General features: G+C 39.2%; 4 protein-coding genes across 4 annotated transcripts; 2 read left to right on the top strand and 2 right to left on the bottom strand.

The window, feature by feature from the left end:
* Positions 1-1822: 1822 nt before the first annotated feature.
* On the bottom strand, positions 1823-3094 carry LOC124286204. Its single transcript, XM_046722549.1, has 2 exons — positions 2509-3094; positions 1823-2166 (listed from the first exon to the last, which is right to left on the bottom strand). The coding sequence occupies exons 1-2, from the start codon at positions 2783-2785 to the stop codon at positions 1823-1825; spliced, it is 621 nt and encodes a 206-aa protein (XP_046578505.1). The 5' UTR covers positions 2786-3094.
* Positions 3095-20839: 17745 nt separating this feature from the next.
* LOC124286205 lies at positions 20840-28289 on the bottom strand. Its single transcript, XM_046722550.1, is given in 7 exon segments — positions 20840-20961; positions 22549-22645; positions 27121-27225; positions 27227-27238; positions 27516-27679; positions 27999-28070; positions 28175-28289. Coding segments are annotated over 7 exon segments (687 nt in total).
* A 2888-nt stretch (positions 28290-31177) lies between these two features.
* Positions 31178-31964, top strand: LOC124286206. The gene is made up of 2 exons (XM_046722551.1): positions 31178-31577; positions 31804-31964. Exons 1-2 carry the CDS (start codon positions 31193-31195, stop codon positions 31962-31964), a joined length of 546 nt encoding a protein of 181 aa, XP_046578507.1. The 5' UTR covers positions 31178-31192.
* Positions 31965-42452: 10488 nt separating this feature from the next.
* On the top strand, positions 42453-60664 carry LOC124286233 (cholinesterase-like). Its single transcript, XM_046722573.1, has 4 exons — positions 42453-42506; positions 43532-45004; positions 46562-46725; positions 60632-60664. The coding sequence occupies exons 2-4, from the start codon at positions 43533-43535 to the stop codon at positions 60661-60663; spliced, it is 1668 nt and encodes a 555-aa protein (XP_046578529.1). The 5' UTR covers positions 42453-42506; position 43532; the 3' UTR covers position 60664.
* The last annotated feature ends 284 nt before the right edge of the window (positions 60665-60948 follow it).

Here is a 60948-nt window from a genome sequence, read left to right on the forward strand (position 1 = left end):
ATCTTTATATGAATACTTTTGTCTTGTGTTTACCCCAAAGGTAATATGGAGCAAAGCTCAAACATGTTTAGTATCCCAGGCCAATAAGGCATTATTTTCTGTCAATAATTTTCAAAGGAAATTAGTTAATTTCAATTGTGTAGAAAAATGGTTAAGATATTTGATTGTATGACCTGTACCATGCTATGGATAAAAATGAGACTCTTCTGACTTAAATACCATTGAATCTGTCCACATTTAATTTTGTACAAATGCATTTAATGTTGGAAAATGTACTTGTAAAAATATTGTTTTAAATTTAGGTGAATCTGGAAGACTACCTTTGCAAGACTACTTTTGAGAAGATAAAAAAAATGTTCTATTTCAATATGGATTTGGCTTTGTTTGGATATAAATGTACTATGCTATCCAAAAAGCTACAGTTAATGATTTTTTAAGCAAAAATTGTTTGATAACTTATTTCAGTCCCAGTATTCTCTACAGTCAAAACATAAAATATTTTATTGCAGTGATTTTAATTCTATTTTAAATGTTGTACATTTAGATTAGAAAACTGGTAGATGTGAAAATGTCATTTTTGAAGAGAGGTATTGCAAATCATGTGAATACTAGGGTATGTTTCTATTGGATGATGAATGTATTTTATATTTGTAAAACATATTCGGTGTACATGAAGAAATATTGTAGTATTGATCACATCATTATTAATTTTGCTGGAATAGTAAACAGTGATGTAATAAGAGATGTATGGCAATTTTTTTACCATGTAAATAAGACAAGAAAAACGTAAATGCACATTGTATACATAATTGTGATGAAGTTTATATTTTGGGCTGGAGCTCTGTTACTGAAATAAACCATGAGTCAGTCTTTCTGTCTGTCTGTCTGTCTGTCATACTGATGATCGGAAACAGTGAACTGAGATACTTGCCATTGCCACATATAATGTGCACTGACCTTGCAAGGTTGAGTAGGAACAAATGGATTTACATCTCTGACATTTATTTTTTTTAATGATAAAATCAGGGGACACAATTCACCTAATAATACCAAATCCCAGATTATATTATAAAATATCATATTTATCAGGTTAATCATTGTAAGGTCTCAATCGTTTTCTCAGAGACTGGGATTTTTTTTCCTTTGAAAACTGATTTGGCGTTTTCCTTCTGCGTTTGTCTTTGCACACGTTTTGCAGTGGCCCTTCCACGGAGTCTTAGGAATAGATCTACAATGTTCTCTAAGATTGATGTTTTTAATTTATCCTCAGAGTCAGTTAGCTTGTCCCAGTAGTAAGAAACTGTGATATCTTGCAAGATTGTCTCTTTCAGTGCTGTCTTTGAATCATTGTTGTGATAATATAAATTAGATGCCTGCCTGCATATTGCCTCTATCTTTCGGACAAGAAAGAAAAAGTTATCACCACAGACTTTCAGTCCACCACGGTTCACCTTCAGAGTCCACTTTTTTTATCTTCGTAACAAAATCAGGAGACTTCTCAGTGGATGAGGCACAAAGGTTTTTCATAATTAATGCAGAGGCTGTATTTCCTTTCTTTTTTGATTTTTTTTCCATAGCATAAATCAAGTATCCCGATATGTAGAAGAGCACAGAGTTGTCTTGGTGTGTAAATGATTCTGCAGACTTCTCTGTGTCCATCTGCAGACTTATAGTAAAATTGTTAACAGCGCATCTGAGGAGGTCGTCCAGCAGACACTGACTAAACAGGTGGACATGCATTTCTGTCTCTCTGGAAGCTCTCATGATCACGGATCTTAAGCTGGCGCAAAATTCAAAGTTTGTCCTCATTGCATGGAATTTCCTAAACATTAATTCCTTGTCTGATGAGAAAGAGCTTGTCTTTCCAAAAAACGGCCAATGTGTCCAGTAATGGTGGCTTGATTAATGTTTCGAGATGTTGCATTGTGACAGGTGAAGAAATCACTGCTTTGCCAATCTCAACCATGATACCTCCAGATTTTGATGTGATCGAATTGTGGTTTGGGTTGTTGCACACTTCGGAGACAGCAGACTCAAGCAGTTGTGCAAATGAGTTGTCAGTAAAGGTTGTTATGCTGCTTGATGTGTTGGTGATACCCTTGTCACAGACAGGTACAGCAGTAATATCACCAGCTTTCTGTGTGTCTGACACCTTGTGCTGACTGACTGGATTAAAATAATTGTATATTAATATTGCTTTTCTCCATCTGCTTATTGAAAACATATGTACAGATAACAGTAGGATACTTGTGATTATTACTATTATTATTATTATTATTATTATGTTTACAGATTAACATCAAATGCAGCAGAGTGGGTCCGGTGCCTTATTATTATTATTTTTATTAAGCATTACCTCTAAACACTTTCAATTAACCATGATAAGGGCTCAAAACAAAAGAATATATTCCTTGAATATGCTGTGGTCTTAATTATTTGCATCAACAAGACTGCATTTATGTCTGACCATCACATATATGGAAATATTCACTATATTAGTACTCTCACCTATTACATCGTATCGTTTGTGTTTGTTGACGACGTGACCCCTGAACCCTGACACGGACAAATACTGTTTGGGGCACAGAGGACACTGGTAGCATGTCTTCTTTACGGAAGGTGTGTCAGTGTGTTTTGTCTTGGTTTTGGGCTTTGGTCGTTCGGTAGAGTTATCTTCGTCCTCAGACCATGAATCCGAACTGAAGTCTAATTCGTACTCTGTCCATTCACCCAACATTGCCGATAAATCGACATCGGATTCGTCCCAATACAGATAATCTGACATCGTGTTTGTTTGTATTTGGGTAGATATATAGCGATCGCAGTTGGTATATCACATAGATGAGTAAATCATCACTGCAAGTATAGAACATGTGACATGCACATACACATGACGTATCGCGTCGAGAAAATTTCTGACAGCTGCGTTATCCGGATGTTTTGGTAACTACGGAAAGCAATGCGCAAGCGCAAGATGGTCAAAGGTTAACCAATCGCGAGTCGCGGCCGGGGAACGTTATCACTCGCTATCAATGAACACGGTCAGCTTACGCGGCGCACATCGCCTAAGGCTTCCAATCCTGTGTATATACGTCTTTGGTTCCTCAGCCTGCATCCATGCTTAAAGGAGAATACTAGACAATTGTAATAATTTGCTGGGTGAAAGATAAATTCATCAGAAACATGTAGAGCGGTGTTGGGTATTACCGAACAAAATTCCATTTCCGCATTGTTTTCTCAAGTTGCCGATCGTGAGAGCAAATTTGATGCGCATGCCTTGAAAGAGAAACTTCCTCTTCCGGAAGAACGATCGTCTGCTCCTTAAATATACTTCAAAGGACTTAGAGAAGAAAATTGACGAAAAGACAAGAAACAGGATTTTACATCCTTAAACGTGGTGCGTATATCGGCGATGAGAGGGTTAAGCCAACAAGTCTTAGTCAAAACTGGGATACCCCATTCTGAATATAGCACCATGTCTATTTTAGTACATTACGCAGTTCAAAACCATAACGTTAGGCTTTGTTAGCCATATATAGACTGTACCGTCCGATCAACACTAACCCTTCACTGTGTAGCCCTGTCGTCCTTTACCGAACAAGCGTCATTGGCCTCAGCAATTTTTGCTATGAGAATGACCATTTGTGTCGCTTATTTGTGGATAATAAAACAAACAGTACTAATTCATCCATATGGTATATGAACCGTCAAAACAAACACAAAACAAGATAATTATGCCTGTCTCCATTCACTATTTATAGGTGTTAGAATTTACCTTGTCCTGTGTACTTCACGCATATGTTGCTTTCAAAGCAATATATCGACAACTAAACAATACATTCACATCCTGATGTACACACGGGTAGTGCCTACATGTTCGATCGTGCTATAAATAAATAATCGCTAACTTTGGAAACGTGTCGTGTTCTCCTGAAAATAACGATGATTGTTTCATCAACTGATCAAGGAATGTGTGTTATTGTCCAAGCAATCGCGTTCTCCCAAGCCATATATTAATAACTGAGACTATAACTCCAAACATTAGTCCGGGGAACAACTTACTTTTACATCAGGAACGTGTTTGTTGAGGCATGTCGATAAATGATTGAAATATTCGACCGTGACCTTACAGGAATGTCAAGGGCGGTTAATTTCCCGACTTCGTTGAGAGTGGTTTCCCTTAGACTGTGCTCCACTACTGACTGACGGGCACCTTGCACGTTATTTGCTTTTATTTATATCGGTTCCAGGCATTATCGACCGATACTTAAAGTAAAAGCTAACATCAAATGGTATTTAAGACTTTCAAATGACTTAAACTTCAGCAGTGTTTAATTATATTCACCCTTGTCTATTTTGAAATACGTAATTCCATTACTTTTCGTGGCCAGTTAATTCTTCCACAAAATACGTCAACATATCATAAAAAAAACATACACATTACTCATGTATTTAAAGTAAGGCTTCCAGTATTTTTTTCGGCATTCACATCTTCCGTATGCCTCATTTTTGTATTCGTGAAATAATAGAAAGTTCACCGAAGCAGTGGGAATTAATGCCCTGATGTGATCGAGTCTCTTTGCACACAAAACAGTTAAGTTTTCTCAATAATATACATTCACTGAAATAATGTTTCAATGAGAAAGCGACCAGACATATATCAAATCAATAAGAATTAAGATTATTAAATAGAGATAAGTGATTTATATTTGAAAATTTCACATGAAACACGTAAAACATCCCCGATGATCTGATATAGATACACACCGGAACACATTTGTAATGCGAATGTACAGACACTGTTCAAGAACACCTGTTTTATTCCTGGCAGTTATATGATTTACAAGTGAAAATAAGAACTGCCTTTTGAACAAAACATCAATCAAGTGATACTGTTAATATTTAATACAACACTCTTTTTCATCAGTAATGACAGTAATTACTTTTCATAAAGTAAGAACACACTTTAAATGCTATGAATGATCAATATTTCATATGTAGATTAAATACAAGTTTATAATTGGTATGCCGTGACATGTATGTCTATTTACTGTCCTGCAATCTGCCTGTCCATCGTTCTAGATTTATGTCAAAATTGCAGACGATGAACCGTCAAGCCCAGTAAAGAAAAAGTATCTCCAATCAACTTTTGATCATGCAGTTTCTCTCGTCAGACAAGGGTTGTTGTCTCTTTCAAAGGCATCAAGAACGTACAGCATTCCTAAAACCACCATGTTTGATACATTGCACAATAAATACGATGGAACAAAATGTGGTCACAAAACCATTTTATCGGAAACAGAGGAAAACCGCCTGGCCGACTGGGTGCTGGACATGTCAAGAATCGGGTACGGTTGCACCAGGGAAGAACTTTTGACAACTGTGAAAAACATTCTGGATGTGGATAATTGTGTCAATCCGTTTAAATACAATAAACCAGGAAAGGATTGGTTTTATGGCTTCTTAAAGCGATATCCCAGCATTTCAATCAGGACACCACTTCAATTGGGGAAGGAGCGAGCTATCGTAACACCAGAGAAAATTGTCGGCTGGCATCAAAATTTCCTTGATTATGTAAACAATCATGTACAAGACCCCACTGTCATACTTGACCCGTCTCGAATATATTACGCAGATGAATCGGGGTTTCCTCTCTGCCCGAGGAGTGGGAAAGTATTATCTGCGAGGGGTGCACCTATTGTCTATCAGTTTGTCTATCAAGTGACAAGACCCAAATCACTGTCATGGCTTATATGAGTGCCAGTGGGCATTATATTCCCCCTATGTTGGTATTCCCAGGCAAGCGGTTTGCTTACAATGTCTTGGAGGGTTTTGAGGGAGCTGCGATGGCACGATCGGACAATGGTTGGATGGACAGTGTACTCTTTGATGACTGGTTGAGGGATGTCTTCATTCCTTCAGTCAAGCATAAAGGAGTACAATTTCCTGTCCTGTTGTTTGTTGATGGACATTCAACACACATCACATGGGATGCATCAGAAATTTGCAAAAAGAATGATGTAATTCTTTACTGTTTGCAAGAACATGCATCTCAGTTGATGCAACCTTTGGACCTTCGCCTATTCAGCTCGCTAGTATGGTGATCTACCCTCAGTTGTTGGCGATCTATTGCCTATTTTTATATTGTGCTGTCCCCTAATGTTAAAATGTTTTAGATTTAATTACTAGTTTTACATGTATATCTGTGTTATTCTAGTTGTTTTACTGTCCTTCGTCGGCAGGTTTTTATAATATCTGTATATATATTCTATTTAAATGTCAAATGTTCTCGTCACGATATGGCTGAAATATTGCCGATGTGACGTTAAATATTAACTCACTCACTCACTCACTCATTCCCCCAGCCTCTATATATCCTGGACATCCTACTATTCGTGTAGCCTCTACTGCGTCTGTGCCCACCAGTCATGATTCCACAGAAGTGACACAAGGACAGGATCAGTTGTCCGTGTTTGAATCTATTCTCGGGGAGGACACTGTGAAGCTGTACGAGAAACAGAAAGCTACGACGTTCCAGACAATATGTACCAGATATGGTTGAACTTGAAACAGACCAGCATATCGCCATTCGGGAGATTTCTCAATGTGCCGAGTGTACCGCATGGGAAAAAGAGACGAGGAGGAAGAACACAGTCACTGCCAAAAGCGATAACGGGAGATGCCTATAGGCAGATTTTGCAGGATAGAAAAAAAAAGAAGAAGAGATTGAACAGCTAAAGGTGATGAAACGTACAGAAAGGGAAGAGAAAAGAAGGAAGAAAGAAGAGGACCGGGAACAGAAGAAAAGAGGTAGGGACGAGAAACGGCGATTAAAGGAAGCTGAGAAAGAAAGAAGAAGAGCTGAAAGACGCATGCTGGACACAAGCGAGGAGGCGGACTTCTCTCTAAATGACTCAACTGATTTCGAAATGACCCCCGTCGGACAAACCTCAAAATGTTATAAGTGTGAACTAGCATATGACAACAGGCCTTCAGCTTGGATTTCCTGTGAAAAATGTGAACCTTTGTTTCATCTCGACTGCAACGATGTACCTGTTGATGATCTCACACCTGAAGAAATCATTGACTTTCCGTTTGAATGCCTTTTCTGCTGAATTTGTGAATAGTGAATGTATACCTTCAAATTGCTATATTTTGAACACAAATGTAGTAATATTGCTTCTGTATTTAGACCTACTGTATATAAAATTACTGAATTGACATCGTTAAGTTACATGTAATCGGAATCACATGTGTTTTCATGGTAATCATGTTACCCATTTACCTGGCTAAACTGACCATATTTCTTTAAGGAGACTCGATGTGGTCTGATTTATAGTTTGTGGTTCTTTCATATTGCTCTTTCGCATACGTTACACGTTTCAGTAAAATGTACTGATCAATGCCTATCAAGTACTTTCATGCAGGTTAAGATCAATACCCAAAGAATGTTTGTCTTTGTCAATAACTGGTGATAGCTGACCAATGGTTGTGTATTATAATCAACTGGTAATTCCCATCAATCTATAATTGTTATGATAACTCACTTCTTGATTTTTCTGTAAATAGGCGAGTATTGTTCACAATCACCTGTAGCTAAAGTGACGACGTAAATCCAACTGGGGTATTTGCAGGAAGCTGAGGTACCGTAAGTCCCCATAATCCCCAGTGAGGTGGCCTATCTTTGGTTGCTGGTGGCTACAACCCATGTCTTTAACAGTTGTAGATAGTACTGTCATGAGATGAATCGTTCAGGACAACTTTGTTGCACACAGAACAAGAAAATCCCTCCGCCATACGCACATTATGAAAGAGTTGTTACCTGGTATATAACTGCTCAGCATCACACCTGATATATAACTTTTTACCACATGAAATGTTTTTGACACGTCCTGACATGCGTAAATTGCATAAATGGGCTAAATTATACCGGCGTAAATTATTTCATATGATGCGTTCATGGCAGCATTTGAATGGTACATATGTGACTTGTTTTACATGATTACGGGTGAATGTTATGATGATTAACTGGATGTTGAGATACCATATCAAACAATAGCATGTCTGACCTTGTTAGCAAAGAAATGAATGATCTAATATTATATATGTGTTATAGTTACACTATTACACAATACCGTTACAGGGAGTGGAACTGGTATACCAACATATTGAGTGAACACACTTTTGAATATTAAGTTCATAACACTATAAACAGTACGTCGTCTTGCTATTTTTCATTCTTTTTAAACTTTCAGTATAATGACGTTTATTCCTAATTCAGAACAAACACTTCTTGAAACTGCAAGCAAATCTACATGAATTCCATTAACCATAACGTCGCGTGAAAAATATTGCGCAGGACCTATATATCTGCAATTCAAATATTCGTTTGGTTGGTTTGATGTTTAACGCCGCACTCAACAATATTCCAGCTATATATTGGAACGGACTATAATTATACAAATTTTAGTAAATGGCTTGAGGTCAGAGCATATAATATGTACGAAATTTCATCACGGAGAAATGACCGCACTTCAGCATAAACACACGTCAGGTGTTGTTCGGAATAGACCGACACGAGTGTTCGGAAAAGCCCGACGTAAGTGTTCGGAGAACCCGACGAGATTGTTCGGAATAGCCCGACGTCATTGTTCGGAATAGCCCGACGTGACTGTTCGGCAGAGCCGACACGAGTGCAAAATCTGAAAATTAGGTCGTGTCAACTTTGAGCTTGAAACAGGTTAATCGGACAGTATTAACTCGTCTTCACACGTGAATATGATACACATTGAGAGGTTCGTTGTGTGTATTAATTACTGTTACGTGTGATGAACCACAGTAGGAATTAGGCGGGATCTGGTGTTAGCTGTTCGGTAATACCCGACACCGCTCTACCCCAATTTTTATTTCAAAAATATGGTTTATTATGTTTTTATCGCGAAAACAGTTTCTGTTATCTGAGCTTCGACCATTATGCATATTCCGCTGGAACTCAAGTGACCTTTCCGCTCATGACGTCATATGTGACTAGCGTCCGCCATATTGCCAAAGAACAAGCGCTACGGTAATACAAATCGTGTTATTTCTGTCGTTTTTGTAAATGGTACGATGATGTATTCCGTTGTCATCGAATCTTCGAACAATGGAAAGAGCCACCATTTCTTCCGTTTTCCAAGTAAAGAGATAGATTTAAGCAGAAGAAATGCTCCGATCATTCCGAGTTGGACCCATAGGAAAGAGACATGCACATATGGGAAATGAACATCCCAAAGGCAAAGCTAGGCTGAAGAAGGAAGAAGTACCCACGATATTCATTTATACGCCATCATTCCTTGTTACAACTTACTGATTTATTTTTAACATAAATTAAATCAGTCTAAATAGAGATAAGTGATTTATGTTGAAATTTCACATAGAAACACGTAAAAACATCCCCGATGATCTGATATAGATACACCGGAACATTTGTAATGCGAATGTACAGACACTGTTCAAGAACACCTGTTTATTCCTGGCAGTTATATGATTTACAAGTGAAAATAAGAACTGCCTTTTGAACTAAAACATCAATCAAGTACTGTTAATATTTAATACAACCTCTTTTTTCATCAGTAATGACAGTAATTACTTTTCATAAAGTAAGAACACACTTTAAATGCTATGAATGATCAATATTTCATATGTAGATTAAATACAAGTTTATAATTGAATTTATGCCATTGACATGTATGTCTATTTACTGTCGCAATCTGCCTGTCCATCGTTCTGAATTTATGTCAAGAGTACGAGACTGATGAACCGTCAAGCCCGCAAAGAAAAGTATCTCCAATCAACTTTTGATCATGCAAGTTTTCTTCCTCGTCAGACAAGGGTTGTTGTCTCTTTCAAAGGCATCAAGAACGAACAGCATTCCTAAAACCACCATGTTTGGGTACATTGCACAATAAATCTGATGGAACAAAAATGTGGTCACAAAACTCATTTATCGGAAATAGAGGAAAACTGCCTGGCTGACTGGAGTGCCTGGATATGTCAAGAATCGGAATACGGTTGCAATCTAGAAGAACTTTTGAACAGCTTTGTAGAAAAACATTCTGGATGTGGATAATTGTGGAAAATAATCGTTTAAATACAATAAGCCAGGAAAAGGATTGGTTTTTATGGCTTTCTTAAAGCGATATCCCAACATTTTCAACTAGGACACTACTTCAATTGGGGGAAGAGCGAGCTATCGTAACCTCCAGAGAAAATTGTCGGCTGGCATCAAAATTTCCCTGATTATGTAAACAATCATGTACAGCATCCTGTACTGTCATAATTTGACCCTGGGTCTCGGAATATATTACGCAGCAGATGAATCGGGGTTTCCTCTCTGCCCGAATTGTGGGGAAAGTATTATCTGCGAGGGGTGCACCTATTGCTCCACCAGTTTATCTATCAAGTATTGATGACCCAAATCACTGTCATGGCTTATATGAGTGCCAGTGGGCATTATATTACTTCTATGTTGGTATTCCCAGGCAAGCGTTTTGCTTGCCAAATGTCTTGGGAGTGTTTTGAGAGGGAGCTGCGATTGCTTTGATCGGACAATGGTTGGATGGACGGGTGGCCTTTCTTTGATGACTGGTTGAGGGATGTCTTCATTCCTTCCTGTCAAAACGCCAAGGAAGTACAATTTCCTGTCCTGTTGTTTATTTTGGATGGAACATTCAACACACATCACATGGGATAAATCAGAAATTTGCAAAAAGAATGATGTAATTGCTTTACTGTTTGCAAGAACATGCATCTCTGTGCTGATGCAACCACTGGACCTTCGCCTATTCCAGTCGCTAGTATGGTGATCTCTACTCAGTTGTTGGCTATGATCTATTTTACCTATTTTTATATTGTGCTGTCTAATATTTAAAATGTTTTAGATTTGTACTAATAGCGTTTTACATGTATATCTGTGTTATTCTGAAGTTGTTTTACTTGTCACTAAAGTCGGCGGAAGTTTTTGCTCTATGCCTATTCTATTTAAATGTCAAATGTTCTCGTCACGATATGGTAAAATCGTACCGATGCTTGAACGTTAAATAACTCACTCCTCCTCCTCATTCCCCAGTCTCTACATATCCTGGACATCCTACTATTCGTGTAGCAGCCTCTACTGCGTCTGTGCCCACCAGTCATGATTCCACAGAAGTGACACTAAGCACAGGATCAGTTGTCCGTGTTTGAATCTATTCTCGGGGAGGGACTTGCTGTGAAGCTGTACGAGAAACAGAAAGCTTCGACGTTCCAGACAATATGTTACCAGATATGGTTGAACTTGAAACAGACCAGCATATCGCCATTCGGGAGATTTCTCAATGTGCCGAGTGTACCGCATGGGAGAAAAGAGACGAGAGGAGGAAGAACGCAGTCACTGCCAAAAGCGATAACGGGAGATGCCTAAAGGCAGATTTTGCAGGATAGAAAAAGAAGAAGAGATTGAACAGCTAAAGGTGATGAAGAGCATTACAGAAAGGGAAGAGAAAGAAGGAAGAAAGAGAAGGACCGGGAACAGAAGAAAGAGGTAGGGACGAGAAACGGCGATTAAAGGAAGCTGAGAAAGAAGAAGAAGAGGCTGAAAGACGCATGCTTGACACAAGCGAGGGGAGGAGGACTTCTCTCTAAATGAAGCTCAACTGATTTCCAGAAATGACCCACGTCGGACAAACCTCAAAATGTTATAAGTGTGAACTGGCATATGACAACAGGCCTTCAGCTTGGATTTCCTGTGAAAAAATGTGAACCTTTGTTTCATCTCGGCTGCACCGATGTACCTGTTGATGATCTCACACCTGAAGAAATTATGGACTTTCCGTTTGAATGCCTTTTCTGCTGAATTTGTGAATAGTGAATGTATACCTTCAAATTGCTATTTTTTGAACAAAATGTAGTAATATTGCTTCTGTATTTGAACCTACTGTATATAAAATTACTGAATTGACATCGTTAAAGTTACATGCTTAAGTGGAATCACATGTGTTTTCATGGTTATCATGTTACCCATTTACCTGGCTAAACTGACCATATTTCTTTTAAGGAGACTCGATGTGGTCTGATTTATAGTTTGTGGTTCTTTCATATTGCTCTTTCGCATACGTTACACGTTTCAGTAAAATGTACTGATCAATTACCTATGAAAGTACTTTCATGCAGGTTAAGATCAATGCTCAAAAGAGATATTTGTCTTTGTCAATAACTGGTGATAGCTGACCAATGGTTGGTAACATTATAATCAACTGGTAATTCCACATCAATCCTATAATTTATTTATGATAACTCACTTCTTGATTTTTTCTGTAAATAGGCGAGTATTGTTCCACAATCACCAGTAGCTAAAGTGACGACGTAAAATCCAACTGGGGTATTTGCAGGAAGCTGAGGTACCGTAAGTCCCCATAATCCCCAGTGGGGGGTGGCTATCTTTGGTTGCTGGTGGCTACAACCCATGTCTTTAACAGTTGTAGATAGTACTGTCATGGGATGAATCGTTCAGGACAACTTTGTTTGCACACAGAACAAAGAATCCCTCCGCCATACGCACATTATGAAAAGAGTTGTTTACCTGGTATATAACTGCTCAGCATCACACCTGATATATAACTTTTACCACATGAAATGTTTTGACACGTCCATACATGCGTAAATTGCATAAGTGGGCTTAATTATACCGGGTAAATTATTTCATCATGATGCGTTCATGGCAGTATTTAGATGGGTACATATGTGACTTGTTTTACATGATTACGGGTGAATGTTATGATGATTAACTGGATGTTGAGATGCCATATCAAACAATAACATGTATCTGACCTTGTTAGCAAAGGAATGAATGATCTAATATAATTTATGTGTTATAGTTACACTATTACACAATACCGTTACAGGGTGTGGAACTGGTATACCAACATATTGAGTGAAGACACACTTTTGAATATTAAGTTCATAACACTACTAAACAGGTACGTCGTCTTGCTATTTTTCATTCTTTTAAACTTTTCAGTATAATGACGTTTATTCCTAATTCAGAACAAACACTTCTTGAAACTGCAAACAAATCTACATGAATTCCATTAACCATAACGTCGCGTGAAAAATATTGCGCAGGACCTATATATCTGCAATTCAAATATTCGTTTGGTTGGTTTGATGTTTCACGCCACTTACTCAACAATATTCCAGCTATATATTGGAACCGGACTATAATTATACAAATTTTAGTAAATGGCTTGAGGTCAGAGCATATAATATGTGCAGAAATTTCATCACGGAGAAATGACCGCTGTATAAACACTTCAGGTGTTGTTCGAATAGACCGAAACAGACGTAAGTGTTCGTTATTCGGAATAGCCAGTGATGCATTGTTCGGAATAACCGGGCGTATTAATTACTGAATTACGTGTGATGAAACACGGGTATCGGAATTAGGCGGGATCTGGTGTTAGCTGTTCGTAAAGGTAATACCGATGACTGCTCTACCCACAATTTTATTTCAAAATATGGTTTATTATGTTTTATCGCGAAAACAGTTTCTGTTATCTGAGCTTCGACCATTATGCATATTCCGCTGGAACTCAAAAGTGACCTTTCCATCATGACGTCACATGTAATAGCGTGATATTGCGTCCGCCATATTGCAAATCGTGTTATTTCTGTCGTTTTGTAAATGGTACGATGATGTATTCCGTTGATCATCGAATCATCGAACAATGGAAAGAGCCACCATTTCTTCCGTTTTTCCAAGTAAAGAGATAGATTTAGGCAGAAGAAACGCTCCGATCATTCCGAGTTGGACCCATAAAGAAAGAGACATGCACATATGGGATTAATGAGACATCCCAAAGGCAAAGCTAGGCTGAAGAAGGAAGAAGTACCCACGAGGATTCATTTATACGCCATCATTCCATTGTTACAACTTACTGCAAAATTGGATTGTTTTAACATAAATTAAATCAAGTCCGATTGCCAGTCGAATTGCCCCGCTACAATTTTTTCCCAGGGGGTAGTCAAAATGACCCAATTTATTCCAAAATGATTAAATATAGGCCATAAATGTGTAGTTTTGTCAACTTTTGATATTATGTTCTCCATATTAAAAGTATATACATAGTTATGAGTTTACGAATGGAACATTTATCAATATATTACGTCCTAATAGCACATATGAAGAACACAATATCCAAAGTTGACTAAAAAACTATGCATATACGGCATATATTTAATCATTTTAAATAATTTGACCGAATTAGAATGAATGATCAAATTTGCTTGGGCATTTTGCGAGGCTGGGGTAGTTCGACTGGGTACCTATGAATATATATTATCAAAATCGAAGAGATTTCACGCAGACTTTAAAACGTTTCAGCTATAACCCGTTAGCCATGACTCGGTTTAGACCTAAGTAACCGCTCCCAATCTACCCGAAACATTGCCGAATACAACGGCAAAATCATAAAAGTACTTTGTTTAGCACTTTTATTGTTTTCTATAAGGGCGGTGGGGGTAGCCTAGTAGTTAAAGAAGCGTTAGCTCGTCACGCTTCAGACGCCCGGAGTTCAAATTCCCACATGGGCACAGTAGTGTGTTAAAGCCATTTCTGAATTGTCTAGCCAAACGATATTGCTAAAGAAAGCGGCGAAAACTAAAAACTCAGTCAGTATTGTTTTTCCATTTTTGTCGAAGATTACGCACTTTGAAAAGGTATCAGACACGCTATTTTGAGTACTTTAACTATTTACATAAGTCCTTCTAAAAACCGAGTACAGGGAAACAATACATAATTGTCCTGGATTTAGTATTTTATGTTTCACCAGTTTTCGGAGAATAACTGATCTGCGTCGCGAATATTATCTCTGCTCGACCAGGCTGGGGTCTTGCATGGAGACTTGATACGTTATTATGAGCAACAGGCACCCTATCTGCTCTTTAACTGTCGGGTGTTTCCGTAATAGGCGGAAATACGAGTACGTTTTTTGTGTTTTTATTGCTATTTTGCAAACTTTTTGTTCAATTTTAATCACGGAATGTGACTTTTAGAATATCCTTTACAATATATCAAAAGTTTTGTTTTCGTTCGTATTCTCCTTTAACTATAGGATTTCAACTTAAGTTTGTCACCAAGTTGGCTGCCGCACAGCGTGTTTTTTTGCCAAGATCCGTCAGATTTAATGATATGCCTGACGAGGAACTTATTAAAGAGATACAGATTGAACCAACAACGGTGTATTAGATTTATATTGCAACTTATTGGAGCACAAGTACAGCCATTAACTGGACGAAATCATGCTATTTCCGCGACAACAAAACATTCAGTCACTTTCAGGTTCCTGGCAACAGGCAAGTTTCAGTTGTGTAACGGGGATGATCATGGGTTGAGCCAACCGAGCGTGGGACTTATATTAGAAGCCTTGACCACACCTGCCATGGTGGCACGGTTTATACACTTTCCCAGTCCTGCCGAGTGTTAACGTAACAAGGTGGAGTTTGAAGCCAACTGTCACCCGGGGGTGAGCGGCGTCATTGACGGCACACACATACAGATACAGGCACCGACTGTAAAAGAGGATGTTTACATCAGTCGACATCACTACCACAGCATCAACACACAGGTACTTTCTTCACGGATTCATTTCTAAAGACACACGAGAAACCTCTCAAACTTTTGGATCGTCGATTTGGGCGTAACAAATTTGTAAACGGGCCGTGGTTTGTATTTTCAGGTAGTGTTTGATCCCTTCCACCGTATCATTGACATCGTGGCACGATGGACTGGGTCCACACACGACTCGAGAATCCTGTCCCAGAGTGCCCTCTTCCGGTTGATGGAGGGCAACAACTTGCCAGCTTGGTGTCACCTCCTCGGTGACATCGGTTATCCGTCCAGACGTTGGTTGCTTACTTTCCTACGCCCAACAACCAGGCTGTCAGATTAAATACAATCGGTAAGAACTAACCCTAACATGTTGGAGTGATCTCCCTTGTTACTTTATAAAAAGTTGTATTCAGAATTTGGATCACACATAATACGGAAAACAATACCAAATTAAAGCTTTCCGTTATATGCAAGTATGTATTCACCAGCTGATCATAATTATTATCACAATCATTTGAATAATAATATAACTTCTATGATATAATTATTTATTTTGATGTAAGAATATTAAATATGCACTGATACAAATCAGATTAAGTAACCCTAAAATAATTGTTCTTTCATCTGTTCTCATTTCAACATTTTTTTAGTTTTTGCAATGATAATGACAAAATAAATATCTGCAGTAAAATTGAATACAAATAAAAGTAAAGTTACAATCCCCCATCATTATGTATTATTATTATTTAAAAAAACAAAAACAAACCCAAACAAACTAATGTGCACCAAAAGTATTTTGATATATTTTATTAGTTTAAGACAAAATTATTTTCAGAGCACACAAGATCACAAGAAGAAGTTGTGTTGAGCGGGGATTTGGCCAACTAAAGCGCAGATTGGGGGTCATTCATAGTGAGATCAGATAATCCCCAGAGAGCACTTGCAAGGTAAAATTGAAAAACTAAATGAAAGGGTTACAAATATGCTTTTGAAAAATTACTCAACTCAGTAATATGTTGTAACTTGCTGTACCAAAATTTTCCATGTTCATTGAAATTTTTTGTACAGCGTGTTATTTCATGTGTTTCATATCATAATGACCTGTGCTGTTCTCCATAAAATGTGCAAGGAGCTGAACATACCAATTCCATCAGATGATGGCAACCTACAGCAACAACAACGGCACGCAGCCCCAGTACCACCAGTCCTGCTACCACACGGTTTGATGGCAGTGCGTTACAGGAAGAAGTTTGCAAGGACTCATTTTCCATGTAAGTCTGACTATATTTGGTTGATTCACTGAAGTGATTATCAACGTATTTTCATCATTTACTAGGACAGATACAAATGATTACTTTGTCAAATCAGCCCAATTCTAATTTCTTCAACACAAGATAAATAACAGAACAACTGATACATCCTGAAGAATATTTATTATAACAATATAGTAATTATAATGTTGAATAGCATTACAAAGGACAGGTTCTAAATAACCAACAAATTAACAGAAGAAACATCAGCACTGTTCACACACTACAGCAAAGTCTATAAATCAATGCTTACAGCTATGTAAACATAAATATAATTTAACTCTCTTAAACATCAGACTATCAAAATCTCTAACGAGATTATGCAACTTAATTATAAATTAATAGTAGTACCTTAGATGCGGAAAACATTCATAAGTTATGACTATGGGATCATATGAAAAATTCTTTCAAAGGGTGAATAAATATCATCCATTGAAAAAACTCTATGGATACTTGCTTCTTTTGCAATATGTCTTTGAATTCATCTGAAAGATTGATTGTCGGTGGTTCTTTTGCATTAAAAACGAAATACATTTTCTACAGTTAAGTTTGACATGTTTTAATTTTTCTGTAAATTTCCTGTCACATGGCATCAAGTGTTAATTGAGACAGATTGAGTTCCAGCACTTTAGAGTTAGGCTAATTTTTTCCATGTTTAAACATCAAATTATTTGATTTTTTTTTTTTAAGACTCAAAGTATACACACGAAATTCAATATGTACATTCTGTAACTATCACTACGATAACAATAGATAAATCTTTAAAATATTTGAAACATTTGACATAAAAAAGACTCACGTTCACAACTTAGTTTAACCATTTGTCTATGTTGTATTTAAACATACACAAAGAACTTAGGCTCCCCCAACCCTATATTTGAATTTTTTCTACATAATGTTATCTGGCTTAGGAAAATAAGAAAACAACTGAGATAATGATTCCTTTAATGGTTAGATTTAAAGTCACATCGGCAATATCCTCAAATGGAATATTTGCATATACTGTCTTTCAAAACTAATTTTGCTGCACTGGTTACAAGTTGCATTTTACTCAAAAATGAAAGTGATGATCAATGGCCAATATCCATTGAAATTCTTTCTTACAAGTGGGCAGATAACATGTTTGTCAAGTCAGTTTTGACAATATTGAATAAAAACATTAAGAGTTAAGTTTCAAAAATGGGAAAAATTCAGATGCATTAAAATTTGTTTTGAAAACAGTCAAGTCAGGAATATGCCATAATTTCCTGGTGAGAACATGTGTTTACCCAACAATTCAAGTCAAAGAAAAGTTTCTTTTCCCATATTCTGTTATTTTTTTAGTTCTTGTTAATCTGCCAACATTTGCTCTGAAAATTGAGCAAGTGACATCCACCTTTGATAGATACACATAAATAGAAGGACCAAATTTACTTATGTCAATAAACAGTACTACTCCTGCATTTTTAAATAAACATAAAAAGACACAAAATTCTATTTTATAGCAATATAAAACACACATACAAACAAATCATAACTTTAATACATGGTGCTTAATTAAGAATTTTGTGTATATTTTCAACTAGTAATACAGAAATATACTGATATTGACAAGTTGATACAGCTTAGGGCTGGGACGGGTACTCGAATCCCCGTCGGGTACAGCTGGAATCGAGTCCTATTTCAAGGAATCGAGTACCCGGAAAGGGAGAGAACTCTGTAATGACAAGGGCAGGTAACTCTAATCTAGAGCCATGTGGACGATACGCATGCTAAGTTGAGTGTTGGGCACATTTTGAGCTTGATGCAAATGACAAGAGAACCAAATGCCGACTCTGTGGTACAATGCCAATCCACTGCGGAAGCAGTACAAGTTAAATGCACAAACATCTTGCACTAAAACACAACCTAAAAAATAAACGTGTTCATTACATTGTGTAACTGTGTTCATTGCTTATCAAGTTTTTATTAAAAGCTTTTAAGATTACATTGAAATTTTGTCTTTAGTTTCTATTTTATTTCAATTTCAGGCAACACAGCTTGTACATTTACGTTTAACATGAATACATTGACTATTAAAGAGATTGCAATTAAGTGATTGTATGAGTTGGCAATATCACATAAAACTAATGAATTAACATATTAAAACGAACGTATACTCGTATTGAAAGAGCACATTCTGATTTGCAAATACAATGTTCGACTGGTTATCAATACAATAAGAAGAAAGATGATCAGAAATAGAAGCACAACTCACGTAACTCACATATAATACCATTGCAGTTACTGTACATTGTATAGTTTAACAAATAATAACAAGCATACAGTTATCCCAATGAAGATACACAATGTTCGAGATACAATATTAGAACATTGATTTAATAATAGTTGTTGTTTTTTATTTAAACGTGATAATATAGCATTTAGATACATTTCTTTATCCCTACATTCAAACAAAAGCATCTCAATGCGACATTTATCTTCTAGAAGGATAAAAATTAAATCACTATAAAAATTTCATATACGGCCAATGAGTTATTCACGGCTCTGTATTAGTCTGTACTCTGTAATGTATGATAGACAAACTGTCATGCAACTGAGTTCCGCAACAGAGCAAAATGACCAGTCTTCTCAGATACGAGCCAAGCATTTTGCTATATTGCTTAACTCAGTTGCATTAAGGTTTGCCTGTCTGTATATCTCGTATAAAATTCTCCAGTCAGTAAATACATCAATCCAATTTTATTCTATGCAAGTTTACATAAAGTCTGCATGTAACACTTTATAGGTTCAGTTAGAATATCACACATGAACGTAGTTGTCTACTAGCGGAATGAATAACTGGTCTTTTTCATTATTAACGTAACACACATTTTTTGTATTGTCCGAGTGATGGAGGTTATTATTATCGACGGTAATTTGTCTGCGCATGAGCAGTGAGTAGTCAAGTCACAGTAACAGCGGGAATGAAAAGTTCTGTGTTTTAACAAATGTTCTGTGTTTTAAGAAATGTTCTGTGTTTTAAGTAGCAATGTAAGTAATGGTGTTACTCTGTATATTAGTTATAAACAGACGTAAGCAAATAGCCTCAGATCAGTTTCAATGTCTCATTGCATCCTCTCAGGTTTTCTATAATAATATCTGTCAAATCGTGATTGAATATTCAAAAGCTATGTATTCCTAACATTTCCGGGTACTTGATTCCGATTCGGGTAAATACATCCGGGTACTCGATTCCATTTGTTCCTACCCATCCCAGCCCTAATACAGCTATTCTTCTAATTTCCTTATTTTTGATTGAAGATAAGTTTTCTGTAATTTCACTTCAATCTCATGCAAAAACTTCTCTCTTCCTAGGACTACTGAGGAAGTTGCTGATGTGGACGCTGATGCTGATGGTAATGCCGATGATGATGACTGTCCAATCTGCGATTTAGGATAAGGACATCTCACTCCCTCTTGAACTAGATATAAACAGTGCCATGACGTCACGTTTCTTCTGTGACGATGCGTTCTACATGCGGTGACGGCGGGTAGCCAGCCTATGTTTGAAAGTAGATTTGGTTTATTTTCCTCAATTTGACGACTTCAGTAATCAACAGAATATTATATTCATGCCTATATCATACTATGTTTACCACACTCGTGCCTAAATGTCGGTATATCCCTCGGGAAATACCAACATTTAGGCACTCGTGTCGTAAACATAGTATGACATGGGCACTCATATAATATCCTCTATTTACTTATAAATTGCTGTTTTCTGTTTTCTTTTATTATTTCATCTCTTCACAGATTTCCAGACAAATAGAGAAGCAAGGTTTTATCTAATTTCAACTTTAATTTTAGGAATTCACATGGTCACGGGAACTCATAAAATAGTTTCAATATGTTATTACCTACTTTTCAAAGGATTGATCTAGCTCTAGGAGCTGTATGAATCCATGGACATCGGCCCAATTCCTGACAGCACTGAATTCTCCCGGCCTATACAGTCCACCACGGCTTCTGTAACTGGGTTTATTGGCGTTGGGAGAGGTCCGCCGCCTGAAAATATAATCGGATATTAATTATTGTAATTATTAAAATTTGTTGTTTTTTTCCACTAAGTCCTTATACAATCTAAACATACGGCAAAGTTCACACTAAACATATTACACAATTCACCCACTGTCACCTGCTCATGTGATATATTGAAGATTACTAGTTTTCGTGACAAATATCATTTTTACCTCATCAATCAAGATAGAAATTTGATATTTTCGTGATTTTGCAATGTAGACTCGTCAGTTTGATATTTTACATTTTAAAGTTTTCTCCTGGAATAAGTTTCAAAAATTTATATGACAAAGTAAATTGAATAGATTGGGTTTCAAGACACTTTTAGCAATATTCCAGCAACATCATGGTGAGATATCTTATGAAATAGATGAAATGGACATCAACAGTCAATGAACAATATGTATGAGACATCTGAAATGAAGGCATACTTGGATATTGACATGTACATGAAACTGATAAATAAATAGTGAGTAAAATTGTTAGGGTCAGTAGGAAAATTTTGGGTCGGTTGGGAAACCGGAACCCCAAGATTTTTTTTAGGCCTTATCTCCGATATGTTACCCTTCACAGGAAATAAATTCCCAAATTCAATGGTTGTAGTTGTTGCATTCTTGAAAGTGTTGTAGTTAAATTTTTTTGCCCGCACTCTTAAGGTTTTTCTATTTCTTGATAATCTCATCTCTGCTTCGTTGTTGCTGTCCATTTGAATTGATGGTGTCTGTGATTTTCTTAAACATAAAGTTGTTAATATATGGATTAATATTACCTCCTTGATTTGAAAATAACAAATTTTTGTTTGGCATTCTTTAGTTGAAGGAGGGAAAATTAAAACTTTTTGAAATTGATGAAAAAGTAATTTTTCTGTGTGCTCAAGTCGGAGGGAACAAAGGTAAAAAGGTTGCCATTAAGGCAAAGTAATTGTGTACCATTACTCTTGAAAATGTGTATTATAAATTGAAGCAAAGCCCTTTATTGGATTCCAAAACAGAATGTATAGAATATTTCTGTAAATAAACAATCATAACAAACAAACATAAAAGGAGGGAATTATTTTTGTTTCTTTTCAAAGTTTTCCGTGAACTTCTACCAGTACCGGTGTTATGAACATCTGCCATTTTGTTGGTAAGACTTCCGTCCGTTAATATTTACCGACACAATTTGAGGAATGGTTGACAGTTAAATGTTCAAATCACAAATCCTTGATGCCTCTGTACGCTGCCCACTCATCCGACATTATGGTACTACCGGGTAATACATGACTGACTGACTGAGTTTGGTTTTACGCCGCTTTTAGCAATATTCCAGCAATATCACGGCGGGGGACACCAGAAATGGGCTTCACTCATTGTACCCATGTGGGGATTCGAACCCGGGTCTTCGGCGTGACGAGCCAACGCTTTAACCACTAGACTACCCCACCGCCCCGGTAATACATGATGTTGTATGACAGGTAGCAGTGTACCAGCGTCACTTTTTTTTAACAGGCACAAGAAAAGTATGTGTTTCTCGGCAGATACCACCGAACACCCAAATTCCGTCCACTAATCGGCCCCGATTGTAATTCCTTATTACCAAATTTGGCCTCGTCAATTTCAACAGTCGTGCCCTGGCCCCCTGTTTTGGTACCTCCCCCAAGGTCGATATCTTCTACACAAACCTCGCGGATGTACTTAAAGTCATCGCAGATTGTTCCTGTTGATGTTATCTCACTACCTCGTGGGGAATGGAAGTTCCAGTTGCAGTTAGTTCATAAGATATTTTTTGGGCAAAGCGATTACATGGAAGGAGTGCTTTCCTCAAGGAAATGCTGCTTCCATCGAACCACGTTCCCTTTTGAGAGGAATCACGGTCAAGCATGTCCTGCTTGACTGTGTTGAATATTACATTACAAGGAAAATCTATTTCAAATCACGAACCATGAAGGATCTTTTTAATAATGTCAGTTCTCATTTAATTATTGCATTTTTAAAAGAATTAGATTTGTTAAATGATTTGTAAATAGATAAATGGCATTTTAAAGATGGTAGTATAAATTAGAACCACGGTCAAGCATGTCCTGCTTGACTGTGTTGAATTCTCCATCATAAGGGTTAAGTATTTCAATGTAAAAACAATGAAGGATCTTTTTACAAATGTTAATTATCATTTAATTATTGTTTTTTTTAAAGAAATTGATTTGTTTGATGAATTCTGATTAATGTATTTTGTAAATAGACATATTGGTAATTTACATTAGTAACTTAGATTGTTAGTGGCTGTATCCTCTAAGGGGGTTAAAGTATCGTAAAATGATTGTCCTCCTGAGAGGGTACGTAAGTCCCAAAACATTCAAAGTTAAATTTTTGCTTACCCGATTTTTGAACGTAGTATATTTGTTCCTTTAAAATTTGGCTAAACTTTTCTACAATCGCCAGCGGCTGATGGGATGGTGTAAATCCAACTAGGGCCCATGCAGGTAGCAAAGGTACTGTAAGTCCCCATGGTCCCTAGTATGGTGATGTACCTTCAGTTGTTGGCGATCTATAGCCTGTTTTTATCTTATACTGTCATAATAGTGCTATTAGTTTTAACTTTCCACACTAGTTTTAATTCTAATTGTGATATTCTAGTTGTTTTACTGTCCTTTGTCGACAGGTTTTTATAACCTACATATATTCCATTTCAATGTCAAATCTGTTCTCGTCAGGATATGGCTAAAATATTGCCGATGTGACGATAAATATTAACTCACTCACTCACCTTTCTGAGAGGAACAGTGTTTTTATTGGACTGTTTACATTTTTTTATTCCACTGAAATCGAAATTGTGGGAATCGATGAATTTACTGAGGTCTGCCTTGCAAATCTGCACCTGCTTTTCTTGGCTAGTAAAGAGTAATCCTGAAAGAAATTTCTGGCGTATTCCTCAGTGGAACTGTTAGTACACAGAGTAAAGAAATTCAATCCGACAGTTTTCTTCGTACTGGGTCCAGGTGTCTGGATAAATGGCACTGTCGTTAGTGTCGAGGTGGAGGAATAACGAGGCATTATGATTCACATACTCAATATTTTCCGGTAATTCACTATCAGAATTAGAATCAGGGGTGATGACGAGGAGGAACTGTGATCTGGACCTTCACTTTAACTTTGTTAGGTTCTATATAACAATCGGAGGCGGTGAGGTAGCCTACTGGTTAAATCGCTGGCTCGTCACGCCGAAGACCGGGGTTCGAATCCCCACATGGGTACAATGTGTGAAGCCCATTTCTGGTGTCCCCCCGCCGTGATGTAGCTTGAATATTGGTAAAAGCGGCGTAAAACCAAACTCAGTCGGTCAGTATTTTAGACATAGCTTATGACATGACAAACAAAACACTCTCATTCAACCTTTAATCTCGTTAAAATCGTGCACAACTTTATAATGCATGAAATGTACCAGCAACAGGGTCCATGAAGGACACGCACGAAGTTTTCCAATATACACACTCAGACCAATCAAGACCCATTCATGCTCATACTGTTGATCATTGGATCGTCTGGTCCAGACTGGATCATTTACAGACCACCGCCATATAGCTGGAATATTGCGGAGTAAAACTCACTCGGGTTTTAGACTTAAGACAATCAGAATAAACCCTTATTGTGTCAAAAAAATATCTAGAGATATTTTTGTTTCAAAATCATAATCATTAAACTTGATACTCATCAGCTGTAGTACATGTATGATTATTGTGTGTCATGTTAATGTAAGCATGTATATGACGTATGTGTATAAGACTGACTGACTGAGTTTGGTTTTACGCCGCTTTTACCAATATTCCAGCAATGTCACGGCGGGGGACACCAGAAATGGGCTTCACTCATTGTACCCATCTGGGGATTCGAACCCGGGTCTTCGGCGTGACGAGCCAACGCTTTAACCACTAGACTACTCCACCGCCCCATGTGTATAAGAACCAAGTTGGATATCCAACCATATCGTTGGCTTTTGATTCAAGATGACTTGACTGGGTGTACCACAATTCACCTGAATGTTATCTACGATCTATTACTTGAAAGACAGGTTGTGCAAAAGTTTGTCTATTACAAGTATGATTTCGATAGTTGTTATATTTGAACCCATTTTTCCAGATTCAAACTCGTCTGACAAATATATTATTATATTGTATAAATATTTTTTGTCACGATATGGCTGAGATATTGCCGATGTGACGTTAAATATTAACTCACTATTACCAAAAATAAACTTAGCCAAAGTTAACAGGATAAATACAAGCCTTCCTCACACACACCTGGTAATCTGTTTAACCCCAAAAGACAGTCCTACAAAATAAAGCCTACTCTAAGCCTATAGCTTCCCCCAACCCGCTATTCATTTTCCTATCCTAGATTCTACATAACACATATACACAATAACTAAGGAAAGGAGGAAGACCTCCCGACTAACTTAACGGTCAGCATTGTCCTCCTGAGAGGGTACGTAAGTCCCAAAACTTTCAAAGTAAGATGTAAATTTACCACATTTTAATCGTAGTATTTTTGTTCTTTTAACTTCCGGCTAAATTTTCCTACAATCGCCAGCGGCTGAAGGGATGTTGTAAATCGCGCTAGGGTCCATGCAGGTAGCAAATGTAATGTAAGTCCCCATGGTCCCTATTATGGTGATCTACCTTCTGTTGCTGGCGATCTCTAGCCTGTTTTTCTTTTGTATTGTCCCAATTGTGCTATTAGTTTTAAACTTTCCACGCTAGTTTTAATTCTAATTGTGATATTCTAGTTGTTTTACTGTCCTTCGTCGACAGGTTTATATAATATACATATATTCCACTTCAAAATCAAATATGTTCTCGTCACGATATGGCTGCAATATTGCCGATGTGACGTTAGATAATAACTCACTCACTCACTTACTTAACGGTCAGGGTATCCTGAAGCAAGCGACCTCTGAGAGTGTTGCGGGCCCTTATATACCCCGTGCGCTAACCTTTAATCCTGGTCAAGTAGCTACCTTATCACCCGTCACCCATGGCAGCGCATGCCATGACCGTAAACCAACCGAAAGGGCAATTCCAACGGAATTTTACTGCCAAAACAAAGGTAAACAAGTGGAATTTTAAAAACTACAAGCAGAAATCACTTATGTAAGGTAATTTACACTTCAAACTTACCGCTAAGTTTACATTACGAACCTGACGCCCGATAACATGATAAATAACACTTCTAAAAAAACATTTCCCTACACATATACATAATATGCTTGCACATAATGAAAAAAACCTTTCTTATCAAATGGTTGAATGAACGTTGTATCAAAAAGTTATTCTGTTGAACACTTCTTCCTTCTTTTTCTTGTGCCACAAATTCACATTTGATGGGATATCTGGATGTTTCCCTTCATCGTTCAACTCATTAAGTCCAAACATGTGACTGGTCAGTTGAAGCAAGTATGATGTGCCAACGACATCTAATACGGTTTTGAAATTCCTGTGATTAAAGGCTTGTGAGTTCCTTTAAACCAGCAAAATAAAACACAAACCAATCTATAAAAATCAATTACATCTCGAATAAAAACAAGGTCAGTTGAACATGCATGACACATGTCGGCAGCATGAAAGTTCAATGTAGACTAGGCCTCTTGAGTGGTCGGTCTTGAAATGTCAATGTTAGCAGACAGATGAGCGTAAATCCAATGTTGTGTCATGCATCTCTTTATATACCTACTGCACAGTTTTGGAGTGTTCTGACAAAAGCTATGCCACACCACCTTCTCAGAGCTTCCAGAATCCCACCGAAGACACCGGAATAAAAAACAAAGGAAGGTAACTCCTCAGCTTACTTTTAACAAGTGAAGATAATAGCCTAAGTTCAATTGTGAGTTCAAATCCACATTCAGTGCTTTCAACTTTTGCGACCCATAATAAACAAAAGTTAATTAATGTGACATAATTAACACATCCTTATAACACATCCACAAACTGTTCATGTCCCTGGAAAGCATACGGTTTAGCGTTCATGTTCATGCATAATATGAAATGATAATTCAGCAAATTGATATTGTGGGTCCGAATACCGTGTTATCAATAACAGTTTTGTCTCACAGCTTTTTTTTTAAATATGGTCGTTGTTTTGCTACATTGCAAAATTATATGTAAGTAATCAAATATACCTTAAACCGCACCTTGATTTTGCCATTAACATTTGATCTTTGAGTGACTAATTTCAAATGTCCATGTGTGTCCTTGTCCATTCCCGTGACAAGCTTGAGAAACGCCCTTGCACAATTTCTGCAAGTAATTGCAAAGAAATTTCATAAACGTCATTGAAATGTTATAGAGTGATTCACACAAGGCACACTCATTTGGTATTGTTGACATTGTTTTAAAATGTTAATTTAGAAGCTATTTGCCTATGTCTATGTAGCAAGTACATTATAAGAATGTTCCAGGCTCAATTAAATTCACAAGTATTTGGATGTTTCATTGCACGGCATTCCCATTAACCCCCATAATATTTAGCTATTTAAGAATAACGGCTATGTATTTGTGGCAATGTTATCCCTACCTCAAGGAAATCTTGAAGGATGTGGAACATTTCCACAATGACTGGTTCGAGCTGATCAAATCTCGACTGCACAGTGTGTGTCTCTTCCTTCAAGGCTTTTACTCCCTGGAGTCTTACTCTTGACATCCGGTCGCCACCAAGAGGAACTCGTAGTCTTTCAAACTCTTAGCCTAAAATACATTAATAATGCTTAGATACATATCAAAGTAAAATCATGAAACACTTATTAACTATTATGTGTAAGCTTATGAAAATGAATTTGGTAATATTTAATATCTAATATAAAAAATGACAATGATTTACGTAATCCCACAAATCTGATTGTTCTACCTCTGACTGCTCTGGCATACCACTGATTGATGTGCGTGACATAGGCGTCCATTATGTAGATACAGTCAGAGTATGCTGCTTTTTTTTCAATATAAATGGCAACAGGAAAATCGATGACGCCTTTGATATCTCGACTTGTCTATCGTGTAGTACTTGGTGTTGAATGAGGCTTTTCATCCTGCTGAATGAACTTAAACTCTCTACCAATTTCCTTGCCAGCAAGATCTTCAAATTTTCCAAGTAGACAGGAAATCATCTGCACACTCTGATTTCATCTCTTTCTGAGGAGCTTTGTTTGATAATTCCAAAGCATCAATCCTGTCGGCAACAGAAGTCAGAAGGAAACAAATGGTAGTCTTTACTCTTGCTGGTCATTCGAACATCGTTCGTTGTTACTCCTGGATCTAGATTATCACCATCTGGCTTCCCAGAGTGAGTTCGCATCCCGGATGGGGCTCAACTCAAAAAGTACTAGAATTTGTACTTTACTAAGAAAGTGTAATCCCAAATATAACACATGTTACATTTGACCACTTTCTTAATGGCATTGTGTAATCATTCACTGAATTTAATTATCAGCATCAAGATGACCTGAAAAAAAATCTCTGTATGATGCTATCTTCACAGTGGGCTGAATAACTGTCCAGCAGCTGGTCCGTGGTCCTGTCGAACAGTGTCACATGGATTTTGTTTAGCACTGAGAGAAGGTGAAATATCATCGTACAAACTTTTAAATGACTAAACGATACTTTGAATTAAGACTGGCACTTCAAACAATACGTGTTCAACCTACATACATTCAAATCTATGCTAAACGTCAAAACATATGTGACACTTTATTTGCCCCATCATCTACGCAGAATATTAGCTCCATTCAGGTGTTCCAACTTTCAAATAGAAACAAGGCCACCAACAATATTCCGAGGAAAGAAAGAGATGCAAGAAAAATAACATTCATGTTATCGAAGACGAGCTCCATGTGCCATGAAAAGTGCCCATCACGTAGTGAACTGAGGAAGACATATCTAGAACCATTCTATTTACAAACCCAACAAGGAACATACCACAAGATCTGCTAGAATCAACTAGAAAATTGTGTGAAGTTACACGCCTTTTAACAAAAACAGTCATAATTAAAGCATGCTGCCCAAACTGATTAGAAAATTTCCTTTCTTCAGGATAGTGCGCAGGAGACTGACAGACACCATCCTGAAGTGGGGCGGGCGTTCCAGAAACTAAGCGTTGAATAGCTTCATGTTAAAAATCAACCTGAGTTTGTCTGAGTTCTTCTTCGGGACCAGAAAGATTGGTGAATAAAACCCGGGGTTGATTGGTGACAGACCTAGATTGTTGGTGGCTCGCAGCATATCGATGGTCGCTCTCAGGGTTTGTGCCTGAACTGGGGGATAAGTACGCTGAATAGGGTAAAGATTTAGAGACGGGCTGCCTATGATCGATAGCTGGTAACCAGGACTTACTATCCTTGTCACAAACAGGTCGTCCAGAATCGACCAACTGTTTAGACAACCATCTCATCCCATGACGAGATATTAAGTGGACCCCAGCGGCGGACAGTGAGTGTGTAGCCAAGGAAATGTGATATCTGATCAAGAATAGTCTGAAATTGCTCTAATATGAGAGATATACATTCGCGAATGTATGCATCTTGGTCACTGAAAGGGCACAGTTGATAGAAGGCAAAGTCCGATGAATGGCAGCATCCATATGGGCTAGTTCCCTATCTTCTACCATAAAGTTTATTCACTTAGTTGGGGTGTAATAATTGATGGGTCCAGTATATCAGATAGGGGGGTCCTAACCTGCTTACTATCCTTGTCACAAACAGGTCCTCCTGAAGAAGGTACCTAAGTCCCGATACTGATCAAGAATTCTCAAAGGAAATTTAAATTTACTAGTTTTTTAAACCGTAGTATCTTTGTGATTTTAAATCATGGCTAAATGTTCCTACAATCGCCAATGGCTGAAGGGATGGTGTTAATCCAGCTTGGGTCCATGCAGGTAGCAAAGGTACTGTAAGTCCCCATGGTCCCTAGTATGGTGATCTCCGTATAGGTTAGAAGACGAGGACGCGTTCTGTAACCATGGATTAAGGCGGTTAGAGCCTGAGAGGCAGAGAGGGCTCTAACCGCCTTAATCCATGGTTACAGAACGCGTCCTCGTCTTCTAACCTACTTAGAGCATGCACACAAATATTGCTTTTAATAAAATAAAAGAATAATATTTATATGGTACGCGTCTGTAATTTAATGAATGAACTATAGTTTTTTAAGCGCAGGCAAGGTTGTGGTACGGTCGAGTTATGTCATGAACGGCACATGTGATATATTCTGCATTCTACCTAAAGGCCCGTACAGTCGCTATCGTCGTTAAATCAACGCCAATATGTCTTTACCAGTTATCGAAGGTCGTCTTGAGAAAGCGGCCCGATGCTCTTTGATTAATCAGCTTCAGGGGTACATAGGATTTCATTCCGGGCCCCCATCAAGGATGGTTAATGAACCGAGGACGTAAAGCACGTGCTTTTCGGAAATCTCACCTTTACAAACACATGGTCTCAGCGCACATGTCTCTTCATTACGCAGCAGGTATGAGTGGGACCAACAGCGACGATACGTTGATTCCAGCTTCACAGTGTGAGTTTTTGACAATAAGTGAAAACTCTGAAGATGATGAAATTCTATGCACAGCACTGGAAACTGTGGAGGAAAGGGATCTTCTTCAGCAACATTACAGCGATATTAGTGACGTGGAGGAAGAAGTCCACGTGAGTGAGAATGTGTTTGGCGGCGGTAGTGGGAAGCACAGTGATCATGAAAGATTTTCTGAACCGTTGTTGGATTCTGAAATTGCAGGTTTATGCGAGACAAGTGTGCCTCAAAATACCGAACAGAATTTACGTTGGGCCTGTGGTCTTTTTGAAACTTGGAGAAATTCACGTAATCAGAGAATTTTACTAGGGGAAACATCCGGACAGCGTTTAAGTTTAATGGCTCATAAACTCAAGGATCTGAACGACGATGAACTTAATTACTCTGTGTCGTTTTGTATGAGAGGTGTGCAAAGCGATGGATCTGAATATAATCCAAAAACTCTCCGGCAGTTAGTGCTGTAATTGAACATGCATTTGACGAAGTGTGGTCGAGATTTGAAATTCCTGTCGGATAACGTTTTCCTCGAACTGCGAAATATATTGGACAGTGTAATAAAAGAAGGATCGAATGGAATTCGTACCAAAAAAGGCCAAGGTTATTTCCTATGAACAAAAGACAACTATGTGGGATATGGGCATCTTGGGAGTTTCGTAACCACAGGTTCTTTTGGATACAATGCTGTACCTCATTGGATTAAATTTTGCACTCAGAAGCGGCGATGAGCACAGGAATCTTACAGTTGACCAATTCGAAATTGACAAGGATGACACTGGAGAATTTCTTCTTTATTCTGAGAAGACTAGTAAGTGTTACCAGCGTGGACTTAAGGATTTTGGTGTTCCTCCAAAGTGTGTTCGTGCATACGCCAGTGACGATCGTAACAAGTGTGTAGTTGCGATATTCAGAAAGTACTGTAGTCTGCGTCCGACCAACTCCCGTGTCATGTATTTGCGACCACTGGTGAAGCCCAGAGATGATCAGTGGTACAGTCAGCAGGCTGTTGGAAAACACACTCTGCAGCAGACAGTTGGCAAGATGTGTAAACAAGCAGGCTTTGAAGGTAAGTTTTACCTTTTTAACTTTTCATTAAACTTGTGAATGTGGTGGTTTTGGGTTTCACAGTATGGCGTGACCATATTTCTGATTGAGGCTGCCCTTGTACTGTAAGCGTAATTTGACAAGGCTTCTGTATGACTGTTCAAAGGGGCGGTATTGAAAAGCGTTGAACATATAGCCATATTCCTTACTTTGTTAGACTAGCAATAATGTAAATTGTCTTTTTGCAGGTTTTTACAGCAATCACTCACTCAGAGCCACATGCGCCACTCGACTCTTTCAGTCAGGCATTGATGAACAACTAATCGCCAGAACAACGGGACATCGGAGTACCGCTGTGAGAGAGTACAAGCGAGTTAGTACAGCTCAGGAGAAAGAATCAGCAACGTGATCCAAGGTGGCGGTGAACTCCCTAAAAGACGATGAACTGCTGACTCCAGTGTCGACGTAGCTACCACTACCATGCCTGCAGTCTCGCAAATTGTGACGGACGATCGCGTCGCGATTTCAGTGTCTGTTGTCATTAAAAAGTAATAAAAAGTAATTATAGTCGAAATTGTTCTTTTTATTTGAGAAAGTAGTTCGGTCCGGGTTGTAACAGCCACATCGGATGGTTATAGTATGGTCGAAGACAAAGGAAGCATGCTCTAACTTCAGTTGTTTGGGATCTCTCGTCCATTTTTATTTTGTATTGTCCCTAATAGTCATATATTTTAAGTTAAATGCTAGTTTTAATACCTCAAATTGTGATATTCTAGATGTTTTACTGTCCCTTGTCGACAGATTTTTTATTATTTATTGTTATCATATTAACTGTTTTAGTCACAATATGGCTGAAATATTGCCAATGTGACTATAAATTTTAACTCACTCACTCGCTCCACCATGAAGAAAGAACTGTTACGTTTGCCACACAAGGTGGAAATGTTCTCATCCACAGGTGGAGCTGTGAAGATGGAGGTAAGACCATTCCTTTCAAAGGCATTTTAGAAGTTGTATAAATGAAGAAAAACCAAGTTTAATGGATAGTCAATCAACTTCTTTATTGCAATGAGGTAAGACTATGCCCATGTGAAGTAGCCGGTAGAAATCTTGGTGAAGAAAGACCATCCCTAGTCCGCTTTAGAGCTTTGAAGGCCCGGTCTAATGTAGTAGCCGTCTGAAGAATACATTGACGGGGAGAAGGGTAAGGGAAGTCAGATCACTGCCCCGAAGAAAGTAGGACTAATGAAGGACAATGAAGTTTCTCAGCAACCCATGCGAGAACAGGTTCTACCAGATCAAAACTGCCCTCGGGTGTGGAGACTTGAGAATGACCTGGAGAATGGTCATTAAAAAAACGCACCATGTGCTCAGCAGATCTAGCCGAAGAGGGAGTAGCCAGCAGTTGAGCTGAAGAAGACGGTTGGTAGTAACCGCCCTTAACATCATATCAAGATCTGGCGTGGGTTCAGTGTCCTGAGAGGGAGTCCAAGGCTCGGGTTTAATCTGAGATGACACTGAAGCCACCGGAGCAGAAGTAGATGGGCACTGCACAGGGGAAAGTTGATCTAATGAACCAAAGCGACGCCTCGTAGGAGATGGAGACCGGCCAAGACAGATGAATTGATGATCGGGAACCAGTCATAACAGTTGGGTCAGGATGCTCTGCAGAACCAGTCAGGTGAGGGGTGCGAGAATGAGAACGATACCTAGAATGCCTAGGTGACAATGTTCCATAAGACTCCAAACGGTCAGTTGAACTAAATTGTTGATATGAGGCGAATATCTAGACGAATTGCCTCAGTGCAAAATTCCAGTGGTGGTTCGAACCGCAGAAGCATCCAGTGAACCAGTTCGGAGATGCGGTTAGGTAATGATGGATGAACTAGTTCCAGGTAACTCGGTTGTATCCGTAGAACCTGTAGGTCACAGTGAATGCGATCGACCAGACGAACTAGAACGGTGCTGATGAATCAGTTCGAGTGGCTGTAGTTCAGTAAGAATAACCACAAACTGGACGGGTGATACCGAGGTGAACTGGTTCAAGATGACAAGTTAGTTTGGTGAAACTGTGGCGAACCGTTCAGTAATTCGGCTCAGAGGACCGAGATAGAACAGAACTGTCTGTTGAACCAGTTCGGTAATGTGGTTGAGAAGATCTTGGCGAAGTAGATCGATCTACTGAACTAGTTCGGCGAATGGGTTCTGGCAAACTAGTTCAGTGAAGTTGCGGCAAACTGGTTCAGCCTGGCCAGGTGAACTAGTTTGTGTAAGGTGTGGTGAACTGGGTCGGCCTGGCCTGGTGAACTAGTTTGTGTAAGGTGTGGTGAACTGGTTCGGCCTGGCCTGGTGAACTAGTTTGTGTAAGGTGTGGTGAACTGGTTCGGCCTGGCCTGGTGAAATAGTTTGTGTAAGGTGTGGTGAACTGGTTCGGCCTGGCCTGGTGAACTAGTTTGTGTAAGGTGTGGTGAACTGGTTCGACCTGGCCTGGTGAACTAGTTTGTGTAAGGTGTGGTGAACTGGTTCGGCCTGGCCTGGTGAACTAGTTTGTGTAAGGTGTGGTGAAATGGGTCGGCCTGACGAAGTAGTTAGGGGATGGTGTGGTTGACTGGTTCGGCCTGACGAACTTGTTCGATGATAAGGTTCAAATTGGTCTGCCAAACTAGTTCAGCGAAGGTTTGGCAACTTGGTTCAGTCTGATGAACTCATCCGGGGATGGTTTGGGGAACTGGTTCGGCTTGACGAACTAGTTCGATGATGGTGTAGTGAACTGGTTTGATCCTGACGAACTAGTTTGACGAAGAGAGCCATTCCGTGCTGAAGAATTGTCGTGGCAAACCAGTTCAGCGATTATACTCAGATAAGTTAGGCGAGCCATTGCAGGAAACAGGACGATCTGACGAACGGTTCAACGAGATGAATGAGTTTGGCTGGTACGCAGCAGTTCAGCTTGATCTGACGAACTATCGTGATGAGAACGATCAGACGTTTGACGAATGAGAGGCTATGAGAGGATCGATTTGGCGATCTAGACTGTCCAGATGCTCCCTGGCAAGCAGCAACTGTCAACTGTGTCCTACTCGTAAAGGGGGTAACGGGCAAGCTACACATGCCCAGGTTCCTAATCTCCCGACGGCTGGGATGAAGGAGGAGATCGGGAGGAAGATAAAGTCATCCGAAGGTCCTGAGGGGCTTCAGCAGTCACAGGGATGGACGTTTGTTCAATCTCTACCCTAGAAGCTCTCGTCTTAATGGGAGGCGAGTGAGTACCCAACAATTTCCCCAAATAGACTAGTCTAATTTCTCAGAAATGTGAATGCATGAGGCATTTTTGAGTAAACGCAAGCAAACATTTTCTAGGGTAGTTTTTCGTGCTGAATACGAATCTGTTGTTTGCCTAATTAGGTCACAAATTGGAGTCAAAGGTCAATGAATGCAAAATTCTTTTTTTTTAGAAGTGTTTTATGTATCATTCTCAATCCATACAATGAACTCATTTTACAATATGTTGATTAATAATGTTACCACAGGATTTCAAAATGTTGGATTTCATGGAAGTGCTGAAGGAAAAATTCGTATTAAGGCAAATATCTCCCTTACGGAACGACTTTTTGTTTCTGCGTGAAGAGCTACTTTTTACAAGCATTTTTGCTCAAAAATGCAAAGCAAGGCTAAATCTTTTCCTTTTGTTGACAGAATTATATTCCAGGCAAACTGTTTAGATCACAAAATTTGCATTTAAAGCGCATAATTACTTCAAAGGTTAATGAGTGTGACAGGATGGGATAGGCGTTTTTACATGTATGCCACACGAATGCTTTTATACTGCCTCACCTGCATGGCAAATGAAACTGCTTTCATTCATGCAGTGAGTTTGATTAATGATTTTAGCAACATAATTACCCACAGAACAGTTCAGGAAATCACAGGAACAGGTGGGAAGCCTATCCAATAATGTGTCAAATACGTAGTATGAAGAAAACTGGAAAATAAATGCATACAAGCCATGTGCTATGACTGAAGGATCGAGCTTGTACTAAACTTGAGCTTAGCAGACAACAGATTCGTATTCAGCACGAAAAACTACCCTAGAAAATGTTGTTTGCTTGTTTTTACTCAAAAATGCCTCATGCATCCTTAAAATCCACATTTCTTAGAAATTTGACTAGACTAAAATACTCCGAGAGTCCGACAAAGCGCCCACAAAATCCTCCCCTCCCTAGGGAGGAGATTTCGACCACTTTGCAACCAAAGTAGGACGATGTAGGCGAGGTTTCTTAGCCAAAGGACCCATTTCTGACGAGAATGAGAATGATGTGAGAGCAGAGGTCACGTGGGTTGCTGGGGAGCATGCTGCATGCTTCGTATGGAATGTGGTAAGTGATGCATAGCGAGAGTAGCATGGAATGAATACACGGGCGATGGGAAAGGCGATGGGAAAGAGAGGCAAAGGGAAAAGTTTATAGTCGTTCCACTATGGGTCGAGGCAAGAGAGAGAGATGCAAACCCTGAGATAAAATAAGTTTTAAAATTTGATGTCATATCACTATTTCATAATGTATTCTTTAATTTTCAAAATTAAAAATGTTTCTTTTAGATTAGGTTAGATTAGGAAATCAAACACGTAAAACACGTTGTAAATGTCAAGTTGAATGAATCCTAAATATTAACACGTTAGGATCTTTTTAGATTAAATCTAAAAGTAAAAAATATAATAACATGCATTTCAAATGTATCAATTGTTTCAAAAAGATAAACAAGCTCCTTTAACATGCCTCAAAGGTCTTGTACATATAACCAAGTCAAACTTCATTAAAAGGTTACCGTACCATATTATCTGCATGATATCTGATGGCTATGGTCGGAAACAGTCTCAGAATAGATAACACTTCATTTAGGAGATAAACATCATGTGTTGGCCGATTTCTGGGTGTTATTCAGTATTTTAAGCACAGGAATTCATTAAGAACCGACGGCGTTAGCCGGAGGTTTCAAATGAAATATTCCCGTGCTTCAACATTGAAGCACAAAAGTAAACCATGGGTTTTACTGTCTGCACTCATTGACATTGAGTACGGGTACAGCAGTGAAGTGTCATGAGCTGGCCGCTCAGCTGGTTCCCATAATAGCATCTGGAACTGCTCATTTGTGACGTCATTCCGACTTTACGTCACAATATGATTTGAATGACGTCACCTCTGCTGACGACGCAACAATACAATTGCGATCGTATTGACACGCGGTATTTGTACGTGTCAATACGCAGTGAATAGTCTTGCAATTTCCTGGAATCGAATAGCATTCGATCATGTTTTTCAACCAAACAGATTAAAGAACACGGTGACTTTTGGTTTACATTGTTATTTGAGTGCAGTATCATACCATAGATGGTAGCAATGGCAGAAATCTTTGATGAATGAGTTATCTTGTCACCTTCAATATCAAAACAATAAAGCATATTTTTTGTAATGTTAATTTTCATTTAATAAAAAAAAAAAGGAAATAGAATTACTGGAATTTTTTTTAGTAATATGACTTGCAAAAGGATTAAGTGGTATTTTATAAATGGTAGTTTAGATTATCAACTGAGATTGTTGGTGGCTGTATCCTCAAAGGGGGTTAAAGTATCGTAAAATTATTGTCCTCCTGAGAGGGTTGGTAAGTCCCCAAACTTTTAAAGTACATTTAAACTTACCAATCTTTTAAAACGTAGTATTTTTGTTATTTTAATTTTGGCTAATTTTTTCTACAATCGCCAGCTGCTGTCGGGATGATATGAATCCAGCTAGGGTCCATGAAGGTAGCAAAAGTACCTTAAGTCCCCATGGTCCCTAGTATGGTGACCTACCTTCAGTTGTTGGCGATCTATAGCCCGTTTTTATCTTGTATCGACCTAATAGTGCTATTAGTTTTAACTTTCCACTCTAGTTTTAGTTGTAATTGTGATATTCTAGTTGTGTTGCTGTCCTTCGTCGACAGGTTTTTATAATATACATATATTACATTTCACTGTCAAATATGTTCCCGTCACGATATGGCTGAAATATTGCCGATGTGGCGTCAAATATTAACTCACTCACTCACTGAAGCAGATAGGAAAGTAGACTTTGCAAACACGCTCGTTCAAATTGCATAGGGTCCTGTTGTGACTGCGCTGTTGCTGCTGAGATATGCCAACACTAACGAATTACCTTTCTTTCTTGTCAGCAGAAGATGTTGAAGCCTTCCAAAACAATTTTCTCCTGGATAACTTTTGGGCTGGATTTTTTACAGGAAGTGGACTGATCACTAATTCTTAGATTCTCTACAGAAGAAATCAGTTCACACGCAACGCTGAACCGTTTAGGTGTGCTTACCTGTGTTGTTCCAATTTGGGCCGTTGTAGTTGCTTTAGTCACGATTTGGCCTTGCTTATGGCAGCCGCTTGGAAGACAGCACAGCTTTCAATCTTATTATGGCACGAACGGCAAAGTAATTGAATGTCTGAGTCAATGATCTATCCAAATGAACTAACTACACTTGTCCCCAAATTCTAGATCCTGTGTTGGGACAGCCAGGTGTTCGAGAAAGGATGGAGACGGCACAGCACAGGTTAATGAATCAATAACTTTGTCGGTACTTGTGCACGTGTTTCGCTAACACCTGGCTGTCCCTTTCTCTGTACTCCTCCCTCGTAACAAATAGTGAACTGTGTCAATATTTTAATGATAGTTTGTTAAACAACTTTTTTGATTTTAGGACATAAATTCTGCAAACAAATCACAGAGTTGGTCTGATGTTTTGATTATGATCAGCGTTTCATTGAGTATTATATGTTTATTAGTTTTCGAGTTAGATTGCAATTCATCGGTCCGCTTTTGAGCCAAACGCACTATAGGCACAAATCTTGTTAGGAAATAACAGAGACTTTTGACATGGGCCAAAGTTCATCTACAGACGACGGATGTCTCCGCCAATGAGCTACTACCTAACATGTCTAGAACCACACACGTGGCCTACCCAATATATCTAGCACTACGATGAACAATAACCCTCGTCAAAAAGTAGTCCCTTAATTAGAGCAAATCAAACAAGGTGCTACTAGACTGACTATCCGATAAACAATTAATCTATCAATGGTAATTACTATCTAAATATCCCTATATGAACCCCCTGCCCCCTACTTACACTACTATTTACTATTATTCCTGCATTTGGAAATTCAGAGTTATCTTTCCTTGGAAATAGTCCTAGACTCTTTTCATCTCCGTCCCCGTTTGCGCTTAGACGAGGCCCAGTCGTAAACATTGCCACGAGAGGGGTACGAGACGCCATTTGGCTTGCCGGAATGACACGAGTAGTTACGGATGGATAATTTAGTCTGGAAATTACTTAAATCATTTCCCCAAAACACATCTTATTTACAAGGGGCTTCTGCTGAACAAAATAACTTGGCTCAGTATAACAGTGAGTGAGTGGGTTTAGTTTTACAAGAGGTTCAACCGCTGAGATTATAATCCACATTCGGCTTGACGAGCAAACGCTTTAACCACTAAGCTACCCCACCGCCCCTTTTTAAGATGGCAACACTAAACGAACCCTGTTATAGCTTTTATAACCCGTGAAGATCCGGGTTAGACTTGATCTTAAACAACCCATGCTTGTCGTTAAAGGCGACTAACGGGATCGGGTGGTCAGGTCTGCTGACTTGGTTGACACATGTCTTCTTGTCTCAATTGCGTAGATAGATGCCCATGCTGTTGATCACTGGTTTGTCTAGTCCAGACTCGATTTTTTACAGACCGCCGCCATATAGCTGGAATATTGCTGAGTGCGGCGTTAAACAACAACCCAACCAACCGTACTGGAACCATCCCGACTTACGGATATAAGTGGAAACAGCATAATTTCAGGAAATATTTGTTCTCGCACTTCCATGCCGTGATAAACCTTGCTGAACATGTTGTCTCTGACCCTTAATTTCAGTGTAAAAAAAGACCTTTATGAGTGAGTGAGTGACTTTAGTTTTACGCCGCACTCAGCAATATTCCAGCTATATGGCGGCGGTCTGTAAATAATCGAGTCTGGACCAGACAATCCAGTGATCAACAACATGAGTATCGATCTGCGCAATTGGGAACCGATGACATGTGTCAACAAAGCCAGCGAGCCTGACCACCCGATCCCGTTAGTCGCCTCTTACGACAAGCATAGTCGCCTTAATGTGGCAAGCATGGTTTGCTGAAGACCTATTCTGACCCGGATCTTCACGGGTCACCTTTATGAGCAGAAGAAACCTGATGCACTCATATTTTGCGTAGTGTAAGTTCCCTAGTAAGGCATCTACCACTCGTTGTTGGTTCTTGTAGCCTGTTTGTATATTGTATAGTCTTCAATAAGTTTAGATTAACATACTAGGTTTACATCAATATCTGATTTACTGGTTTTATCAATGTATTTTTCAACAGGTTTTTATAATATCGATTGTCATGAATGTATAACTTCTTTTAGTCACTATAAGGCTGAAATACTGAAATTACAGGAAATATTTTTATCTCATGAAGCGATATCCCTTGCTGTACATTTTCCGCCTTTGCCCTTTCAATGTAAAGAACGAGGAGTTGAAACCTGATGCACTCGATTTACGTCCTGGTTTCTATATAAGACAAGTAAGCAAAGAGTATATACCTCTCAGGCTTCAGTGTCAATATGATGTCTAACAGTCCCTGAACCACACTATTTCCCCTACTGCCGAACCCTCCCTGCAATGTTACAGCTCTAAATGAAGCAAGTCTAGATCTTAGGCGGATCCAGAGGAGGGGTGCAGGGGGGATGACACATTGAACACACATTGGTCGTCCCACTACCCCCCCCCCCCCACTTTTATGCTGAAAGTTTAATGACCATTGAAACTCGGGTGAAAATGAACTGTGCACCCCGCTTTTCTCAAAAAGCTGTATCCGCCCCTGTAGATGTCCCCCGGTTCAGGAATTTTACATCTCACTGGGGCTCCTCTTCAGTTTCATTGGGATTTTTTAACCAGCAATATTAATTATATTCAGACACTAAGTGTTAGTCCACCTGTGGCCATGCTGCGATCAATACATACGCACCCTAGAATGGGTACCGAGCTCAGCAAATAGACTTGGCCTCGTCTCAATAAATACCGGATACTATGTCAATACAAGATCGAGCTGTTGATTTTGCACATCCCTGTATTCAATATGTTTGCTCGTGTGGGGTCCTTTCATGAATCGTCGTTATGTATAAAATCTTGAAAACAGTTTTTGGAGTGAACAAACATTCGACATAAATGTATACCATTTGGTGAGTGAGTGAATATGGTTTTACGCCGCTTTTAAATAGCAATATTGCAGCAATATCACGGCGGGGCACACCACAAATGGGCTTCACACATTGTACCCATGTGGGAGTCGAACCTGTATCTTCGGGGAGACAAACCAACGCTTCAACAAGTAGGTTACCCCCATCGCACCACCATAGCGTCGAAGTTAGGGTTGTCTCGAAGTAAAAGATTGATCCCTGCGGCGCATTCCGTCTTTAATCATGATTTTTCACTGGTGTCTCATCTCGGATAACTCGAAGTATTTACGGGGCCGGTGGGGTAACCTAGTGATTAAAGCGTTGGCTCGTCACCCCGAAGACCCGGGTTCGATTCCCCACATGGGCACAATGTGTGAAGCCTATTTCTGTTGTCCCCCGCCGTGATATTGCTGGAATATTGCTAAAAGCGGCGTAAAACTAAACTCAGTCAGTCGAAGTATTTACGTATGTCCGATCTGCTTCGACACAAGGGTGTATGACAGTAACTTCATTTATCATATGATAGGTAGGTTACTCGGCAGGATTGAGCCAATTGTATCGGGGCGGTGGGGTAGCCTAGTGGTTAAAGCGTTGGCTTGTCAGGCCGAACATCCGGGTTCGATTCCCCACATGGGCACATTGTGTGAAGCCCATTTCTGGTTCGATTCTCCGGTAGGTTAGTGCAAATGAATAACAAATGGTATCCTTTTATGTCATTTACTGACGTCACTATTTCCTGCCGAGCCGGTAGTGGTAATCGATGCTCTGGGTGAGTGAGTTAAGATTTATAGTCACATCGGCAATATTTCAGCCATATCGTGACTAAAACTAGTCGATGCTCTGGACAAATTAAAAGAATATTTGTTCATTATTAAAATAACATGTAAACCGTTTGCTTGTTGTTCAGCTATATGGTGGAGGTCTATAAATAGTCGAGTGTGGACCAGACATTCCAGCGATCAATCTACCAAACGTGGATACAATGACATGTGTCAACCACGTCAGGGAACATGACTACCCGAGCCCGTTAGTCGCCTATTACGACAAGCATGCGTTACTCAAGACACATGATTTTCATGGGTACAGTTAATACTTCGCAACAGTACGATAAATTTTGTCCTAGTGTTTCTTCCTATTCGACTATATTAATGTTCATTGAGCTAGTTTTAACAAATATGTGAAAACCTAGTTATTTGACTGCACTTAGGGTGTTATACAGTAGATATTAAGTTCTGAATATATGTGAAACTTGTAATGTACACAGTCATGCCTATTATATATCTTTTCCAGCATGTTTTCTAGATGTGTCATAGTTTCGATGATGGCGTTTAAAAACACCCACTCACTCACTCACTCACTCACTCACTTTACAGACAGCCACTAGGGCGCGGCGAACTATAAACAAACGTTTTTTCTTTGTACACATCCTGAGTGCCTTAAACAAGCATCGCTTCGGCATATCGTCCACGAACTAGACCAATGTTAAACCAGGTTCTCACTAAACCTATTTCCCCTATTAATGTCAGGGGGGCACAGTTTTGCAAGTCATGCGAGCGAGGTCAACATTTGGTATTTCACTCCCTATAACATTGGGTCCGTGTACACACGTACTGGATACGCTAGGGTACAGCAGTAGATTCAGATCAAGGTAAGATTCTGCTGAATTTTACCTACATCAAAACTATCCGATTTTCTGAAATATATAGAATAAGATATAACATAGTATTCATACCCTAGACTGGATCTGTGTGTCTTTGTTTGGTTTGGTTGTTTAACGCCGCACTCAGCAATATTTCAGCAATATTTCAGCTACATCTGTATATAATCGGAAATCGAGTGATCAACAGCATGAACATCGATCTAAGCAGTTGGAATACGATGACGTGTGTCAACCAAGTCAGCGAACCTGACCACCCGATCCCGCTACTCGCCTCTTACGACAAGCATGGATTACTGAAGACCACTTCTTATCCGCATCTCCACAGGTCTACCAGTTCAGTACACACTTTACATGATCTAAGGTAAACCCGGTCCTTGCAAAATAAACTAATCTGTAAAAACACGGAAGGATTGGAGTATGTAATATCCTTTGTCGATTACAATAATCTGTACGGATCCGATAGACGGAGTTAATCTGCAAAAGCTGATAATGCCCAGCTGCTGAAATAGGAAAATGAGGAATGATTGACAACGAATATATGCCTTCAAAGGCGGCGTAAAACCATACTCACTCACTCATGATATCATTAACGATTAAGGAAGGAAACGAGTAAATGACTGCAAAGGCATAACCTCACATTTTAAGTATTTACGACCACAACTCGGCTGACTTCAGAAAATCAAAGATATCTGTTTTTGTCCGTTTCCATTCCATCCAAAACATAAGCCAGGGTGGAGACCCGCGAAGAACCGGGTTAAAATTGGCCTTCAGCAATCCATGCTTGTTGTAAGAGGCGACGAACGGGATCGGATGGTCAGGCTAGCTGATTTAGTTGTCATCGTACCCCAATTGCGTTGAGAGATGCTCATGATGTTGATCACTGGGTTGTCTGGTCCAGACTACTGCCATATAGCAGGAATATTGCTCAGTGCGGCGTTAAACAACAAACAAACAAACCCACAGTGAAGCTATCTTCGCAAACGTATATCTGTGAAAATATTATGTTCTTTCAGAATGTGGACGAGAATGAGTCTTACGTTCCTGACTGCGCTGGCGGGGCTGCACATTACCAATACACAGATAGTGTCAACTCAAAATGGACAGCTTCTTGGACAACGACTATCAGTGTTGGGCAAGTCCCTTGACGTATTCTATGGAATCCCATATGCCAAGCCTCCGGTAGGCGATCTTCGCTTTAAGCATCCTCAGCCTTCAGAGTCTTGGGGACCGGAAGTTAGAGATGCGCAAAAACCGACGCCATCTTGCATTCAAACTAAGGATACGTTTGAATCTTCGGAGGCTTACAGACAGACCCCTGATGATTACAGTGAAGATTGTCTTCATCTGACAGTGTGGACGCCATCAGCCAATCGTGGCAATCTGGCGGTGATGGTCTGGATCTATGGTGGGGGGTGGCATTTCGGATCAACACGGGTACCACTGTATGACGGCAAATACCTTGCAGCAGAGAATAACGTCATCATTGTTTCCATGAATTACAGATTAGGTCCTTTAGGGTTCAGCTACCTGGGGCCAGATACCATCCCTGGCAACATGGCCTTGATGGATCAAAGACTGGCCTTACAATGGGTGAAGGACAATATTGTCAGCTTTGGTGGAGATCCAGCCCGGGTGACCATATTTGGAGAAAGTGCCGGAAGTGCCAGCGTAGGTCACCATTTGATTTCACCTCTGTCAAGTGATTTGTTTGACAGAGCTATCATGCAAAGTGGAACTCAGGTTGCTAACTGGGCTTACACCTTCCCTAAAACAGCAAAACGGAAGATGAAGAGGTTTGCTGTTCTCCTTGGATGTTCATCTTCAACTGATGCAGATATATATGACTGCTTGAAGACAGCAGATGCACAAACTATGGCAGACCTTCAGTTTGGTTTGTTTGATGAAGGGCTTGCTTTTAAAGCAGTCGTGGATGGGTACTTCCTCCCCGATGACCCCAAAACTCTTGTGTCTCGCGGTTCTATCAAGCAGACCAGTGTATTACATGGTTTTACTAAAGACGAGGCAACACTGTTTATGTCAGTGATATTGAGGCAGGTGAGAAACACATCTTCATTACCGGAAACAATGATTTTAAGTCGCCCGGAGTATGAAAATCTCTTTGAACTTGATTTTGCAACTGGAGAACCAATCGAAGAACCCCTTCGTCTGTTTTATGAAAGTCAGAAAACACCTCTAAAGTACACCGACTATTTTGATGTTATAAAGCGCGTGAGTTCCGATAAGGGATTGAAATGTCCTCATCTTGACTTTGACAGATTGTACTCTCCTGCTAACCCTACCTACGTGTACAGTTTTAATCACCGACTATCAATTAGTCCGAATCCACAGTGGATTGGAGCAACCCATTGGTATGAGGTTGAGTTTGTGTTTGGTTTGGTCCTTGACGAGTCCCTGGGATGTACAGAGGAGGAGATGGAACTCAGCAGGACCATGATGACGTACTGGACCAACTTTGCCAAGTCAGGGTGAGTGCGTGAATAACTCGCAATCAATGGTAGCAATAACGTAATAGTTGAGTAGAGTTGGGCTTTACGTCACATCGTCATTTTTCCAGCCATATAGTGACGAGTTACGTAATAGACATCTATTGTGGCTACCAAATCCTATATTGTAGTCTCTCGCAGGAACTTCATCCTCGAATGTTTTGAATTTTGAATTTTGAATTTTTTTCAGGACAGCTACTTTTCGCTGATGATGTTACTTTAGCTTCAGATACTAAATGTGGCCTTCAACATCAATTACATATTTCAGCATTGTATTCCGATAAGTTGGGTTTAAAAGTTAACCTTGATAAATCTAATATTGTTATATTCAGGAGGGGAGGTAGACTTAAAAGTACTGATGCATGGTACTTTACAGGTAATAACTTAAAGATAGTCAATAGCTATAAGTATATCGGTTTTCTATTCACGTGTAATGTTAGCCTGGGAAATCGTTATCCGATCTCTCCTTGCGTGGTAAAAAAGTATTAATGGGATGAAATGGCAGCCTTAGAAACATCGGTTCGTTATCACCGGATATCTTTTTCAAAATATTTGATAGTCAAATACAATCTATCCTATTATATGCTTCAGAAATGTGGGGACATAACAATAATGAATGTATTCAGAAAATACATCTTTCGGCTTGCAAATTATACCTAAAGGTTGGACCTCAGACACCTAACGCTATTGTGTATGGTGAATGTGACCGTTTCCTTATTTTTGTAAATGCAGCTGTTCGTTGTCTTAACAACTGGATTAAAATAATAACAACGCATAAAGATCGCATACCAAAGAAAGCTTATGAAATGTTACTTAATCTCGATAACCTTGGCTATGAGACATGGGCTTCAAAAATTCGCTAGTTGCTCCTTTCTTAAGGATTTGGATTTGTTTGGCTATAACAAACTATCGGAATCTTTAAAACGCGTTTAGTGGATGTTTTTAAACAAAACTGGAGATCCGATCTTGACAATAGCACACGTTATGTTTTATAGAGAGAATTCAAAAGCTTATTAAACTCTGAAAAATACCTTTTTGAAATTGAAGATTATAAATTACGTAAATATTTAGTTAGATTTAGAGCAGGATTACTAAGGTTAAAATTTAATGAAGGACGATGGTGTAAAATTAACGCAAATTTGAGAACGTGTCCTATCTGTTACGGAGGTCTAGAAGACGAATACCATTTTACTTTCATTTGTCCTAGATATGATGACTTACGTCGTAAATATTTACCAAGTGATTTGAAATAGAATATGCATAACCCAGATAGCATTCAGACGTTGACCCAACGTTGGCAATGGTTTTGCCAACATTACCATTATCATATCATATCTTTATCTTCTTTATCCATATTAACCTGTATCGTATGTTCTGATTACCTGTATACATGTATGCAGATGGGCGTGTATACATATATGCAAATTGTATTATAATGTATGAAACTGTATGTATATGGGCCCGGTGGCCTTTGTAGGGAAATACAGATTGACAGCCACAATGTCACACACAATTTTGAAGTTTTCATTTATCTTGCAGTAACCCTAACGCTCCTGTCCCCGTCAAGGTGAACTGGCCAACCTCTGACAACACTGATCTCTCCTACATGGCCCTTGATGTGGGCAGGAAACTAGGTGTAGGACAAGGGGTAGTCCATCACGAATGTGTTTTCGTCAACAGGATTCTACCCATGATGTCTGCAGGTAATTAATGTATGATGGAAATTTGGATATCATATGATTATTGTAACCTTTACAGAGTCCTTAATATTTCGGTCTTTGGCCGATTCCATTAGTATGTGCCCGAAACAAACAAAATTCAAGTAGATTAAAAGTTTGAAGGGAAATAAGTTCTAAACATCCGTATCAAGCGCAGGTCTCATTACATCACATTCCAAGAGTATTTTGTACACTGTTGTGTCGAAGTTCTAGGAACCTAAGTAAATACTTCGAGTTCTTGAATATGAATATGAATTTTTATGAATAATGAGATCATTCAAAGGGACAAAACGACCCGTGAAGATCCGGGGTAGAATAGGTCTTCAGCAACCCATGCTTGCCACAAAAGGCGACTGTGCTTGTCGTAAGAGGCGACTAACGGGATCGGGTGGACAGGCTCGCTGGCTTGGTTGACACATGTCATCGTAGCCCAACGATGCTCATGTTGTTGATCACTGGATTATCTGGTAAAACTAAACTCACTCACTCGAAAGGACCAAACAGGTACTTCGAGACAACCGTATTTACATATCAAAGATCGGCACAGCAGTGTTTCATTATATTTGTTTCATGCCGAACAACGCTACATAGATGTCGTCACTAAGAATATTAGGATTTTGTAACTTGACTATGGTTTCAAAAGGCGATTTTGCCTTTGTGATATTATAGATCTACCTCTGCTTTTAACCATGTGAAGGCTATGGTGAGCCATAATTTGACCTTTAACGCTGAATCGGTGTTGTCTATGCTGTAACCTTAAGGACTACCACAAGCACAAATAACTTCCAAGACTTTGACATATGTAGTTATAACATATATCCAATAGCCATAACCTATGTCGAATTCAACAGTCTCTTTTATCATACCTTGCTACTTTGCTTGTTTGATCATACAGATATGTACATACCAGTACGTTCCTGAAGATATGTACATACCAGTACGTTCCTGAAGATTTGTACATACCAGTACGTTCCTGAAGATATGTACATACCAGTACGTTCCTGAAGATATGTACATACCAGTACGTTCCTGAAGATTTGTACATACCAGTACGTTCCTGAAGATATGTACATACCAGTACGTTCCTGAAGATATGTACATACCAGTACGCTCCTACAGATATGTACATACAAGTACGTTCCTGAAGATATGTACATACCAGTACGTTCCTGAAGATATGTACATACCAGTACGTTCCTGAAGATATGTACATACCAGTACGTTCCTACAGTCATGTACATACCAGTACGTTCCTGAAGATATGTACATACCAGTACGTTCCTACAGATATGTACATACCAGTACGTTCCTACAGATATGTACATACCAGTACGTTCCTGAAGATATGTACATACCAGTACGTTCCTGAAGATATGTACATACCAGTGCGTTCCTGAAGATCTGTACATACCAGTACGTTCCTGAAGATATGTACATACCAGTACGTTCCTGAAGATATGTACATACAAGTACGTTCCTGAAGATATGTACATACCAGTACGTTCCTGAAGATATGTACATACCAGTACGTTCCTACAGATATGTACATACCAATATATTCCTACAGATATGTTCATACCAATATGTTCCTACAGATATGTGCATACCAATACCTTCCTTCAGATATGTTCATACCAATACCTTCCTACAGATATGTGCATACCAATACGTTCCTACAGATATGTGCATACCAATTCCTTCCTACAGATATGTACATACCAATATATTCCTACAGATATGTACATACCAATATATTCCTACAGACGTGTGCATACCAATACCTTCCTACATATATGTTCATACCAATACCTTCCGACAGATATGTGCATACCAATACCTTCCTACAGATATGTGCATACCAATACCTTCCTACAGATATCTACATACCAATACCTTCCTACAGATATGTGCATACCAATACCTTCCTACAGATATGTTCATACCAATACCTTCCTACAGATATGTGCATACCAATACCTTCCTACAGATATGTACATACCAATATGATACGTGCATACCAATACCTTCCTACAGATATGTGCATACCAATACCTTCCTACAGATATGTGCATACCAATACCTTCCGACAGATATGTGCATACCAATACCTTCCTACAGATATGTGCATACCAATACCTTCCGACAGATATGTACATACAATACTACAGATATGTACATACCAATACCTTCCTACAGATATGTACATACCATACCTTCCCAATATGCATACCAATACCTTCCTACAGATATGTGCATACCAATACCTTCCTACAGATATGTTCATACCAATACCTTCCGACAGATATGTACATACCAATACCTTCCTACAGATATGTGCATACCAATACCTTCCTACAGATATGTACATACCAATACCTTCCTACAGATATGTACATACCAATACCTTCCTACAGATATGTGCATACCAATACCTTCCTACATATATGTTCATACCAATACCTTCCGACAGATATGTGCATACCAATACCTTCCTACAGATATGTGCATACCAATACCTTCCTACAGATATCTACATACCAATACCTTCCTACAGATATGTGCATACCAATACCTTCCTACAGATATGTTCATACCAATACCTTCCTACAGATATGTGCATACTAATACCTTCCTACAGATATGTGCATACCAATACCTTCCGACAGATATGTACAGACCAATACCTTCCTACAGATATGTTCAGACCAATACCTTCCTACATATATGTTCAGACCAATACCTTCCTACAGATATGTGCATACCAATACCTTCCTACAGATATGAACATACCAATACCTTCCTGCAGATATGTACATACCAATACCTTCCTACAGATATGTGCATACCAATACCTTCCTACAGATATGTGCATACCAATACCTTCCTACAGATATTTTCATACCAATACCTTCCTACAGATATGTGCATACCAATACCTTCCTACAGATATGTACATACCAATACCTTCCGACAGATATGTGCATACTAATACCTTCCTACAGATATGTTCATACCAATACCTTCCGAAAGATATGTGCATACCAATACCTTCCTACAGATATGTGCATACCAATACCTTCCTACAGATATGAACATACCCATACCTTCCTACAGATATGTGCATACCAATACCTTCCTACAGATATGTACATACCAATACCTTCCTACAGATATGTTCATACCAATACCTTCCTACAGATATGTGCATACCCATACCTTCCTACAGATATGTGCATACCAATACCTTCCTACAGATATGTACATACCAATACCTTCCTACAGATATGTGCATACTACAGATATGTACATACCAAACCTTCCTACAGATATGCATACATACCAATTACCTTCCTACAGATATGTGCATACCAATATTCCATACCTTCCTACAGATATGCATACCAATACTACAGATATGTGCATACCAATACCTTCTACTACATACATACCAATACCTTCCTACAGATATGTGCCATACCAATACCTTCCTACTACCATGATACCTTCCTACAGATATGTGCATACCAATACCTTCCTACAGATATGTGCATACCAATACCTTCCTACATATATGTACATACCAATACCTTCCTACAGATATGTGCATACCAATACCTTCCGAAAGATATGTACATACCCATACCTTCCGACAGATATGTGCATACCAATACCTTCGTACAGATATGTACATACCAATACCTTCCTACAGATATATACATACCAATACCTTCCTACAGATATGTGCATACCAATACCTTCCTACAGATATGTGCATACCATACCTTCCTACAGATATGTGCATACCAATACCTTCCTACAGATATGTTCATACCAATACCTTCCGACAGATATGTACATACCAATACCTTCCTACAGATATGTTCATACCAATACCTTCCGACAGATATGTGCATACCAATACCTTCCTACAGATATGAACATACCAATACGTTCCTGCAGATATGTACATACCAATACCTTCGTACAGATATGTGCATACCAATACCTTCCTACAGATATGTGCATACCAATACCTTCCTACAGATATGTGCATACCAATACCTTCCGACAGATATGTACAGACCAATACCTTCTTACAGATATGTTCAGACCAATACCTTCCTACAGATATGTGCATACCAATACCTTCCTACAGATATGTGCATACCAATACCTTCCTACAGATATGTGCATACCAATACCTTCCTACAGATATGAACATACCAATACCTTCCTACAGATGTGTGCATACGATTATGATCCTACAGATGTGTGCATAAAGTACGTTCCTAAAGACGTTTGCATACCATGTTGTGATCTGGAATGCATGAAACTGGTAGTTTGAGAAGTTTGTTATCATGTTGAAATATGCATATTGGATATTCATGACCGTATGGTGTAGACGTGATTATATCAGTATAAATATATAAATGTCTAAGTAGATATTACTACCATTACTTCTTATGATAATTATAATGCTGAAAATTCAAGATATTGATACCCTTACTCGCGACCCGTGAAGATCCGGGTTAGAATTGTTCTTCAGTAACAAATGCTTGTCAGAAAAGGCGACTCACGGGATCGGGTGGTCAGGCTCGCTGACTTGGTTGACACAGTCATCGTATCCCAACTGCGAAGATCGATGCTCATGCTGTTGATCCCTCGATTGTCTGGTCTAGACTCGATTTTTTTCAGACAGCCGCCATATAGCTGGAATATTCTGAGTGCGGCGTTAAACAACAAACCAACTACCCCTCACTCGCAGAATCATGTCCAGCAGTGCCAACCATCATAGGAGGTCGGGGTGTTCTTGATGTGGATGATCTCCATGACATGATATTATCCCCAGGGTTCCATCCCCTGTTAAAAAAAACTGCAATATTCACGAACGTGATCGAAGTTGTCATTATAAGTATCATAAACATGTTTGGGCCTCGAACTTTGCACAGGGAACATTAGGATTGAACACACGCCGTACAGAGCGAGGGACCCAGATGGGCGAGGGTTGTTGGTCGTGTTGGCGCAGCGTCAACATACAGTGACAGCTCGGATTTATCCTATAGCCTAAGTTTATTTTGCGTTTCATTTGCTGTGCGTCATATTGTCTGTTTCGGTGTTTCACCGGTGTTCTCAAGCAAACATTTCTGACAGAGCTTCTCAGGTTACTTGTAAAGTGTGTGTTTGCATTTTAATGTTTAGTGTGACGTCACGAGAAACAGAGTAAACTACGTTAACACAGAACACACTTATGACGGATATAAGGAGCAGGGTTTAGATTTTTTAAGCTCTCTTTGCGCTAAGAAAGTCGTAATTTAATGTTAATGTAAGGCCCTGTTTGTTTGATCCCTGCCATTTGCTACATATTTTGGTCGAACTGCTTATACAACTACGGTTATAACGAAGTAACGTTAGTGGCTATTTAATTTCGATTCGTGTAAAGATGTTGTTGATATCATCAACAAGCACAATGAAGACAGCATTTGGACTCAGTGAGTGAGTGAGTGAGTGACTGAGTTTACGCCCAAATCAGCAACATTCCAGCTATATGGTGGCGGTCTCTAAATAATCGAGTCTGGACTAGACAATCCAGTGATCAACAGCATAAGCATCGATCTATGCAATTGGAATGCGATGACATGTGTCAACAAAGTCAGCGTGTGTGAGCACCCGATCCCGTTAGCAAACCGAAACATGAGTCTCATTAACCTATTCAGACAATGACCTACTTTCAGCCGATCCCAATTTTCTCGTGTGAAAGTGAAAAGAGACACTACAAACAACTATGCTTACACTGAATTCCAATTCCTTGTTTCATAAGAAAATGGTATTTACAAATTAATTTTAAGTTTAAAGTTTTAAAAAATCGCATTTCTATATTTTATGTCTAGGAGACAGCATGTCGATAAGTAAGACGTCACAGACTGCCCCTGTTTGAAGAGGTCGTACAATGATTCACAATTCATCTGGCTCACTGGTTACACGTGTTATGTGTTCTTTGATTTTAATTTTAATTTTAAACTTTAATAAAATCGTATTTTTATATTTTATGACGAGGTTTAAGCAGCATGACCTTAACTAAGACGTCAGAGACTGCCCCTGTTTGGCGAGGTTGTACAGTGATTCACAATTCATCTGGCTCACTGGTTACACCTGTTATGTGGCGCTTATTCAGTGTATTTTTGTAACGCACTATGTGATTGATATAATATCATGTCCGTACCAGACAGCCAAACTTTTCTAGTGGCAGAGCCTCGTTTTGAGATTTCCGAAATTTCTAGATTTCCGTTTGTCAGTGCACGCTGTACGACAGAGCAAGGTGCACGACAGGTGTGCAAAGATTAGGAGTGTAGCATTGCAATATACAAGTGCTTAGATGTATCAAATAATACTGATTAATATTTATATATCTAGTTGAATGAATTGGTCAAAATATTCTGGACTGGTTATTGTACTAAGTTGCGAAATAGGACGGAAACCAGTCATCAGGAAACGAGACTGTTGTGTAATCAATGTTTTGACTTGTACCTCTTACGACAATCATGGGTAACTGAAGATCAATTATAACCCGGATCCTATAGGATACGAAGCTGTGTTTGTTTGCTGGCGATCAGGTGCCTCACGGTGTGGGTTTGAATCCCAGATGGGCCTCAACAAGCAGTTAACTATCTCTATAACGAACACGCTTATAGCGAACGTACAGGTTTGTGTGTTTTGCCCAGGGGCTCCGCACACTACTAAGGTTTACTAAGTTAACCTTAACTCCCATTCTATAACATTGCACTAAAGTTACCTTAGTGGCCTACGATCACCTTAGTGGTTTGTAAGTTAACCTTAACTCCCATTCTATAACATTGTACTAAGGTTACCTTAGTGGCCTACGATCACCTTAGTGGTTTGTGAAAGGAGGCCCAGGTCTCTTCCTTCATGCTTTGGCGAACTGCGACTACAACGAACTAAAGTTAGTTGTCCCCTCGGCTGGTTTGTATGCTATATGTTACGTGAGACTGCTTTCTGAGGGCAGCATACATACATGACTGAAATACTGTTGAAGGCGGCGTTTTGTACCAAATGGATTGATTGTGTAACTATATTTTGTAAGTATGAACCGAAAACCCGATGTGCCAACTGTATTAGTCAGCTAAAAGAAAGAGAGGAATAGTCCACATACCGCGAGCGGGCTTGCAGGCCCAGCGGGTATGTTGTTTTGTTCCTTCAGTCGGTCTACTTTTGTGGGCATAGAATATCCACATGGAGGAGAACCGCCATTCCAAATGAACGATTTAAAATTAGGGGATAACTGTAATGTGTTTGACGAATTGGGGACGTACACCGGTGGTTATATAGCGGCAAATTTAGTTATATCGTCGACGCGAAAGCGGGGCCGATATAACGTTAAATTTGCTGCTATATAACCACCTGTGTACGTCCCGAATTCGTCAAACACAGTACATTTATCCCCATTCTAATTCAACTCGCTTTACGCTGTTTTTCGTGAAAAAAATCACTATTTAAACCAGGTCAAAGTTCCCCTAGGTCAAAGGTTAATCATATCACTCCTTGAACTTACACCATCACCATAAAGTAGTTCCCTTTTTAAACTTCATCACGTTTATTATGTGCACACTGTCTAAATCTGACAATGATGAATAAATCATAGTGTTATACATAAAATGGACGGAATTATAATGAAACCGCCCTCTAGTTATCAGAAATGAGCGGCCCGCTGATTCCTCAACTACGGGCCATTATTCTGTTGTCAAATGACGTCACAGCAGGTGACGTCACGCTCCATAATGACGTCATAAATATTGTTTCATGATCTAACAGTGTTGGGTCAACTGCCCCTTGCGAGTAAGTTGTTGGAACTTAATTAAATTTATGATACTGTTTTGTCAATTTGTAACACAAATTCCACCCATTTTAGCTGGATAGGGGAGTCAATTGACCTAGCTAGGGCTTCTGCAAATGACAATTTTGTTCATACTGTACACCAATGACTGTGTATCCAACACAGAAACATGTTTTACAGTCAAATTCGCGGATGATGCTGCATTGGTAGGCCTTATTAGGGAATCAGAACTTAGTTACAGAGCTGAAATTTCAAAATTTGTAGAATGGTGTAAATTTAACTTTTTCTTTTTGAATGTGCAAAACAACAAGAAATGATCATAGATTTTAGAACAGCTAGGTCAACAATACATGCTGTAAATATTGAAGATAATGAAATCGAAAGAGTAACTGAATACAAATATTTGGGTACTGTCTTAGATTCGAAACTCTCCTGGAACGAAAACACTGAGTAAATATTTAAAAAAGGACAACAACGCTTGCATTTTTTGTGGCAGTTGAAACATTTTAAAATCGACCAAACTATCATGATGTTATTTTACAAAACCTTGTCATAAACTTTAATTTTCTTTGAGCTGGTTTTGCTTTCTAAAGTCGCGATCTCCTCACGTTTGAGCTTTAACATGCGTTTGAACATCTGGTTAGATTTAAAGAATTCCTTGTCCTCGAGGAGCGAAATATTTCGGCTGTAGGGTGCTGATCTCAAGTGCCTGTTTACTAGCTGATGCCCTGATACCAACGAAGGTGCTTTTGCTGTACATATCTCCTTTGGCATTTCTAAAAAATTCAGCATAGAACCGTCGAAGTTGTACATCTAATCTATCTGTTGGTAGGGACTCCAACACCGAACTCTCTCCCCGTTTTTGTAGCCATTCTGTAACCAAAACAATATAAGTCTTAGTTTTTATTTTCACATTGTTTTATTGATGTTTACATTTTACTGCCTACACCGGCCTTTACCGATATTTCTTTCCTATATCATTTGAATTAAAACACTGCGTTTGATATGCTTTCACAGTTGTTCTGAGATAAATCGTCTGTTATTACTTCGACATATTCATGAGTTTTCGACGATTACGTTCAGCTATTATTGAAAGGATATGATATCCATTCTTTATTTCGTGTTGTGGTCATCATTTTTCTATTCTGGTGAAAAGTCAATCCTCTAAGCTTTTAATTATTCACAGACATAGAATTACATACGACGAAAAGTGTCGACACCCCACGTGGTCATTCTATCCGTGTTGGTACTGTTAGCGTTGGTCAAAAGATTTTCCAAATCTCACTCCTCCAGTTCAGGGAAGCGATCTTTGTCCTCTGTTTTCACAGATGCGGTATCCCTCGCCGGGACGCTGTTATCGACATCGGTGACGCCATGATTGACGGCTGTCACTTCCGTGTTAGACGCGGCGTTGACATCCTCGGTCTTCTCACATGCCAATGTAGCCAAAATGCTGTCGATTTCTTCAGCAGCAAGTAGAAGGTTTCGATCGGTCATACCACTTTCAAATGTTACATCGTAATCGATAACAAAACCACCGTAATCTAAGCTAGCATTCTCGCTTGATTGACAGGTCGCCATCTTTGTTTGTCAACAACGTGTGTAGGGATACATTTAGAGAATAACCCACGAGGTACGAGTGATTACGGGAAATATGTCCCGAGTGAAATTAATGTTCACTGTCCCTCGTGGGTTATTTTTTTTATTACCCATTCTGTAATTAAAACGAGAAACCAGTACTTATGAACTCAAAGCCGCACCTCGTTATGTGTTTACAACGTAATCAGCTGATCCGTATTAATGCGCAGAGGAAACCAAACTGCTCACGCCTAATGGAAGTGCATACGAATCCCAATATAGTACTGTAGAAAACGGTATGAAAAACAACACAATTCATCAGTTTCCAAATTCGTTTCATGACGATTTTATTACCCAAACCCCCCTGTAAAGATTAAGTTTATTTTTAACGAGTACACTCGCATATTTAATATTTAGTCGTAGATCGCAAATGTGTAGCCTAGATCTACTCGTGACAGAAAGTGGGTGGCTGTGGTTGGATACAAAACAGCAAAAACCTGTCAATTCTTTTCAACGTTAACTGATACAACAGTGAAAATCTGCAAGAGAAGAATAAAACGCAGGAATGGTGAACTTTTTTCTAAGAAGACGGTTCACAATTATTAACGTTTGTCAACATTTTGATTTTGACCTAGTTTTGGCTCGCGTCAGTGTCCTTGTCAGGAACGATAACTCCAACTTTAGTCCGAGTCCGAGTCGACAACAGGCAAAATACGCCTTTTCGGTGCAGGTGGTTGGTTGAAAGAAGAAATAGTGAAGTTGAATACTCCAGCGTAAATTGGACCAGAAAAAAGAGTATGAACAGCATGGATATCATGGGAAACTGAATTCATCTGGGACATGACTGATTGGGACTGATTCGACTGAGGCTTTGGTGCATTTTGTAGGCAAGGGAGAGACAGGCCTGTGTCACGTGGTGTGGAATCACAGTTGGACGACAGAAGTCTGTTGATGTTTTGGTGTTGTTTTTCATTCATTGTGGAATAACTGTTGATGGATTGAACGTTTTTGTGCCCTGACACTTGCATGATCTGGTGAGTTGGAACACCTTTGTCAGACAAGGTTTGAATCATACGTTTCCTGGCGCTATGGTTTGTCAACCGTTTGGCATTAGAAAGCCCTGCTTTACTTGCCATTGTTTTCATCAGTGATCCCAGTTTATTTCTGCCAACCGGTTGACGTTTACACCAAGTATTCCCGGTTCGTACCCCAAACTGGGTGTTTGTTGCCAAATAGAATGGATGATCATCATTGGAGAAGTTTAGTGGTCTCAAGGCACGGTACGACTTGTAAACAGCGACTGGACAACACAGATCCCCAGGTTGTGCCCATGCTTTAGGAGCAAGATCGCGAGACTGGTCACCCTGATGGGTTTTTGACTGCCGTTCAATATACTGGCGATATTCTCGGTTCTCTGAATCAACTTTTAGTGTTACATCACCCCACTGCATACGCCTGATATCAAGCCAAAATAAACCGTGTTGTTCCACCATAATGTGTTTAAAATGGAATCTGGCGTGCTGGTGCCTAGTTGGCCACATTCACGGAGTTTCTGTAATTCAGTGTCGGATACAGGATCAGCGCGGAATGGTAGGTTTCCTTTACCTTGTTTTTTTAATGACTTGAGTTTTAGTTTCAAAACCTCCCTCAGTTTCATGAAATGCATTGACTCGGCTAACAAAGGTGAGTACCCATTACGCTTCAAATAGCGTTCAACCCTACCCTTTATTCCCCGGAGGGAAGACGGTTCATACCCCGAACCATCAGATTTTCTTGCCGATATGGAAAATTTACATAGGATAGTGTTCAGTTCATGGGGGGCAATGTCTTCAAGTTGTCTTGGATCATTAAGAGTGTCGCGAAGAAATCTATAAACAAGATTCATGTCCAATTTTGTCTTTTTCATTGTGTTTTCGTTTTCGTTCGCAGCCAAGAAGTTATCAATGTCATGGTCATAAACAGGAACAAACCTGTCAAAAGTTTTGTTTTCGATTGGGGGGTCCAAAAAATCATCTTGTAGCAAGTCATTTATGACACTCTGGGGCAGGTGGGGACTTCGGTGAGAAGCCGACTCGCTCGAGATTGTTTCTGGCAACACTTTCAGTCTGTACCTTGCAACTTCCATTTCTCCATATTCCGTGTTTATCACATACACGTGAAAGGAATTTAGCGGTTGTGTTATTATTGTTACAGATCCTGTAATGTCTCCGTCTTGACCAGGTCATTGACTTTGATTGGCGTTAACTGGGTAGCCATGTTTGTTTACAAAGACGACTTTATGATTATCAATTTTAGACATTTGTTTATTACAAAACATGTTAAGTAGACGAAGCTGTATTGTTAATGAAGTATGAAATAAAACATTAAATTAGCATCAAAATCGAAATCCTGTATGTTGTTTTTGTTCTGTTTTTAAATCTCGAATAAGTGCGATTACATCACGGTCAATTTATCAATGAATGGATGAAACTTTATAATGAACATAGTGTGTGAAAGTAGTTCCGGCATCCAATGAAAATGTACAAATATACGATTAACCAATCAACGTCGAGAATCACTAAATTGCACACTGTGCAAATATCAAAAAGATATTACACGGGATCTCCTCACCCGTATGGGTAATAATCAAAAGTTTTGGTGATATACGGTCGGAAATTTATAGCATTTACCAATCAGAACTCGCGTTACATACCAACTTGAATTAGACTTCATTATATTTTTTTGCGAATATTGCAGCAATATGGCATACATATGAACAATAACATAACAGAAGTGAGGTGGAATTGGGTTTACGTCGTGCTTGAGAATATTTCGCACATGCGTGTGTATGTGTATGTGCGGCTGCTTGTACTAGCCCAGCTGGTTTTATAGTGCTAGCCCACTGAGATACCATGCCGCAGTGAAGCATGAATACCCCACTCAGACACATTATACTGACTCCGAGCCGACCAGTCCTTGTTGTACCCATTAATGCCGAGCGCCAGGCAGGGACCAACAAGTACCATATTTTAACGTCTTTTGGTATGATGCGGTCGAGGATCAAACCCGCGACTTTCCGCTCTCCGGGCAGACGCTCTAACCACTACACCACGGAGGCGGTCACATAACACAGAAGTGTTAAAAAAATATGCTAGTCAACTTGTTTGTTAGCTTAATATTTCCAAATAAACGAGCACTATAGCTAAATGAGGTTGGCTTCAATGCAGCGCGGACGTTTTTAAATATTATTCATATGGAATATAATCTTTAGAAAATATTGTTAAAAATAGAACACTGATTGATATTAATCTGATCTTACATTGCAATGCAGGTCTCTCAATTACTACATATCTATATCTGTCAAACATAACGTTTTCTCAGTTAACGTCTGTTGTACATATCCTTGCCTATGTGTGTCACGTGTGTACCATTTTGGAAGATGAATTGTGTAATTATTGGGAGAGGGCTTTTCTAAGTTGGATAACTTGTGCCAAATCCTTTTCGTGAATTAATAAAATGTTTCAATCAATAAACAAAACAAAACCTCTCAGTGACAACCTGTTTGTATATTCGATAACAATTGATCGTAAAAACAATTTTGAGAAGAGAAGACAGATTATCATGTAATCACAACAAAGTTTAAACTTCTCAGTAACGAACCTGTTTCAGGCTCACCCTACTCTACTCTCAGTTGCTGGTAATTTCCAGCCCGTATTTATATTGTATTGTCTGTAATATTTGTCTAATTTTAAAAGTTACTTGGTAGTTTTTATTCTCTGTGATAATCTAGTTTTACTGTCCTTTGTCAACGGGTTTTTATATAATTTAGTCGCGTTTATTGTTAATTTATAATTTTTAAGTCACAATATAACTGAAATATAGCCGATGTGACTAAAACGCACTCACTCACTGCTCTACTCGCTAGACAGTGGACTGTTCCATTATACCCGTATGTATTACCCTAATTTACCCTCTAGTTCAGTGGTCCCGTGAAGATCCGGGTTAGAATTGATTTTCAGCAACCCATGCTTGTCTTAAGAGGCGACTAACGGGATCGGGTGGTCATGCTCGCTGACTGGGTTGGCACATCGTATCCCAATTGCGTAGATCATGTTCATGCTGTTGATCCCTGGATTGTCTGGTCCAGACCCGATTATTTACAGACCGCCGCCATATAGTTGGAATATTGCTGAGTGCGGCGTAAAACTAAACTCACTCACTCACTCTAGTTTGCCAAATGATGTGTCTTTGGGACTCTTGCTCTGAAGGGGCGGTGGGGTAGCCTAATGGTTAAAGCGTTGGCTCGTCACGCCGAAGACCCGGGTTCGAATCCCCACATGGGCACAATGTGTGAAGCCCATTTCTGGTGTCCACCGCCGTGATGTTGCTGGAATATTGCTAAAAGCGGCGTAAAACCAAACTCAGTCAGTCAGTCTTACTCTGAAAGGCAGCAAGGACAATAATAAATGAACCGTTGTGTTTCAGACCCATCTGAAGGGCAGGAGTATTGCACGTGAAGAGGAAAGCACAGCATCATAATAATCAGACCCGAGTGAAATATACACATGGAAAAAAGTATCGCAACACCCCGTATTATTCATGTTATCAATATGTTACCATTAACCTAAAAGAGGAACTTATCCAAACCTCACTTTAGCTTACTGCCTGGATACTTTGACTGTCAAGGAATAAGAAAATGGCAAATCTAAACGCAAAACGGAATACTGTAGTATACTAGTATTCAGAGAGGCAAACATGGCAAACAGACGGTTCTGTAGTGCTAATGACATTGTGGTATGACA

Source organism: Haliotis rubra, unplaced genomic scaffold, assembly GCF_003918875.1.
Source record: "Haliotis rubra isolate DU_JTF1 unplaced genomic scaffold, ASM391887v1 Scf379, whole genome shotgun sequence".
NCBI classification, from domain to species: Eukaryota; Metazoa; Mollusca; class Gastropoda; order Lepetellida; family Haliotidae; genus Haliotis; species Haliotis rubra.

Coding starts and splice junctions, on each gene's coding strand:
- LOC124286204 (XM_046722549.1), bottom strand. CDS start 2,785: ATGTCAGATTATCTGTATTGGGACGAATCCGATGTCGATTTATCGGCA. Junction 2,167..2,508: donor CAAACGATACGATGTAATAG/GTGAGAGTACTA, acceptor ATTTTAATCCAG/TCAGTCAGCACAAGGTGTCA.
- LOC124286206 (XM_046722551.1), top strand. CDS start 31,193: ATGCTGTACCTCATTGGATTAAATTTTGCACTCAGAAGCGGCGATGAG. Junction 31,578..31,803: donor TAAACAAGCAGGCTTTGAAG/GTAAGTTTTACC, acceptor GTCTTTTTGCAG/GTTTTTACAGCAATCACTCA.
- LOC124286233 (XM_046722573.1), top strand. CDS start 43,533: ATGTGGACGAGAATGAGTCTTACGTTCCTGACTGCGCTGGCGGGGCTG. Junction 45,005..46,561: donor ACCAACTTTGCCAAGTCAGG/GTGAGTGCGTGA, acceptor TTTATCTTGCAG/TAACCCTAACGCTCCTGTCC. Junction 46,726..60,631: donor TCTACCCATGATGTCTGCAG/GTAATTAATGTA, acceptor GTTGTGTTTCAG/ACCCATCTGAAGGGCAGGAG.